Below are 72,089 nucleotides of genomic sequence, written 5' to 3'. Positions count from 1 at the left end.
CATGATTTTTTTTTTGTTTCCAGAGCTTTGTCCACCTATCACCGCAGAGTGTGAAGTAATCTGATGGGAGGAGTTGAAAACTCCACAGGGGAGACCTTGTCATTGGAGGGCCTTTAGTTGTGCTACCATCCAATTGTATTAATTCAGTTTGCTTCAAACTATCACTGACAAAACAGAGATCTTCTGTAGCAACCAATCACAATGCAGCTGCTTTTGTTGCTCCAAGTGTTGCTTAGCTGATGAAATCTGTTTGAAAGCTAAATGCCAATACGCTGGCCTATCCCCTCCCCCTCCCCAGCTTTTTCCTCACCTCGGCAACAAAGCAAAAATCCAGCAAATGAACACAAAGTTTGTTTTTCTTTCATCCACTTTTTAACTATAGGTGATGATTGTTTTTTTTTATGTTTTTATATGTGTGAAAATAGCATCAGATAAGTTGTTTTTGTTCCCTCTATTCTCCAGAAATATTTTTTTAAAATGAAGTTATAAATGTACTTGATGTTTCATTACAGAGCTTTAACTGAATGTAAGTTATCCGAATTTCACAGCCGACCGCTGGTGTAGTTCACTCATTTTTGCACTGTTGGATATTTTTTGCTCTAATCTATCTTTTTGACTTTTGTCTGCAAAAAAAAAACTATTAAAATATTTTGTTTTCTTTTTTGAAGTGTTTGTACTGTCATTTGGGTCTTTGGTGTATCGTCTGCCCACACCTTGGTGACTGCAAATTAGCTGGTTGGTATGAGAGGCCATTTTGGGGGGCTTAACATGAACCCTTGAACAGGCTATGGACAATCAGACAGTTACTTGTTTCTAACAAGCAGTAAAGGAGCCTCAAAACTCCCCCAATGACTGCTGTAACTGCAGGCACTGTGGAGCCTTTCATCCTCAAATTTCACAGTAGTTGTCTAAAGCTCTCTGAGCAGCTGAACTCACCCTGCCTGCTCTTCTCTCCCATGGCACCCTACTGTACTTACCCTCCGGAAGATTTACCCCATTCATGACCAGGCCATTTCTTTGCAATACGGCACTGCTTTATTTTAACTGACAATTGCGCGGTCATGCGACACTGTACCTAAATAAAGAGAGAGCTTTCTGCTATAAAACCTAATAAAAAAAAAAAATTCTAAATATATTTAGGCCGATATGTATTATGCTACATTTTTGGTTAAAAAAAATTCCAATAAGCATATTTTGATTAGTTTGCGCAATAGTGCTTGTAAAAACTGAGATTTTTATTTTTGTACTAGTAATGGTGGTGATCAGAGACTTTTAACAGGACTGCGATATTGCCGCAGACAAACTGGCACTCTTTGGGGACCAGTGACACTAATACAGTGCTTAAAAAAAAATATGCAGTCACTGTATATGACACTGGCTGGGAAAAGGTTAACATCAGGGGCGATCAAAGGGTTAACTGTGTGCCTAGCCAGTGTTTTTCTAAACTGTGGGGAGATGCTTTTATTAGGGGAAGACATGAATCCATGTCCCAGAAGCGAGCGCATCTGCACCCACTACCCAGAAGTGCAGTATTACGTGTGTGTGTGTGTGTGTATATATATATATATATATATATATATATATATATATATATATATATATATATATGATCCTGCGCACAGTTGCTGCCCTGTAGCAGTGAAACATGGGACAGAGATTGTGAAAATAATATCTTACAGGTTATAACCCTCCCTTACTCTATCCAAAAATGAAAAAAAAAAAAGTTTTGCCTACTTTAAGAGCTTCTGAAGTTTGAGGATGCTTTAGTGCTTGCAGCTACAGCGGTCAGTAATGGCTTGTTTTAAAACAAGTTTTTATATTTGTGGCAGGCCTTACTTCTGCCCCTTCATGGATCGCTTTTCAGAGACATTTAATGGGGTGTGGAGATGACCCGCCACCCCCTCAGCGCCTGATTTAGGCTAGATAGAAGGTGAGTGGGGGGTAAAACTAAGAATATGTCCTCCTCATCTGTGAAAACCCTTAAATTGTCTTTAGAAACATGTAAAGAGATACCAATGAAACCCATTTGCATCTAAATTTCTTCTCTGTACCTATCAAAGTGGCTGTAATGTTTTCCATAGAGTGATATTGACAAACCATAGCAAGAGTGTTGGGGAGGATTCCCATTTCCATCATGCTGGTATAGAGGCCTTGGCAGCATTTAACCGCTTGCCGACTGCTCACAGTATATTTACTGCGGCAGTCAGCCCCTCACAGGCAGGGTGATGTAGGTCTACGTCGCTCGCCTGTGAGGCTCTGGGGAGCGAGCGCGCTCCCGCGCGGTCACGGAGCCCCCCCCCCCCCCCCCCCCCGCGCGTGTGACCAGCGGACCCGATGTCTGCCGGTCACTCGGCAATCGGCGGGGGAGAGGGAGAATGTCAGGCAGCTTGTGTAAACAAGCCACCTGTCATTCTCCTCGGTGTAAAGACACTGATCACACGGATCTACTATGTAGATCCGTTGATCAGTGTCCTTACAGCTCAAGCCACAGCCAATCACAGTAGAAAGCACGCCCCTAGGGACACACACAGCCCCTCCCTCCCAAATAAAGTTAACCCCTTCACTACCAGTGTATTTTTACAGTAACAGTGCATATATATATATATATATATATATATATATCACTGATTACTGTAGAAATGTCACTGGTAACCCCAAAAAAGTGTCAAAAATGTCAGTCAAGGGTCCGATCTGTCCGCCCCAATGTCGCAGTACCGCAAAAAAAATCGCAGATCGCCATTACACGTTAAAAAAAAAAAAACAACAAAAATTACAAAAATCTTTCCCTTTGTTAGTAAACGCGATAACTTTTGCGCAAACCAATCAAAATACACTTTTTGCGATTTTTTTTTTTTACCAAACATAGGTAGCATAAAACAAATTGGCTGAAAATTTAAAAAAAAAATTAGATTTTTACATTTTTTTGGGGAATTGCATATAAAAAAAAATGTGAAAAATATTATTTTTGCAAAATGTACGCTCTTTTTTTGTTTATAGCGCAAAAAGTAAAAATCGCACGGGTGATCAAATACCACCAAAAGAAAGCTCTGTTTGTGGGAAAAAAAGGACGTCAAATTTGTTTAGGTACAGCGTCGCACGACTGCGCAATTGTCCATTAACCGGTTGCCGACCGCCGCACGACTATATACTGCGGCGGTCAGCCCCGGCCAGGCAGAGTGACGTATCGGTACGTCACTCGCCTGTCACTGACTTGCGAGCCTATCGCGGGCGGGCGCGCGCCCGCCGCGGCTCGTTCACAGGCAAGTCAGTGCGTGTGACCGGCGGACTCTATGTCCGCCAGTCACACTGCGATCGCTCCTGTGAAGGGAGAAAGACAGAGCAGCTTGTGTAAACAAGCTGCCTGTCAGTTCTCCCTGTGTAAAAGTGAAGATCTGTCCGTTCTACTATGTAGAACGGTTGATCTTTGCTTTTACACCAATAGGAATGTCCCTACACAGTTAGAATCACGCCCCTAGGACACACTTAACCCCTCCCTGTCCAATAAAGTTAACCCCTTCCCTGCCAGTGTCATTTTTGCAGTAACAGTGCATATGTATAGCACTGATTACTGCAGTAATGTCACTGGTAACCCCAAAAATGTCAGTCAAGGGTCCGATCTGTCCGCCGCAATGTCGCAGTACCGAAAAAAAAATCGCAGATCGCCGCCATTACGCGTTAAAAAACACCAAAAATGACAAAAATCTTTCCCTTTGTTAGTAAACGCGATAACTTTTGCGCAAACCAATCAAAATACGCTTTTTGCGATTTTTTTTCTACCAAACATAGGTAGCATAAAACAAATTGGCCGAAAAATGTTAAAAAATTTTGATTTTTACTTTTTTTTTGGGGAATTTCATATAAAAAAATGTGAAAAATATTGTTATTTTTGCAAAATTTACACTCTTTTTTTGTTTATAGCGCGTGATCAAAAAATCGCACAGGTGATCAAATACCACCAAAAGAAAGCTCTGTTTGAGGAAAAAAAAGGACGTCAAATTCGTTTAGGTACAGCGTCGCACGACCGCGCAATTGTCCGTTAAAGTCACGCAGTAAAAAAATCGCAAAAAAACCCCTGGTCCTTTAGCAGCCAAATCCTCCGGGGCTTAAGTGGTTAAAGTCACACAGTGCCGAATCGCAAAATACCCCCTGGTCGTTTAGCAGGAAAATCCTCCGGGGCTTAAGTGGTTAAAAGATGTATCCGCATCGAGTGTTTGTACCCATGTTTTGGGAGAGAGGCTTAGATCCAGCCAGGTACCTGCTGTATCTCTCTCCTAAGTCAAAAATAAGTGAGCTGCTTTATGGTCACCCTGACTTGTGACCAGAAGCTTTCTAATTTCCTACAGGTCCAGGAAATATGGATAATGTTACCCTCAACCTCCTTCCTTCTCCAACAAGTACTCACTGCCTTACAGAAGATTTTCCGAAGGAGTGTAGACACTTTGTACCAACCAATAAGAATCTTGTACCCCAATTCCTGGTGCTTTACTTGCTATGATGAGTAATGGGCAAAGTACAGAACTTGTTTCCCTCTGCTCTGGAGAGAACATGCAACCTAAGTGCCTCAGGAGGCCAGATGAGCAGCTTGTAGGCAGCTGAAACTGTATGAGAGTAGGGGGTTCCAGACAAACTTAAAGGGGGTATTAGAACACCTTGAGATCCTACAGCAGAGCAGAGTGGGAAGATAGTGAGTTGTTAATACTGCCAGGCAGCTAGTGGAGGAGAAAACAGATCACAAGTCAGAGGGCAATTTCAGGCCCGGGCTAGTAACAAAGTCATGAAGATGAAAGGTGCCTTGGGTTACCAATGACTTAAGAAATTTAGCTTTCATAGTAGGTGGTGGAGCACCATAATAGTTGCCCCAATTAGAAGGTGGTTCTTGAGGGAGCTCATGAATTGTGGTTCAATCCATGGCAGGTGTTGCAGGGGATATCAGTGCAAGACTGTTCGAGCGCTATGCACTGCTTATGCCCAAATGTCCCTACAGCAGGCAACTGCCCTGGCAGAATGGACCATCTGAAACCACAAAAAAAAAAAAAAAAAAAAAACTTTACCCAGTAAAAGCCTGCTTCGCATCTATGTGCAAAATGTACAATCCCCAGCTGGCTGCCTTTGCAACTTAAAAGTGGATCTTCTTTCAGACAGTTTGAGGAAGGGAAAGGGAATCACTCCCCGCAAGTTGTTAAAATACATGAACAGCTTCTGCATTTGATTTAATGTGGCTGCTATTCACCAGATAAATGTTCAATCAAAGGATGTCAGGCAGAAGATAGTCAACAGGGCCATACACTGATCAAATATCACCAAGTGATATTTTTTTGGGGTCACCTGAACAAATGGACGATTTCCCCTGCATTCTATTTCCGGTAAGCACTCAAAATTCCAGGCTTTTTCCTGGTCTTGTACACACCATAGTGGGAGGGAAATCTGCGGCAGCGGTATCTATTGGAAGATTTACCCTCTAGCACAGCAATGGTGTCACCCTTCACTCTGATCATTCCGCTATTGGCATGCTCCTTGTGCAAATTCCTCATCTCAGGCTCTAGGCTTGCTGTACAGAGATTTACAACGGTGTACAGTAAAAATATGTATGGTAGGCCTTAATACCCCTCCAATGAACACACAAATATCTAAAGAGATTATAAATACAAATTTTATTTTTAGTAGTAAAACCTGTATAAAATCATATTTCATGTAGCAGTTTGTGTATTAGTATAAACAGTCAATGTCTACTGTCAACATAGGATTGTTCAATCCCTAGGGATAAGGTTGACGCGTTTCACTGTTGGCACCATGGGAATGCTGTGTTTCTTTGACACATCCCACATACTTAATATCATCACCTTGTGTTTAAACATTTTATAAACTATAAGGCAAATCATTGATGCTGATCTCTCTTGTCTTGTGTTCTCTTGTTCAGGAGATAGGTCCTGAGGAAGCATGAACTCCTGCAAAACGTCAACCTTCTCTCTAAAGTTTGATGAACAATTGTATATGTTGACAGTAGAGGCTTACTGTTGGTACTAATACACAAACCACTACATGAAATGTGACTGTATACATTTTTATTATGAAAAATAAAATTTGTATTTTTATAATAGCTGTAGATATTTGGGTGTTTACTGGAGGTGTATTAAAAGTCCTACCATACATTTTTTTTTTTTTTTAATATAAATTCTTTATTTATAGGTATGCCAAAAACAAATACAACAGATGTGATCTAACCTAGAATCAGATCATGCAATATAAAAAGTGCAACGGGGGAGCCCACCTAAAGTGACTAAAGGCACCCCACACGGGTCCAGGTAATGCAATACATATTTTTTTAAATCCATTTAAAAGAAGTTGTAAAGGCAGAAGGTTTTTTTTTTTTTTATCAATGCATTATGATAAAAAGCCTTTACCTGAGCACCATCTGTATCCTGCAATGTCTTGAGTCCCTTTGGGTGTCTGGGACTCTACCTCCTGATTGGCTGAGACATAGTAGTGGGGCCATTGGCTCCCACTGCTGTTAAAGTCAGTTAAGCAAGCAGGACAAAGAGGGGGTGGGGCCGAACTGCAGCTCCATGTCTGAATGGACACACAGAGCTGCAGTTAGACTCTGGTGCCCCCATAGCAAGCTGCTTGCTGTGGGGGCACTCATCAGGAAGGAGGGGCCAGGAGAAGAAAAGAGGGACGCGAGAAGGCAGAGGATCTGGGCCACTCTGTAAAACCAACCGGACAGAGGCGGTAATTATAATTTTTTTTTTTTTTTTTTTTAAATAAAACACGAGACTACAATCCCTTTAATTAAAAGATGATACCACCCCCCACACAAATCTATTTAATTTGTTGTTACAACTGTGTAAAACAAATAATGTAATTTTATTACAGCTTTGAATTAACTTATGCATTTTATATCAGCCTGTAGTGCAATTTTAACCACTTCCCGTCCGCCCTATAACAAAATGACGGCGGGAATGTGGTTGTATTATCCTGACCGGACGTCATATGACGGCGGGAGGATAATACAACTCTGCGCCCCGGGGGCGCGCAGAGCGGCGATGCGAGGTGTCAGCCTGACACCCTGCATCTCCGATCTCGGTAAAGAGACTACTGACGTAGCTCTTTACCATGTGACCAGCCGTGTCCAATCACAGATGGTCACATAGTAAATAAAGAGCCGTTGATCGGCTTTCCTCACGAGTAAAAGAGCGCCGATCAGCGGCTCCCCTGCCGGGGGGGGGGGGGGGGGCTCGGCCCTGGTAATCAGATCATTGATTACCAGTGCAGACCCTCGGGGGGGGGGGGGGATGCCACTAGAACCACCAGGGATGCCCACTATGACCCCAGGGATGGCAATCAGGGCTCAGGGAGCCCCCCATTGCCCTCCCCATCAGTGCTGCCCACCAGTGCCCTCCCTATCAGTGCTGCCCACAAGTGCCCATCATTGCCATCTTTCAGTGTCGCCCACCAGTGCCCATTAGTGCCTCCTCATCAGTGCCTGTCAGTGCAGTCTCATCAGTGCAGGAAAAAAAAAAAAACTTTTACAAAATTGTATAACAAACAAAAAAATTATTTTTTTTCAAACTTCGGTCTTTATTTGTTTAGCAAAAAAGGAAAAAACCCAGGAGGTGATCAAATACCACCAAAAGAAAGTTCTATTTGTGGGGGGGGGGGGGGGGGGGGAATGACATAAATTTGGTGTAGGTACAGTGTTGCATGACCGCGCAATTGTCATTCAAAATGCAACAGCGCTAAAAGGGGAAAATTGGCCTGGGCAGGAAGGGAGGAAAGTGCCCTGTATTAAAAACACATTTGGCTCGAGTTGGTCTTTAATTTTAAAGAACTTAAAAAATAATGTCTGGAGTTGGGCTTTAATCCTAAAAATCCAACAAAGAAAATGTTTGCTTCTTTAGCTGCTTTTAAATGAATCCCATTAACTGCTCCACAAGAAGGCCAAAATCAACACACTTTGAAATATATACATTCTTTATTGTCTAAAATGATTTGTACATAAAATAGATACAAATGGCAGGAATTAATGAACACTGTACAAGAAATAAGGCCTCGTATACTTCCATGATTTTGTTGCCAACAAAATCCTTAAAATTCCACACCAGACCTCACATAGAGACATGTGACAAGCCTGGTAATGGTAAATGCTACTGTGGAACAATGCGTAACAGATGTCCGTGACCTGATTGGACAAAGCCATTCACAGAAGGAACTATGCAGTTTATTTGGCCAAGCAATTACGAGATGTCCATTTCTTGGCTAATTGCTGTAACCACTGGAGAGTCTACTCTTCAAGACCAAATCCATGCCAGCCGAATATGTTGGCTTAGCGTGGTTGGTGGCAAGTTGTGGTTCCACCGAAATGTTGAAACTGTGCCCCCTGCAGAGCTTTAATGATATAGCAGCTGAAACTACAGTTTGCAGGGGGGTACACTTCAGGCGTGCCGAATGCTGAAGATTCTTTGGCTGGTTGAGAAGATGATGCAGCACAATGAATGATTATCTTCTCATTATCTTTGAGCTACTCTACCTTCCCTGAGATCAGTCCGCAGGGAGGATGTTACTCGTCTAGGAGCTGCAGGCAGAAGCTACAGGAAAGGCAATTATATTATTTAACTTAGGCTGCCACCACCCCCCCCATTTTCCCCTCTATTTTTGCACTTTCATGCAGAATTTTTAGGTAAGGGGAAGAAAGTCAACCAAAGTAAACTAACCTGGTCACTGAGGTGCAAGGTCCATTTTAGAGAATATGTCAAGCCATAACCTAAGCTAGCCCAACAGCTTACTTTTTTTTATTTGCACTCCAACAGAAAAATCTACCCAATTCCTCTACTTGCACATTATAGCAAGGGCTCCAGCCACCATGTAATGTTCTGCTTTATGCAGCAATAATCCATCATATAATGTATAATATATATTTTTAGTCTTCAAGAGATGACACTGCAGTGGTTGTAACACTCAACATACAAGCACAGAAAAACAGTCCATTCTTGACCTCGATTACCTTACTGGGGCTGGCTTCTATACTTCTGAATTGAATACCCAGACCAGCACTTGCCACTAAAATAGCCAAAGAATTAATGCAAGAGCCAGGCAACTAACATTTCCAAAATGAACAGTCAGCAATTTCAGGATATAAATCTCTCCTGCAATGTTTACAAAACTTTGACTTCATTAAGGAAAAAAAGCTTTAATAAGCTTAATGGAGAAATTGTTCTATGGTTTTAAACCAAGGCCAATTCATAAACTAGAGGGAGCCATCTAGAAGAATTACACCATGCATGCAGCAGCACCTTCACCATTGGTAATCTGCAGTATGGTGTGTAGAAGCTGCAGTTGGGGGGGGGGGGGGGTAATGTAATAACAACCCTACCAGAACCAAAAGTTCCAGATCTGTTGGATGTTTGGCGTTCTCATTACCATTGGCTCAGAGGGGTAAATACTATACTATGGGGCTGATTACTAAAGGCAAATATTCCTCTGAATTTTCCTTCAGCTTAGTGAATGAGGTGAGGCTCTGCGGACTTCCATCATCCAAACATGTGCAAGCAGGAATACTGTTTTTCTTAATTTTTTATTTTCCTTGTATGCGATTGGGTTTTCTTTCAAAGAAAATTTTCTCCCCATTCACTAAGCCAAGGGAAAATGATCTGCAAATGCACAGCCTATACACCTTTAGTATATCAAGCCCAATAGATTTCATGTCTCCAATAAAAAGTGAAGTAAACACACTGATTTAACTCAGCCCCCTGCCACAGTGCTCAAGCCTGTGCACACCAGCATGGTATTGCAACATCCATGCCCTTAGTGTGCATTGTGCGAGCAGTACATTCACTTTGCAAGTTACTGTAACGCACTGGTGTGAACAGGCGCTTTATAGGGACAGCCCTAATCAGAGTTGCACACCCCCTTTAAAACAAATCCATGCTTCAACGTAAACCTGTAGCTTTGCCTTACATTAGTAAAGTAGGTCTTTCTGCTACTTCTACTTGCGTTTCAGTGACTTACTCCTGGTGGCTGAGCAAAGCAGTGATGGAAAGGAAAACCCATGTAAAGTTTGAGGAGCTGGAGTCGTATCGCTCATAGAGCTATGGACCCCCACCGCCATGTGACAGAACCAATTGCCCAGCCACATCACATGGGAGAGCGTTACATGCTACTCCATACTCAAAATAGCTGGTATGCCCTTCAGCTTCTGGGCCTAAACAAAAAAGTAAATATATGGGATTTGGGTTCAAGGGTATTACAGCAATCAGTTTACCTTGCCCTGAAGGAACAAAGCAGAGGAGCAGCTCCTGCTCATGTCCATGAATGGAGGCCACCACAGGGTAGATAGGAGTTTTTGGTTTGCAGATGCATGGTCCCACGTACTCTGCAATAACCTCCATCACAGAGCTAGACAGGAGTCAGCAGACAGGACCGATGGCTGTCAACTTCAGCAAAAGTAGGTGTGAAGCTGCATGCCCATGTAAAAAACAGTTATGTTATCACCTGTGTCTTCTCCCCTTGTTATAGAAACCAGGGCCAAGAGAATGCAGTGTGGTAGCAATCTCGTAAATAGTTTTGCCTAACCCAGATCTTGCCTGTGTTGCTTGCTTTTTTTTTTAAAAAAAAAAAAAGCTCAAGCAGCCTCTAATCAAAACTGTTGCTGTAGTGTAAACTATAGGATAATTAGAAGAGAACCAGCCCTGTGTATAGAGTTCTAATATATTTCTTCATCTAAGTCAAGGACAAACCCAACATCAACTACAAGACCTGCGTAAAATAAATTAATCATTACATTTTGGTCTTCTATACCAGGGATAGGCAACCATGGCACTCTAGCGGTTTTGGAACTACAAGGCCCACGAGGCATTGCCAGACTAACAGCCATGATTCTCAGAGGCATTTATAGGTTTTCCAGTTTCACCACCACTAGAGTACTGAAATTGTTTACCCCTGTTCTACATCTATGTACTCATCTGTATGTCTCTCTTCAGTTAGGCTACTCTTCTTTTGCTTCTTTGGGACCTTGTATTCTTAAGCCCCGTACACACATACCGATCGTCAGCCGAAAAGCTTCGGCCAACGACCGATCTGCCGATTGTAGGCTTGTTAGTATGATGCCTCCGACAGCGCACATTCGGCCGAAAAGAATCAGTCATGCAAGCATTAAAATTTTTGTATGCCGACACCAGAGCGGCCGATTGTTCGCCAGTCAGTACAGATTTCGGCCGACAGACCGCAGATTTGCAAGACTGGGCATGCTCAGAAAAGGAAAAACACAGGGAAAGTTAACCATTACATGACATCACTTCTGCAGTCAGCGGACAAAATTCTTGTGCAGTCTTTTGCACTTTTCAACAGACACAGACAGCCCTGGACAAAAGACGGCCGATCGTTCGCCGACGATCGGTACGTGTGTACGGGGCTTTAGAGGCAACACACAACCTTTGACTCAATTACTGTTTTTGCTCAACATAGTGCGAGTTGCATATGGGGCCTATAAGCGTCTATACAAATTTGTTGTATTTTTAAGCTGTGCTTTTAAAAATTTAACAAAATTTCATGTAAACCTTTCTACTCATTTATTGCTTGTCCTTTATACCAGTAAAGGACAATTCAATTTTAGGTTTGGCTCCTGCTCTACATCCATCCAGTCAGAATACTTTATTAATCTTAAAAGGGAAATTATTAGTCCAGGATCCCTGCATGTAACTTATTGAAGGGAAAACCCCTGAAACATGTTGGCCTAGCCTCAACTTATATGAAGAAATAAAAATGCTTATAACACTAATTTGGTGTGGTACTCCACTTCTCCCAAATATATTCCATTATTACAGACCCAGCAAGGACAACAGCAAATGGTGCAAGCATTCAACACTCAAACAAGGATCAGGTCCTTCAGTGGTACCCCAAGTTCACTGCTGCATGTTGGCAGACAGCTTTGAGCTTGAACAATTTCTATGTAGTGGGGCCGATTCTTCTACCTCATTGACAAGAGTAATCTCTGTAAATCTATAGCCACACTACACAGATTAAAAGTCTTGTCTATAGCAGCACCCATACATGGTAATTAACCATGCAGCTTCTATAAGCTACTACCTCAAATGCCTTAACGCTGCATCTTCATACCAAACGTTAAAAAAAAACAATTAAAATACTGGTACAACACAAAGCACTGGGACTAGCTGTGTTGTCCTAGGTCACACTGAAATGCTTGATTGGATTTAAAAAAAAAAAAACAACACTTCTTTTACAGCTTTCGGAATTAAATATGTTTGTTCGCTAAAAACAATTCTATCTAAAATATATAAAAAAAGGCATCATTTAAATTGATTTGTGCAAATTAGCAATAGTTTGGCGTGCAAGCGCATGTCCATGATGTGCTTGCCCCGCGTCACTTATGATGAGGTGTGCGCTCACACCGCGCTCTTCCCCTTGTTGTCCAGTTTGCCAATGGGCTCCGACTGTTTGTTCATTTGCTCTTCTGTAAATGTGATGTATGAGTAGACTAAACTGCCAGCAATACTGCAAAAGAAAGGAAAAAAAAAAAAAGTCAGAAATAGATACATAATCTACTTCCTCGTTTATTTCGATCAGTATCACCTTTAACAATTTTAAGGTCTTATGAACACAGGGCATATGATACCGTATGCCTGTGTTTACCCACATGGGGACACACAGGTGTTCCATGCAGCCATGTGTGTTTTATTGGAAGCAGCAGGTGTGTCCCAATAGACATTAATGTGACTGCCTGCATGAAACCCCTGTGCATTCCAATGCTGGTAAGCACAGCCCTATATAGGCATAGAGTATATGTAGTATGCTCCATTAAAAATGAGGAATAAAGCGGACAAAAATTCTAATTTCATTATCGATGGACACAGCTCCTGTTCTTCATAACCATTGGTTAATATGGCCCTCTACAGGGGTAGGACACTAGGCAGAAAAAGAATCTGGCTATACCTATTGGTCAGTCCACTACCCTCTCTATAAAAGTACTGTTTTCTTTTTTTTTTCTTCTGCCTAGTCAGGAGCAAGGACCTAGTTCCCAGGACCTTGGTGTGTGTTTTGGTGTGGGGGGGGGGGGGGGGGTGAAGAGTACCTTTCTTCCACAGGCTGATAAAGAGCAAGGAACCTTGTTGTGGGCCACCCTCCTCAGCTCATAGGAAGGTTTTTTTCATCCCTCAAGGTCAACTGACAAGAGCTTGAAGCTTTTCATGTCCTCCTCTGGGGGGGGGATCTGAACGAACCTGGTCTGCCTGCAGACAAGGCTTCTTCAGCATGAAGGTGCACCCTCACCCGTATCAGGGGTGGGGGGACCTCTTTGCTGGTTTCTGGACCCTGGTACAAGACAAGTGGGTCCACAAAGTTATTCAGTCCAGCTACAAGATCGAGTTTCACTCTTGTCCCCTGGCAAGGTTCTTTCCTTCCAACTTGCACCTGTCCCCCAAACCGCTTATAGGGTCTGTTTGGGGTGGTACAAGGTGTTACTTCAAGGAGTAATTGTCCTGGTTCCCACTTGGAACTTTTCACTCAAACTTGTACAGATCCAAGGAAGGAAGGCAAGGTGCTGAACTGCTTTGTGCGGGTTCAGAATGGAGTCCATTCGCACGGTATTGGCATTCCTACATCAGAGGGATTTTGCCTCTATCGACATCAAGGATACTTACCTTCACATTCCAATATGTGTCGGTCACCAGCGCTTCCTCCGCTTTGCCGTGGGAGAGGAGCATTATCAGTTTTTGGCGTTACCCTTTGGTCTCACCTCACCTCCTCAGGTCTTACAAAAGTTTTAGCCTTGTTACACCAATGGGGGATTGTGGTACTGGGCTACCTCCTTCTGCGAGGGGAGTCTCCTACTGTGCTGATGAAAAACCTGGAGATCACCATACAAACTGCAGGAATTTGGCTGGATTCTGAATTCCCAGAAGTCTGCTCTGGTTCCATCCACAAAGCTGGACTATCTGGGTCTGACTCTGCCTAGAGAAAGAAGCCCTCTGGCTAAGGCCAACTCCAGAAATTGCAGGCTACAATTTCTCTCCTGCTTTCTCCCCTTGTATTGGGCAGTAGTCACCACAGATGCCAGCTAGGGAGGCATATTCAGCAAGCATTCTGCTCAGAAGATCTGGACGCTGGAAGAATCTAGACTCCCACTCAATGTCTTGGAACTCTGAGCGATCAGACTGTCTGGACTATTGGACGGATCATCTTCAGGGATAGCCAGTGCGCATTCCATCGAACAATGCCATGGCCATAGCTTATGTCGGCATAAAAAGGGTCAAGGTAGCCGGGGTTTTAAGGTGGGGAGAACGGTTCCTTCAAGCCCTCTCCGCCATACACATTCCCAGGGTGGAAAACTGGCAGGCAGATTATCTCAGTCTGCAGGTGGTCCCTTCATCCGGCAGTGTTTGATCAGTTGTATCTATGGTGGCACATCCCTGAGGTGGATCTGTTGGCGTCTTGGCTCAACAGAAAGGTGCAGAGGTTTGTGGCTCGGTCACAGGATCCTCTGGCGGACGCCAGACGCACTGGTGGCCCCTTGGGGGATAGTATCCTCCGATTTACGCTTCCCTCTTCTCAAGCTTCTGCCGCGACTCCTACGCAGGATTGAGGCAGAAGACATTCTGATATTAGTGGCTCCGGATTGTCCTTGCCAGGCTTAATATGCCGATGTTCCTTGGAAGCTTCCTCTCAGGGAGAATCTGCTGTCCCCAAGGACCAATCTTCCATCCTGCTTTACAGTTGCTGGCTTTGACGGCTTGGCTGTTGAATACCAAGTGCTGAAGGATAGATGTTTAGCTAGCCGAGTCGGTGCTTCCTACGCTGTTAAAAGCTAGGAAATTTACTTCTAGGAAGATCTACCATCGTACGTGAAAGATGTATATTGCATGGTGTGAGTCTCTTGAGGTTCATCCTGGCTCTCATCTTGGACTTTTGCCTTCAACTGGGGGGGGTGTTGTGAACAGAGATTGGCCATGTGTATCATCAGAGTCCAGGTGTCTACTTTGGCAGTCTTCTTTCAACAACCCTTGGCCACACACTCCCCTGGTGCGCACCTTTCTTATGAGTGTCTGAAGTTTGGTTCCTCCAGTGCGGTCGTCGTTGCTAACTTGGGACCTCAATTTGGTGCTTTCAGCCCCCAGAAGCCTCCCTTTGAGAATCTTCGGGAGATTCCCTTGCTTACACTGTTTTAGAAGGTAGCTTTTTTAAGGCATTTACCTCTGCACGCAGGGTGTCGGAACTGGCGGTGTTATCCTGTCGTTCATCATACCTGGTGATTCACAGAGATAAAGGTGGTTCTTGGCCCCTGTCCATCGTTCCTCCCAAATGTTCTCCGATTTTCATGTGAATGAAGACATTGTGCCTCCTGGGCCTTCCGTCATCAGTGACGCAGGTTTTCAGGGCATCCACCTGGTCAGCGGTGCACACTTTCACAAAGATTTATAGTGGATGTGTTGGCATCTGCGGATGCCTCTTTTGGCAGGCTGCTGTTAGAGGATCAGATCCTCTTCGGGGGTGTATTTTTTTTCCCCAGTTGCCTGGTTAGCTACTGTTTAGCCTTGGGAATTTTTTTGCTATTCCCATCCCTCAGGTTTAACACTGCTTTGGGACATCCCAATGGGTATGAAGAGGAGGAGCTGTGTCAATCATTGAACGGAAGAAAAATGGGTTTTTGACTTACCCTAAAATCCATTTCTCTGGTGGACGAAGCACCCACCCCTCTTTAGTTACAAGCAGTGTCAGAAGATATAAAACCAAACTGAGTACCTATAGCAGGGAGAAGGAGTATACCCCCTGGGACTGCCCAAAAGGTATAGCCAGATTATTTTTCTAGTGTCCTACTCCTGTAAGGGGCAGTATAACCCAATTGTTATGAAGATCAGGAGCTGTGTCCGTTAATGAACATCAACGAATTGTTTTTTAGTCAAAAATCCCATTTTTATTTCCTTGCATCTATGGCAACATAATTTGCAAAGCAAATCTTCTGTTAAGTGGCAGGATATGTTCAGGTCAGGCAGTGCCCTAGACTTGTTCTGTCTCGATGTCCCCCTTGGACAGCCTGTTGCAGCAGCTATGTTTGGGTGCGGGAACCTGGAGCTGCCAACACTGATTAGTTTCTAGGAATCTAGGGGTGGAGTCAGGGATTAGGTCCACAGAAAGTGGTTATTTTCAGAAACTGCACTATTTTTTGTGGTCAGCGTTTATGTATTTATTTATTTTTTTTATAAGACAGGGATTGCCACCCTAGGACAGTGGTTTCCAAACTGTGGCCTTAAGTCATCATTTCTGCCACTAACAATGGGGAATGATTCTTGCTACTAACACCAACTACTTCTCCCTCGAATATTAAAGATTGGGCACCATTTACTACCACTAGCCACAGTACAGCTGGATCAATAAAAAAAAAAAAAAAAAACATGCAGGTTGCATATTCCAGGTGCATTTTGCAATACATTGGGTGTGAACCAGGCCTGGTAGGGAGGTGGTATTCAATATACCAGCATTTCTCACCCTTTTTCAGTCATGACACCCTTTAAAAGTATGCAGAATCTCAAGGCACAGCTGGTGTAAAGTTATATATTTACAGGGTTAGATAGAATAGTCCTAGAATGTGGCACAGTTAAGCTTTGACTGGACTTATCCTTTAAAAAAAAAAAAAACCAAAAGAGAGGGAGGAAGAAGTTCCCTTTTGGGGTTTACTACATTCCTACCTGATATTTAACCCCAGGAAGTTTGTCCATGTGAATATGTAATCTCCTCCAAAGAACATTCCGATGTACGTGATTAGGATATTCTGCAAAGAAAGTAAAAGAATGGGTTAACAAGTCCTACAGGTCTTCAATACATGGCTCTATCCATGATTCTTTAAATGTAAATTCAAGACACATGGTGGCCACAGGTCTTTTATCACAGCAAAATTAAATGTTCCACCCAAGGACATCATGGTTATCTCCATCCCCTTGCTGGGTTTACACACACAGGATGTGGGTTTCCCCACATCCAATTCGCATGACAGGCGATCTGACTGGATCTCAATGGAGCCAGTTCATGCAGCGCCTGGCCGGCTGCAGTCCGCATTTAGACCCGGTTCACACTTCTGCGTGTGCCGGGTTCGCATGTCATGTCGGAGCGCACTGCTCCGACATGACATGCGATCAGCTGTGCGGTGCGAGTTTAGCCATACAGTTTGTATGGCTAAATTCGCACCGCACCAAAGACGCACAGGAGGCATTTTTGCTGCCGCATCAGGATCGGATCGCACAGCGGTTCACACTTGTGCGATCCGATCCTGTGCGAACTGCACGATCGCACTGCGATATGCGATCAAACTGGGGGTGTCGTTAAGATTACATTGGCACCCCCAGCGGATCGCATATGGCAGTGTGAACTGCCGGGGGTGCGTGTGCGATGCGGGAACAGGCTGCGAATTCTCAGCCTTCCCGCATCGCAATAGTGTGAACCGAGCCTTAATAAAAAAAAAAAAGTTCTGTGCGTCTTTGATTCCTATTAAAGGTGCAACTTCCGTCCCGAATCGGGGAACTGTGGCCGCAGCATATGTGAAGCTGACCTTAAAGCCCAATTCCATCTTTCCTTATACTTTAAATAGTTAATTGGAGCTAGAGTTAAGTTGGTCCAAGCAAAATCCATTTCCTTACCAACTGTTACAGTTGCTGTCAGCACTATAAACTGTATGTAGCCTCAGCTACAGCCCTGTGACTGGCTGAAAAATGCTCAGGCGGACTCCATTTTGTTTATATAGTGGTGACATTGGCCACTGCAATTAGTAAAATAAAGTTCGTTTGGGAAAGCTTGGCCCAAACAAACTATTAAAAGTTAAAGTAAAGATGGAGTTAGGCTTTAAAAAAAAATTTTTAAAACAAAAAAAAAAAAAATAAATAATTTTTTTTTCTTTTGTTTTAATATAACATGTTCTACTTTCCTCCTCTGTGGAGTTCGTTTTGCACAGAGCACCCCCCCCTGATCCTCCTTAGGTCCTGCGCTGGCGCTCCCGGCCTCTTCCTTCTGACAAGTGTCCCCACAGCAAGCAGTTTACTATGGGGGCACCCGAGCTGCTACTCTGTGTCCATTCAGACACTGAGCTGTGGCTTGTCCTCACCCCCCCTTTCCTCAATGGTTCACTGACTGACAGCTGCGGTAGCCAATGGTGCCTGCTGCGGTCTCGGCCAATAAGGAGGGAGCTTCCTTGGACAGCTGAGGCTCTCATGCAACATTGCTGGATCGAGCTGGGACTCAGGCATTATTATTGCATCAAGATCAGATAAAAAAAGCCTTCTGACTTTAGAACCACTTTAAAGCTCACTAGAGAAGGCTTGTTTTTGGCCGATTGAATCAGCCACAGAATGTGTCCCCGTCGTACAACCCAACTTGACAAGATTCGGAATCGAAGGAGCCTGGTGGCAAATTGTCATCTGAACAGGGACTACATCCTATTCAATGCAGTCAGTCACTGTTCAGGTATTCAAGCAGCCATGTGCTTCATAAGAAAAAAAACGCGCTCACCCCAGATGATCCAAATAACGTTGAGATTCCTTAAAGCCAAACTTCAAATTGTATTGTAGCAGCTGGAACACAATCAGGGACTGTGCTAAATAATTTTGTTGAAGACCAGGTAAAAGAGCTATTATGTTGACAGTGCTGAATTTTTTTACCCAGCCTTCAATAGTTATTTTGCACAGTCCCTGATCGTATGCTGGCTGATACAATGCCATGCGATTCATGGCTGCTGAATACAATAGCTGGCAGTAGAGATTCCTCTATTCTCACTGCTCAGCATTGAGCAAGAGAAATCTAGGCATAAATGGCTAGCCAAAGGCAAACTCCATGCAGAATTGGTAAGACTGTATTAAGTTAGCAGGCTAGGTCACACATTTACATCTCAAGGGTTAAAAAATAGACATGTGCGGTTCGTTTGTTTCCAAATCGAAATTGGGACAAAATGTTCGTAATCTGGAGAAACTGATATTCCTGAATTTCCAAATTACAAATCGTAACTAATTTAAATGAATCCAAAATAACGAAACCAATTCGAACTTCAGACAAAATTTTAAATTCAGAAATAATAATTTGATGTATAAAAAACATATTACTGACTATTGCAGATTTCCCTAAAAGGCTATGGGGTTGATTTACTAAAATAGCATAGTGAAAAATCTGGTGCAGCTCTGCATTGAAACCAATCAGCTTCCCTTTTTTTGTCAAAGCTTAAAGCAGATTGGCTACCATGCACAGCTGCACCAGATTTTGCACTCTCAATTTTAGTAAATCATCCCCAAAGGGGTATTCTTGTTTAATATAGCAGTCTTACTAAATTAAAGAAAAAGAAAAAGATTCAAATAAAAATAGAAAAAACTGTTTTCCAAAATTTGACTAGAACCAACTATTTACAATGAAATTGGATTGATTTAATATGAGATTCAAATATTTTAAATCCATTGGGAAAATTGAAATCTGGTCCCAAAAAAAAAAATAAAAATAAAAAACAAACAAACTAAGCTAAACTTACAAATGCAACAAAGCTAAACTCTTAAAAATCGATACAATTTTTTTTGTTCTTCACATGTCTAGTTAATTTCCCAGCAGCAGCTTGCACCTCCTGGCACAATGCAATGCAAAAATGAGATTTGGGTGATTTTTTTTATCTATTTAATGGTTTAGCATTTATTCAAAACTTTTATAAAGCAAGCATCCTGCCTAGTTGCAGGTACTACAAGATGCACCTATTACTTTTAGGGATGCACCGAAATGAAATTCTTGGCCGAAGCCGAATAATGAAATGCTTGGCCGAAGGCCGAATGCGGCGTTTCGCATTTTTTCCATTTATTTTGCCAATTTTTTGTCCTCTCTCTTGTCCTCTCGTGTCTCTCTCTCTTGTCCTCTCATGTCTCTCTCTCTTGTCCTCTCATGTCTCTCTCTCTTGTCCTCTCATGTCTCTCTCTCTTGTCCTCTCATGTGTCTCTCTCTCGTCCTCTCATGTCTCTCTCTCGTCCTCTCATGTCTCTCTCTCGTCCTCTCATGTCTCTCTCTCGTCCTCTCATGTCTCTCTCTCGTCCTCTCATGTCTCTCTCTCGTCCTCTCATGTCTCTCTCTCCCTAAATGTTACTGTAGGGAATAAGATTCAGTGCACACTGCAGCCTTGTACCATAGGGTTAATGTTAGTGACACTGTAGGGATTGGGAAGGATGCTGGGAATGGAAATCAGGAAGCATGCAGGCAGCCTTGTAAATTTTAATTGCAGATACAGGGCACTGGGCAGGTCAGGGTTAATATGGTAACATCAATTACTCAGTGACAGTCAGTCAGTGTCAGTGTGGACTCGATCAGATTATACAGTGACAGACAGTCTCTCATAGTGGTGGTAGTAGGAGGCTGGAGGTGGACTAGTAGGAGCCTGGAAAGGAGCACAGCCGCATACATACATTACTCACTCGTGCACTGCAGCCCGCCCCACACATTCAGTGAGTCTTACTCTCCTCCCTAGTTTTTTCAATGGCACATTCAGGAAGCCAATCACGCCGTGAGTAGCGGCACAGCGGAACCAATCAGGTGTGCAGGCACGCGTGATTGGTTCGCTGTGCAGCTAATCATGGCGTGATTGGCTCCCTGAATGTGCCATTGAAAAAACTAGGGAGGAGAGTAAGACTCACTGAATGTGTGGGGCGGGCTGCAGTGCACGAGTGAGTAATGTATGTATGTATGCTCACCGCTGAAGTGTCCCCGGCTTCCCCTGCCTAACACGGAAGTCTGTGAGTCCTCCTCCGAGTCCCTTCCCCCCTGCCTATGTGAATATCGCCTACGGCCACAGAACGATAGTAGATATCATATCGACTATCGTTCAGCCCTATTGTTCGGCACAAAATTATTCGGCCTTTTGACTTATTCGGCCGAGCACCGAAAGTGCTATTTTTTCTATTTTCCGCCGAATAATGTTTGGCCGCCAAACATCCGGTGCATCCCTAATTACTTTTATTAAACAGAAAAGCCCCTTCGTCCCTCTCTAAGTTTCACTTTTAATGCCACGAGGAAGTCTCGGTGGACACTTGAATGGCAGTTCGCAGGGGAAGTCCGGCACCAGTAACAAAGTGAAAGTAAAATCAAACAGGGGGCACAGAAAGTTCTTCTAGGTCAGTGGCTCTCCTGTCTGCTCCAGCACCAGGCCCATACTGGCTCGCTAGAGAGGGCCCTCACCTGCTGTTTTAATGAAAAAAAAAAAAAAAAAGGCACAGGGTAGGACTACAACTTCTTATCATGAAAGTTCCAATGAATCTAAAATCGTTCGGGAACTGCTGCATCTGCAGACAGAAAGACATGGCGGTGGTAGAAGCAGGCAGCGTGCAAAATTGTCAATCTTTATCGGCGGTTGGCACTGGCTTCTGTCAAAGCTAAGTACCACCACCTTTGGCGGACCATTCTCCCCTGAAACCCACCGACACCAAATATTTGAAGGACTATTTTTCCCTGGGGTTCACTATGACAATGACAAAGATTTGGGGAGATTATTCATCCCTAGTGGACTCTACCACCACCAATGATTTTGGGGGTGGGGAGTCAAAATCCCACTAAGGTTAAGAACCTCTGTCTTATGCAAGACATCTTGTGGTGTCTCGGATCATAAGCAATAACATTAGGTTTCAAAATGAAGCACAGGTTTACTTTATTGTGACACACACACACCTTACCTTTATACAGCCTACTATTGTGGTTGTCAGAGCAGAATTATATTGGGTACAAAGTACCGTTGAGTACATCAAAATAAATCTGGAAAAAAAAAAAATAGGAAATGAGCCAAACTTTAGTTAAGAAATGTTACCCCTAAACATTACATTCCTGATATGCTCCTGCTGTACCATGTACTTGTATGAGAAAGTTTCCTGTTCTCTTTGTATTGCTGCCTTAGTGTGAAATCCCTAGTGTTCCTGCCAGTCCCACTGCTTTCTTATTAAAAACTGACCACACTAAGCAGGAGAGCACAGTGTAGACAGTTTTTTTGGCTGTACCTGGAGCTAATCCAATGATCAGGCTTGTGCAGACAACCCACCTTCCCCATTCACTGGGAAGAGCAGTTTGCTACTGTTTCTCTGTCCCAAACTCTCAGGGCTCCTTATGCTGCTGAGAACAGAGAGTAAGTGATCATTTATAAAAATCAACATTCTAAATACCTTTCTTCCTATTTATTTTATGTGTATATACAGAAAGGTTTTGCGTTTCATTTTTACCTAAATGGTTTAACAAGATGAGGGTTCACATACACTAAGGCAGTGATTCTCAACTCCGGTCCTCAGGGCACACTAACAGGCCAGGTTTGCAAGAAAACTGAAATACATCCCAGGTGATACAATTTGTTGCTCAGTGAATGCAGTATTTTAGTCTGCATCTCCAAAGTAATACTTAAAATCTGGCCTGTTCGTGTGCCCAGAGAACCGGAGTTAAACACTGCTTTATGCTCTGTTTCCACTGCCGCGACTTCCTAGTGAAAGTTGCTTGCGGAATTCAGTGCGACTTGTCCCTCATTATAGAGGGAAGTCGCACTGAAGTCGGCTCAAAAGTAGTGCACAAACTACTTTTGAAGTTGCGGCAGTGAAAACGGCCGAATTGAAATCAATGGCTTTTGACTTGCTGTGTGACTTGACATGTGTCAAGTCGCACTAGTGGAAACCGACACTAAAGGGATAGGTCAGCCAGAAATGTAGGTGTAGTACCACTTGCAGCCTGCAGATGGCGATAAAGGATAAAGCAGCCTTCCCATGTATTTGCACAACGCACCAAAGCAGAGCATACATTTGAGTGGTTTTCTAGCAAATTTTAGCCACCTTTCAAACCTCAAAAGAGTTGATCAAACAAGACAACTTACCATTGACTGGTGGGGGAAAAAAAAAAAAAAAAAAACACGGATTAAGGCAAACAAAACCCAACTGTATTTGCTACAATGCTTCAAGGTGAATGGCCAGCGTAGCTTTTCATGCCAACTCAGGGGTTCAGTACACAGCTTTAATGGCCTTTTCACCTCAACAGCTGTGAATGGTCATCGCACCACACAAGTTAACCTTGCCGATAGCACTGCATCACACATCCATTACTGTAAAGTAATAGTGAATACAGACCTCAACATACAGTGCATCAGAACGTATTCACAGCGCTTCACTTTTTCCACATTTTGCTACAGCCTTCTTCCAAAATGGATTTCATAATTTTCCTCAAAAACTCTAGCCCATAATAACGTGAAAATCGTTTGAATTTTTTTTTTGTTTTTTGCAAAACCACCCCATGTACAGTAGTCACAGCCTTTGAAACCATGACACTCAAAATTGAGCTCAGGTGCATCCCGTTTCCACTGATCATCCTTGAGATGTTTCTACAACTTGGGAGTCCACCTGTGGTAAATTCAGTTGATTGGACAGGATTTGGAAAGGCACACCCACCTATCTATATAAGGTCCCACAGTTACCAGTGCATGTCAGAGCACAAACCAAGCCATGAAGTCTAAGGAATTGTCTGTAGACCTCCAAGACAGGATTGTATTGAGGCACAGATCTGGGGAAGGGTACAGAAAAATGTTTGCAGCATTGAAGTTCCCAATGAGCACAGTGGCCTCCCATCATCCGTAAATGGAAGTTTGGAACCACCAGGACTCTTTCTAGAGCAGGCCCCCCGGCCAAACTGAGCAATCGGGGGGAGAAGGGCCTTAGTCAGGGAGGTGACCAAGAACCCGATGGTTACTCTGACAGAGCTCCAGCATTTCTCTGTGGAGAGAGGAGAACCTTCCAGAAGACCAACCATCTCAGCAGCACTCCACCAATCAGGCCTGTATGGTAGAGCGGCTAAACAGAAGTCACTTCTCAGTAAAAGGCACATGACAGCCCACCTGGGGTTTGCCAAAAGGCACCTGAAGGAGTCTCAGAACAAGAGAAACATCTGGTCTGAAGAAACAAAGATTGAACTCTTTGGCCTGAATGGCAAGCGTCATGTGTATCGTCCCTACAGTGAAGCATGGTGGTGGCAGCATTATGCTGTGGAGAGGTTTTTCAGGGGCGGGAACTGGGAGACTAGTCAGGATTGGAGGGAAAGATGAATGCAGCAATGTACAGAGACCTCCTTGATGAAAACCTGCTCCAGACCTCAAACTGGGGTGAAGGTTCTTCTTCCAACAGGAGAACGACCCGAAGCACACAGCCAAAATAACAAAGGAGTGGCTCCGGGACAACTCAGAATTTCCTTGAGTGGTCCAGCCAGAGCCCAGACTTAAACCGATTGAACATCTCTGAGGAGATCTGAAAAGGGCTGTGCACTGACGCTCCCCATCCAATCTGATGGAGCTTGAGAGGTCCTGCAAAGAATGGAAGAAACTTCCCAAAAATAGGTGTGCCAAGCATCATACTCAAAAAAGACTTCAGGCTGTAATTGGGTGCTTCTACAAAGTGTTGAGCAAAGGCTGTGATACTTATGTATATGGGGATTATTTTCGTTTGAAATCCCCAACTTTAATTAAAAAAAATTAAACACACCTTTCTTCACATTGTCATTATGCGGTATGGTTGTAGAATTTTGAGGAAAATCATGAATTTATTCAATTTTGGAATAAGGCTATAAAATAACAAAAATGTGTAAGAAGTGAAGCGCTGAAGACTTTCCAGATGCGCTGTAACAAGTTTAGGAGGGTAAAAGTGGTACTCCACATTCATTTTTGCCTTTTTTGCTGTAGGGGAACTTCTTGGGAAGACTATCTGCTTTGTGAAAGGGGTGTTGGAGAGGCTCATTCCCTTACTGTTGCTTCTCTGTGGGAGGAAGTGAAATCCTCCCCAACAGAGCTCAGAGACAGCCCAATCTATAAACTATTTATGAACATTCTGGGTATGGATACTCCTAAATGTACTTATCAACAGCATCATCCGTGGAGTAGAAGATGAATTCTGGTTGGCTGCTATGGCTTATTGCACTTGATTGGAACTTACAAAAAAAGCCCCCCTATATAGAAGGCTGCGAGATTCAGGGGTGCCTGAAAGTCTGAGAATTGTGAATTACAGGTCGTTCATTATAAAGAACCTACCCCATTACACAGGAAAGTGTAAACTCCGATACGAAGAACATGTTCGTCCAACCTTCAAACTCCAGAGCCTGCCGGAAAAAGAGAATTGCATCATCATGACAAAGAGCACAAAAAATATTTAAATAAATGGATCCATTAACGGTACCAGTTTCTTACATATTGGAAGCAGCCATTAAAAACGTTCCCTAGTAGAATTCAATTAACAAAAACCACAAAAACCACAAACAATGGATAGAGGCACATAAGGGTGGTCATAATATGCATGCCTCACACACCCCACACCGGAGGGGAAAAAAAAAAAAGACCCTTGTGCTTACACAAAAGCAGAAATGTAGGTAGCGCCCGCATATATAAATGCTCTTTGCACCACACATGTAAAAGGTATCACCACAAAACATAAAGAGCAATAATTCTACCGTAAGTACCGTAGTTGGCTCCATTCCACAAGCATGCGCAATTTTAAAGTGTGACAGGTTAGGCATCTACTTACTCAGTGTAACATCTTTTATATTTTATCCCGAAAAATAAATTGGGTTACATAGTGTTTTTTTGCATTTACATTTTTCGTTAAAGGGTTTCTCTCCCCTCCTACCAAAAAAAGTGCGTTTGAAAGAGTGCTGTGCAAATACCTTGTGACAAATTGTAACGACCTCAATTCCATTTTCTAGGGTCTCTGCTAAAAAATGTATATGTATATATATATATATATATATATATATATATATATATATATATATATATATATATATATATATATATATATATATATATATATATATATATATATATATATATATATATATATATATATATATTTGGGGGTTCCGAGTAATTTTTTTTTGGTAGAAAATTGCTCATAACCCTCAAACATTTTATTTAGCAGAGACCCTTTTTTGGGGGGGGGGGGGGGGTTAATACCGATAAACCACAATATACAACCCAATTTTTTGGGGGTAAAATATAAATGGTGTTACGCCGAGTAGGCAGATAACCAATATGTCAAGCTTATGACGCCACGACCGCCATTTCATACTCTAGGGTCTCTGTTTTTTTTTTGGGGGGGGGGGGGGGGTTCTGAGTAATTTTTTTTGCTGAAAGAAAGAAAACACACTTTACTTGGAACCCCTAAAACGTATTCTTTTTTTTAGCAGAGACCCTAGATGAAATGGCGGTCCTTGCAATTTTTAGGTCACAAGGTGTGCATATACAGTAAAGCTGTGCTTTGCATGAAGACTACCATAGGAGAATGTCAGGGGGAGGGGGTCTCAGCTCACAGACTAAAATCATAGTACAGGCAACCACCTGCCTGGCTAAGAAAGACCGACCACCTTTTCAGGAAGTGAACGACAGCTTAGCAAAATTCAGATACAGTGAGATAGCGTTGTCGGTGAACAGGAAGAAGCAGATTGTCTAGTTTACATAAGACTTTCTAAGCTACACAAAACAGCTAGCCAAAAAATGAACAAAAAAAAAAAAAAAAAAGATATTGAACATACTATTAGGAAAAATTTCATTTTGACTGGAGTTTCCCTTGTAGGGGGTAAAGCTTTTGCAGGGCTGAATTAATGACACTTGAAATGGAGGTAATAAACTTAGTCTGCTGAACAGCCACCAGATGAAACTTTGGCTAGTGGCCCACCGAGTTGACGTTAAATAACTTCCCCCCAGCATGGATGTTTGCATACATGAATGTACAGATTGCTGGCAGGAAGGAGTGAAAAGTAAATCCGCACATGGCAGTACTGGAGACTCCATATCTAGTACAAGGCCAGTCTAAATTTCCATCCTGTAGCAGATTTTATATCCTGGACACAGGACAAGCGGAGACTTTGCTATAAGATACAGGCTGAGACAAAAGATTAGAGAAGGCAATGAGGAAACAAGTGAAGGACACAGAGGTTGGGCGGTGCGGACTTCCCACACAGAAGGGCTTTGTGTATCAGATTTGTACTCTAGCTACTAGCAGCGTGCACACTGGTGGTTTACTCTGCCTGCCCTGACCTCTACACAATGGTCCCATTCTACTGCGACATCAGGAAACAAGCCGCTCCAATACTGCACTAGGCTCACCTTCATCAACTTTCCCCACTGGAAAGTGATTTCATAGCTTTATTTAGCAAGGCTGCTGTGTATTCTCATTTTGGGACATTAAAAAGGAAGGCTATAGCTTTTTAAAACCTCTTCCAGAAATTAAGGATTTTATAAAACCAATTAGTACGTGAATTTGTCTTGGTTGTTATGAACCCCTGTACAGCAGAGCTTAGACTAGGAGAACGATGGCAGAGTCTGCAAAGTGAACACAGATCAATAGGAAAGATCATGCTGAGCAGAGATATAAAGTGCTGCTTCTCCCACACTGTCCAATCACAGGCTGTGGGTAAAGAGGCGGCCAAGCTGTATGGAATAGTCTGGTCACCAACACGGCTGTGCCGTCTGACAAAAGGTGTGCAAGTCTCAAGACTGGATGGATATATCCTGACCTGTAAAAACTGCTCTCATATGCATTTCAAAATGGGGCCATTTTTTCTTGGAGTTGCACTTGCCACTTAACCATCTAAAAATGCTAACTGTGTGCATTTAAAAAAAAGTAAACCCTTCACAAAAGCAGACAGTTCTAATAGAGTCCATTATACCCCTCGAAAATTGTTCTCTTCGACCTTCACCCAATTGCCCGCTCCAATATGCATACAGCCACAGTAATTCATATGTTATGCCGCTGTCCTAAAATATATTAGTATTGGAAAGACATATTTCAAATTTTATATCAACTCTGTTCAATTTAATAGACATCTAATCTTAAACATGTCCTGCTGAGTATATTTACGGAGGATTGGCCATTATTCTTTCAGAAAAAATGTATTTACCCGTTTGTTATTTCTTGCCTATCAGTTGATTTCTCAACATTGGCCATCATCTAACCCACCAACTTGCGTTCAGTGGTGAATGGTGGTAAATGCTGTTCTGCATAAAGAGCGAGTGACTCTTTATAAGCATAGGGGTTGTAGCCATACATTTAATAAGATCTGGACTTTTTGGTTAGCCTCCCTATATAATGGTATCCACTAGTGTGGATGAGATCTTTGCTTCTAGGGATAGTATTGCTACACTATGATGGGTCTATGGTATGGAATTTAATTGAATCACTGACTGTTCTGTAACGCTAAACATTTCTAAGCGACGACTGCTATATACAGTAACGAATTATTGTTTAAATTAAATTTAAAAGAAATTTTGTTCAATTTACTATATTACATTTTTTTTGTTTTGGTTTGGCTTGTTGATGGGGGGGGGGGGGGGGTAATCAAGCAATTTTCCTTTCTTGCAACCGGTCTATGGCTATGCAATTCTTTTTATCTCACTTCTTTGGAATGCCAAAGCATATACAGTGCATTGCGAAAGCATTTGCCCCCCTTCAACTTTTCAACCTTTTGCCACATTTCAGGCTTCAAACAAAGATCTAAAACTAATTTTTTTTTGAACAACCAACAAGTGGGACACAACCATGAAGTGGAACGAAATTTATTGGATATTTCAAACTTTAACAAATAAAAAACTGAAAAATTGGGCGTGCAAAATTATTCAGCCCCCTTAATACTTTGTAGCGCCACCTTTTGCTGCGATTACAGCTGTAAGTAGCTTGGGGTATGTCTCTATCAGTTTTGCACATCGAGAGACTGAATTTCTGCCCATTCCTCCTTGCAAAACAGCTTGAGCTCAGGGAGGTTGGATGGAGAGCGTTTGTGAACAGCGGTTTTCAGTTCTTTCCACAGATTCTCGATTGGATTCAGGTCTGGACTTTGACTTGGCCATTCTAACACCTAGATATGTTTATTTGTGAACCATTTCATTGTAGATTTTGCTTTATGTTTTGGATCATTGTCTTGTTGGAAGACAAATCTCCGTCCCAGTCTCAGGACTTTTGCAAACTCCCATCAGGTTTTCTTTCAGAATGGTCCTGTATTTGGCTCCATCTATCTTCCCATCAATTTTAACCATCTTCCCTGTCCCTGCTGAAGACCAGGCCCAAACCATGATGCTGCCACCACGTTTGACAGTGGGGATGGTGTGTTCAGGGTGATGAGCTGTGTTGCTTTTACGCCAAAACATAACATTTTGGATTGTTGCCAAAAAGATTGATTTTGGTTTCATCTGACCAGAGCACCTTCTTCCACGTTTGGCGTGTCACCCAGGTGGCTTGTGGCAAACTTTAAACGACACTTTTTTTGGATATCTTTAAGAAATGGCTTTCTTCTTGCCACTCTTCCATAAAGGCCAGATTTGTGCAGTATACGACTGATTGTTGTCCTATGGACAGAGTCTCCCACCTCAGCTGTAGATCTCTGCAGTTCATCCAGAGTGATCATGGGCCTCTTGGCTGCATCTCTGATCAGTCTTCTCCTTGTATGAGCTGAAAGTTTAGAGGGACGGCCATGGCTTCGTAGATTTGCAGTGATCTGATACTCCTTCCATTTCAATATTATCGCTTGCACAGTGCTCCTTGGGATGTTTAAAGCTTGGGAAATCTCTTTGTATCCAAATCCGGCTTTAAACTTCTCCACAACAGTATCTCGGACCTGCCTGGTGTGTTCCTTGTTCTTCATGATGCTCTCTGCACTTTAAACGGACCTCTGAGACTATCACAGTGCAGGTGCATTTATACGGAGACTTGATTACACACAGGTGGATTCTATTTATCATCATTAGTCATTTAGGTCAACATTGGATCATTCAGAGATCCTCACTGAACTTCTGGAGAGAGTTTGCTGCCCTGAAAGTAAAGGGGCTGAATAATTTTGCACGCCCAATTTCAGTTTATTTGTTAACAAAGTGAAATATCCAATAAATTTCATTCCACTTCATGATTGTTTCCCACTTCTTGTCGATTCTTCACAAAACAATTGTTTTATATCTTTGGGTTTGAAGCCTGAAGTGTGGCAAAAGGTCGAAAAGTTCAAGGGGGCCGAATACTTTCGCAATGCACTGTAAATATGTAGCATAAGCATGACACCCAACAAACTGCCTATAACGCCTCTAGAAACATGATTTCCAGAGACAAGCCAGGCTGCCAGCTCGCACATTTCTATCAGACAGGTTCTCTTTAGTACCCATATGCTGCTGAAGTTTTCTTCCTCTTTAGGAAAACAAATGGGCAAAGAGCAACCAAAAAAAGAGAAGTAATAGATTGTGTGTACATTTCTTCTATGGTGCCAATCCTGGAAATGTCACATCTCTGATAATACAAGAACATATCACTGTACATAGCATTGTAAACCACGGAGGCATTTCCACACCTTGAAATCTGACAACCCAAAGATTTGCATTCCTCTAATGATCTACATTACATAGTATTGTAAGCTATGCTGGCATATCCACACCTGACAAGTTACCATAGAAAAGTGACAGCAGAGAGATTCATGAACAACGGTCTCACCTTCTGGATATCACCGGTCACGTAAGCGATGACCAACGTGGGGACAATCATGAACAATGCATTGTAATACAGCAAGCCATACTTTCCAAGTTCCTGGAAAGAAAAAAAATAAAATAAATACTTTGTAACACTCCCAACTGTACAACCGATTACATTTTTACTTTGTAAATGTAAAGCATAAATATGCAGCCTGAACACCACACTTAGGCTATGTTAAAAACTAGGCGTTGCTATATTTACAGGCATTTATGTGCAGCCGTTTTTTTGGGTTTACAAGTGTCCAATACAGAAAAAAAAAAAGCCTGTGATCTGCCATAAAAACCTCATGTACTTTGACAGGAGATTTGCTCAACCACTTCCTGCCTGCCTGCCAAATTACAGCGGAGCGATGCAGCCATTGTTCTGGGACGCCGTCATATATGACAGGGCACCAGAACAGCCTCTCTTGCGCATCGCAGGGAATCACTGATCATCAATGCCCTGATTGCAGAAAATGTAAATAAAGTGCCAATTACTGCCCACAATCAGTGCCTGCTCATCTAGGCACTGACTGGCAGCACTATGGGCACTGATGGTGCTGCCCATCAGTGCGGAATATATTTGTACCTCCCCATCAGTGCAGCCTATCAGCGCCCATCAGTGAAGGAGAAATATTTTCAAAATTTAAATCACAGAAAATAATTAAAAAAATTTTCTTCAAAATTTTTCTTCTTTTTTTGTAAGAAATAAAAAAGCCAGCAGTGAATAAATACCACCAAAAGAAAGCTCTATTTGTGTAAAAAAAAAAAAAAAATTATAAAAATTTCATATGGGTACAGTGTAGCATGACCGCGCAATTGTCATTCAAAATGTGACAGCGCTGAAAGCTGAAAATTGGCCAGGGCAGGAAGGGGGTGAAAGTGCCGGTATTGAAGTGGTTAAAGCAACAGAATGCTTAGATGTGAAAGGGGGCCATTGAAATTAATGGGATTGGTCTTGTTGGGCGTTTTTAGAGTGGAGGTTTAGAGCAGAAAATCACCCAAAAATGCATACATGTGAACAGAGCCTGAAAGGGGTATTTAACCCAAAAACAAACCTATTGCAGTTGGCAAGTCTTAGATGTGATGGCTGCATTAGTTTTTTTTAGGCTCTCTTCATCTGGTGAGCCAGCAAGTCTGTTAATCAAAGAAACAAGCTCTCTTCCAGATGCATCAGTTTACAGAGATAAGACGAACCATTTACTGCTGACAGAGGTGTTTACTGATATATGTGCCCAGGTCAGATTTCATGAATGGGGTTTACATCCACTTTAAACACTGATCATTGTAGTGTTTACTTATCTCTCTCTCCAAAGCCCTAACTCCTGTGGCATTCTGCTGCTCTGTGAGAACCTCTGACAAGTTCTTACACTGGAGATAAAAGGAAGTGGAAATTTGTGTTGGGGTGGGTGCATAGAGATAGATTAGCATTAGATTGGTTTATTCACAGCACAGCCCTGCCTATGTGGAGGGGGGGGGGGGGGTGTTCCTTTCCTCCAATCAGCTCACACAGTGTATGCCAAGACTCCACACCCAGTGCTGAAACAGGAAGAAAAAAAATTCTAAACATGTAGAAAGCTAAGAAGACAGCAGATACACACTTCAGACCTGCTTAGCTATGGCATTCTGAGAAAATGACCACACCGGAGCAAAAATTTATAGTGATGCACATGGGGTGGGAGGCATGTCACAAAATGAACAGTGGAGAGGAAAAAAAAAAAAAAAAAAAAACCCAAAAAGGGAAAAGAAAAGGGGATGGGAGGGGGGGGGGGGATTAAAGATTTGAGGAGCAGCACAAGGGTAAGTCCCGATTGCGGATTTAGCATCAACTTTCCCCAAGAACAGAGCTCCTGCTCCCATGTGGCAACACCAGAGCTCCTACATGACATTCCCGTGCAGCAGGACAACAAAGCTACCAAAACCATTTCCCATGTGGCAGAACCACAGAGCTAACACTCCCATCTTATTGCCAGGCAGCAGGAACACAGAGATCCCCCATCCCATTCTAAGGACCCCAGACCGCGTCATCCTATTCCCATGTGGCAGGACCACATGGCTACATCCCATATATTACACTACAGGGAACACAATCTCATTATGCTTAGTTTTACAATTTAACGCTCACCTTGGAATCCAACTTCTGCTTTACATAAGCCCCATTGGCCGCTGTCAAGACATCGTTTACCAGGATGAATATGTACCCTTCAAGGTCGAATGCCAGATCAGTACTGAAAAAAAAAAAAAAAAATTATATTATAATTATATATATATATATATATATATATATATATATATATATATATATATATATATATATATATATATATATATATATATATATATATATATATATATATATAAGAAAACAAACACCGGCACAAAGCTGCTCCAACTTCTATTATAGCAGACTCCTTCGTCACACATGACATGAATACAGCACCTCAGCATTCCTCCACTCTGATCAGTTTAAAAGTGATCAGCCATGTTCTAAAAATCTTGCTTCTATTTATGGTTTGTAAAACATATGGGAGACAAAGCAAGCACACAGTTTCACTGCAAGGGCTCTTTGACACGGCCGCTCCGCTTGTCTGCAAATCCTATTTTTCTGCGGATGATTTGCGGACATAATGTAAGTCAATGGCACTGCGGATGTCAGCGGAATACCATCCACTGACATCAGATTTTCTTCCTTTCAGTTCTGTTCTGTTTTTTGGAACGGAACAGAACCCCATTTTTTCATCCGTTCAAAAAACGGAAAGGAAGGAAAAAAAAAAAAATCGGATGTCAGCGGCTGACATCCGCAATGCCATAGACATACATTATGTCCGCATATCATCCGCAAACGGATGGGATGATATGCGGGCACACGGAGCGGATGACAGAAATGTCATCCGCTCCGTGGAAAAAAAAAGTCCCGCAGCGGACCTTTCACACGGAGCGGCCGTGTGAAAGAAGCCCAACTCAACAAAATAAAAAGGTTACATAAATGACACACCCTATGTTAGAATGTCAGGTTTCTGTGATGTTAGAAAAAAAAAAAAAAAAGAATTTCAGATCTCTTTAAAATGTGACCTATAAAGTGTACAACTCAGTTGAACAAGAAAATTACATTTTAGGTGGAGGGAAGCAAAAAATAAAGTTGCATAAGTGTGCACACCCTTAAATACTTTTGTTATAGCACCTTTTGAATTGATTATAGCACTCAAGTCTTGTCGGGTATGAGTCTCAGCATGACACATCTTGACTTGGTAATATTTGCCCGCTCTTGCAAAAACACTGCAAATCTGTCAGATTGGGAGGGCATTTTCTCTGCACAGCCCTCTTCAGATCAACCCACAGATTTTCAATTGGATTCAGGTCTAGGCCATTCCAAAACTTGTTTTTTATGTTTAAAGTACACTTACACCTCTAAGACTGTCAAGAGCACATATAAAGCCCACACAGGAGCATTAAAAAAAAAAAAAAAAAAAAAGAAGAAGAAGAAGAAAATCCAACAGAAGACCAGATCAATTTTGAAGGTCATGAAGCAATGCAACCCAAACGAGTGGACGGACCCGTGTATCAGGCGCTCCAGCCTCGCCTCCTTGAACCAAAAGTATAAATTAGCGTTTGCAATTTTGGGCGAAGCGAATAGGTTTTGTTTGGCAAAAACAACTTAACCGTCCACAGCTGTGGAGAGCTCCGCTAACCATTTGGCCCAAACGCCATCATACTTTTTAGGGCAGCCCCGATGGAAATCTATCTTTGTACAAGGGGTGGAGCGTTAGTCACCAATTTTTTTTAAGTAAGGTAGACAAGAAGGGTTCTGTTTATTTCCAATGAAGCGCGACTGCTTTTCTGGCATAGAACAGCAAGAGACCAATAAGAGTCCAATCCACCACCCTGGGAGCCAAATCTTCCACTAAACTTGGAGGAGGGAGTGATGGAGATATTAGTCACTAGTTGGATCGTTTCTAGAACCTGAAACCAATACACGCTGATCGCAGGGCAGGATCAAAATATATGTATAAAGTCTCCCCGCGGTGGCTGCATCGCCAGTATGCTGGAGAATGGGTGGGCCATTCAAAAACATTAATCTTCTAGTGAAGCCATTCCTTTGTTAATTTGGATGTATGCTTTGGGTCGTTGTCATGCTGAAAGATGAAGTTTCTCTTCATGTTCAGCTTTCTAGCAGAAGCCCAATGGTTTTGGCCAATATTGACTGGTATTTGGAACTCCCTCCATCTTGACTAAGCCCCCTGTTCCAGCTAAAGAGAAATTAGCCCCAAAGCATGATGCTGCCACCACTATGCTTCACAGTGGGTATGGTGTTCTTTTGGTGATGTGCAGTGTTTTCGCACCAAACATATCTTTTGGACTTCTGGCCAAAAAGTTCAACCTTGGTTTCATCAGACCATAACATATTTCCCCACATGCTTTTGGGAGCTTTTGTTTTTGCAAAATTTAGCCGGGCTTGGATGTTTTTCTTCGTAAGAAAAGGCTTCCGTCTTGCCACTCTACCCCATAGCCCAGACATATGAAGAATACGGGGGATCGTTGTCACATGTGCCACACAGCCAGTACTTGCTAGATATTCCTGCAGCTCCAATGTTGCTGTAGCCCTCTTGGCATCCTCCCTGACCAGTTTTTTTTCTCGTCTTTTCCATCAATTTTGCAGGGACGTCCAGTTCTTGGTAATGTCACTGTTGTGCCATATTTTCTCCACTTGATGACTGTCTTCACTGTGTTCCATGGTATATCTAATGCCTTGGAAATTCTTTTGTCCCCCTTCTCCTGACTCCTATCTTTTAACAATGAGATGCCTCTAAAGCTTTGGAAACTCTGCGGACCATGGCTTTTGCTGTAGGATGTGACTAAGAAAATGTCAGGAAAGACCTACTAGAACAGCTGAACTTTATTTGGGGTTAATCAGAGGCACTTTAAAATGATGGCAGGTGTGTACTGACTCCTATTTAACATGAGTGAATGCAATGGCTTAATTATGAACACTGCTACCTCCCTAGTTATAGGAAAGGGTGCACACAACCACCCCCTCAAAAAAAAAAAAAAAAAAAAACACGACTTCAGATTTTTGTTTTTCAACTGAGTGGAGTTGATGGGGTAGCAACAATACTATACAGTATATAATACAATACTGCACTGCTCCTGAATTCATAGCAGAATTGTCACCCTCAAGCTTGAACTACAGTGGGAGGATATGTTGCAGGGATTCTTTAGCTTGCCAATCAACACCTAGCCACACCTAGTCCTGCCCAATTCTTTGTGGATTGACAGCATTGCCTCGGTTGCTGCAACCTTCCCACTTTAATCCCACGTTCACATTGGTCTGATTTGACATGTTTGCATGTTAAATCTGAGCCATTTGCACCACACCGATTCCCAAGTAGTTTCTGTACTAGTTTTAACAATTTTGGGGGGGGGGGGTTCCGTGCATGTTTTCAATAGGCAGGAACCTTCACAGATGTTGAAATTACCCCCGATTTTGGACTGAAATGCCAGCTTGAAATTGTGAGAGTTTAGCTGAACTCGCACAATTTCAAAACAGCCTCCGTGTGAATCTAGGCTAAAGAACCTTGGGGGGGGGGGGGGGGGGTGTCAGGCCAAGGAGGAAAGGATTAGATGATGCTAGATGTCATCCAGCCAGGAAAATGAGATGGCTTCTGACTGTCTGCAGCTTCTAATGCACAGAAATCAGAGTAAGCAAGCTCTGCCCAGGAGAGGAGCCTTTATAACTGTGCAAGACTGAAGGTTCCTTCATCTTAAACAAAGTTTTATTAACTTGCACTCACCTGGCAGCGATAAATGCCCCTAGGATCATAGCGAATACTGTCATCTGAATACTGCGAGAAAACGTCTTCCTGCAAAAAAAAAATAAAAAATACAATAAATGTAGAATATCAGATAAGGAAAGGCTGTGCAGCCAAATGCAGAAAACCTTGAGTGTTCCCACACCTTAAAATGGAACTCCCAGGAATTTTTTTATTCCAAATTCTGTTTACCATCTCCATGCTACAGTGCTGTCCCACCCACCTTGGTCCAGCGACCCTAGTGTCATTCTGCCCAACTCCTGTAAGCCTAGCCTGTCACCCCAGGGGACACCATCCCACGGGTGGGGTGCACAGTATTCCAGGACAGAGCAGTGCTCACCTCATTACACGAGCACTGTGCAGTTCTAAAAAAAAATGCCTGTCCCCCGGTGCAGATAGAAGAGAAAGTGCTGGTGGTGTCAGTGGACTGAAGTTGTGGTCAGGTGTTACTTTGTGCCGGCCCAGGTGCTTTTCCCCTCCCTACATAATGATCTTATGTAGCTGCAGAGGTATGAAGAAGGGAAATCCTATAGTGTCACCTGAGTGTCAGCGATCAGCAGCCGACCCTGACCTCCAAGGAGGCCAGCGCCCAGCAGCCGACCCTGACCTCCAAGGAGGCCAGCGCCCAGCAGCCGACCCTGACCTCCAAGGAGGCCAGCGCCCAGCAGCCGACCCTGACCTCCAAGGAGGCCAGCGCCCAGCAGCCGACCCTGACCTCCAAGGAGGCCAGCGCCCAGCAGCCGACCCTGACCTCCAAGGAGGCCAGCGCCCAGCAGCCGTCTCAGGGCTTGTGGAAGTCTACACTAGAAAGGGAAGCTTTTAAATATAACATAACATGCGTTAAATTCCTTAAATGCATATCCAATCCAATAGGAAGATTGTTAATAAAAATAATGGTCTGACAACAGCGTCTCAGTAAGTAATGGAAACCTTTGAGAGATGAAGCTGTGATTGCTGGTGTTGTGAAAATGCTAGTTGCCTGGCTGTTATATCGACCCTCTGGCTTTAAATTATGCACTGACCTAGAACAAGAATGCCAAATCGGGACACTCAGAGTAAAAGCGGTATTAAACCCAAAAAGGTCACATTAAAGCTTACCAATCATTAGATGTGGTGGCCACATTCATTTTCTCTCTCTCCCCCCCCCCCCCCCATAAACCCCGTTTTTACCTTGAGATCTAACCAGTAAAAACGCCACCTATATTAGAGAGCCTCCACTCTAATACAGGACGATTAAACTATTAGATTTTATTACTTTTACAGTGCCTTGAAAAAGTATTCATACCCCTTGAAATTTCACATTTTGTCATGTTACAACCAAAAACGTAAATGTATTTTATTGGGATTTTATGCGATAGACCGACACAAAGTGGCACATAATTGTGAAGTGTAAGGAAAATGATTTTTAATTTTTTTACAAATAAATATGTGAAAAGTGTGGCGTGCATTTGTTTTCACCCCCCTGAGTCAATACTTTGTAGAACCGCCTTTCCCTGCAATTACAGCTGCAAGCCTTTTTGGGGATGTCTCTACCAGCTTTGCCCATCTAGAGACATTTTTGCCCATTCTTTGCAGAATAGCTCAAGCTCTGTCAGATTGGATGGAGAGCGTCTGTGAACAGCAATTTGCAAGTCTCAATTGGTTGGATTCTCAATTGGATTTAGGTCTGAACTTTGACTGGGCCATTCTAACACAAGAATAAGCTTTGATGTAAACCATTGCATTGTAGCTCTGGCTGTATGTTTCGGGTCGTTCTCCTGCTGGAAGGTGAACCTCCGCCCCAGTCTCAAAATATAAATATATATATATATATATATATATATATATATATATATATATATATATATATATATATATATATATATATATATATATATTTTGTTTGGGGGTCCCAAGTAATTTTCTAGCAAAAAATACTGATGTTATAGGTGAACAAAAAGTGCCAGAAAAGGCCCAGAGTGGAAGTAGTTAATCTGGGGGAGGTAGTGCTCAATGGACTAGCAGATTACACTAACAAATTGAAGCCAACAAATTGAAGCCAACCTCCAGCTCACACAGCAACAGGTTGTTTCTTTTGGAATAAAGGTTTTACATGAATAAAAGCTCATTTTAAGCAGTGGTAAATGGTTTGTCTCATCCCTGTAATGGATACATCTGCAGAAGAGCTTTTTCTGTTCAAAGAGAACAGACTTACTGGCTGGATCACCAAATAAAACAAATGCAGCTATCGGATCTAAGAACTGGTAAGCTGCAACATAAACCCAAAAGCAAACCATTTTTATTAACACTGCTTAAAGTCAGTATCTTAAGTCAGCACTGACGCCATCAAATCAGCTAAGCAACAACTGGCATTTTCAGGTGAGATCAGTAATGACGGCCTCCCTACTACACATCCACCTAATCTGGAAAGCCCCCCCCAAAAAATTGCATTTTTTTTTTTTTACAAACCAAGCAGGAGCCCAGCCAAATGACAAAGGCAGTAAAGCAGCTTTAAAGTGCACCAATAAAAACACTTACTTGAGTAGAAAGCCCTCAGCCATCATTGTAAACAAAATTGAGAAACGGCGGAGAACTGTGAACATGGGGAGGCTGCAAAAGCAAACAGACACAGGGTTATGTTAAGCAAAATTAAATCCTATTACAAGTTTGTCAAAAATATTTTTGCAGTTTTTAAAAGTAGCAAAAAAAAGGTAAAATCCCTGCCAGGTTATTTCTTGCTGCATGTACCATTGTGGAAGTTTCCCCTTTACATCCTGCCTAAAAGACTCAACAGGAAGTTAGAGGAAATTTCCCCAAGTGAGAGGATTTCCCCTCATGTTGTCTCTGGAACAGGTGCCCCCCATTGAAAGACTTTCCTAGGCTTAGAGACAACTCTAAAATTTTGAAGAGCAACCTCACTTTGTGTGTAGGTGACAATGGGCTGAATCTCCCCAATGAGGACAGAGAGACCACATCTAATGAATGTTTAAAGAAATTCACATTCCCTGCTTTATAAATATGTGCCCCTTAGGTCTTCAAATATCATCCATTACATGTATGTTTACAACAAATGCAGTAGTTACACTGGACACTAAACACACACACACACACACACACACACACTATACCATGCCTGGATATTAGGTCCTCACCTTCAATTTATTTTTACATTAAAAACACAAACCAAATTAAATTTATTTTTGGTCACATTAACCACTTCTGGACCGGAAGGATTTGCCCCCTTAATGACAAGGCCATATTTTGTGATTCGGCACTGCGTTACTTTAACGGACAATTGCGTGGGGCGTGCAACGCTGTACCCACGCAATGGGTACACATATATATATATATATATATATATATATATATATATATATATATATATATATATATATAACATACATACACACACACTATAATATATATATATATATATATATATATATATATATATATACATATACACACACACAAACACATTTTTTTTTCCCAGGATGGTCGCTCTTTTTTAAAAAAAAGTGGCAAAGTGTCTGATTTGTTTACTGCTATATCGCAGTCCCGCTAAAAAAAAAAAAAAAAAAAAAAAAATCTGATCTCCGACATTACTATTTATAAATAAAAAAAAAAAAAAAAAACAAACGACAATCCATGAATTTATCCCATAGTTTGTAGATGCTATAACTTTTGCGCAAACAATATACGCCTATTGGGATTTTATTTCAAATAATACGTAGCAGAATACATATTGGCCTAAATTGATGAAGAAATTTGATGTTTTAGAAGCAGAAGTGAAACGTATCTATTTTTTTCCTTCAAAAATTGTCTGTCTTTTTGTTTAAAGCGCAAAAAATAAAACCACAGGAGGTGATCAAATATCCCTAAAAGAAAGCTCTATCTGTGGGGGGTGGGAGTAAAACCTTTACGGGGCTAAAGTTAAGTATGTGCATGAGTCTGGCCACTAGGTGGAGCTATGCCTTGATTTAGGCCTAGTATTCAACCTCTGACTTACAGAAATATAACAGAGGTCAGAGACCATTTATTTTAATAAATGCTCGGAGAAATTTGGAGATTATTTTTTTATTTTTTTTTTTAAATCAGGTAATGCTAAATAATATATTATATGTACCACTTGCAGTCAGTAGGAAATGCTCTCTGAAGGTTTGTTCTGCAGCTGTTATGCTAAAAACTTCACCCTCCAGTCTCCTGAAAGAGGTACCATCCTAATCAGTTATACACAGACTGACAACAAATGTTGCAAGCAGAAATATTTGTAATAAGAAGGAGGAAGTTCTCAGATGCTGGAAGTTAAATAAACCATGAAAACATCTGGAAGTAAAATACGACCTAAGGGGCTCTTAGTAACCGCTGACACAAATCATACATTTTACAAGGGATAAATCACAACAGCATGGCCAACATACAACTTCAGTAAGGCCAGAGTCAAATGTTGCATAAAGTCAGACTATTCATCTAGGATGACCAATGCATGAAAAAGGTGCATGCACGAATTTTGTCAACACATGATAGTCGGTTACCATGCCTTGTGGCGCATTGCAGCCCACGTGCACAGGCAAGGTGTGCAATTAAGTATGAATGCTCCCCCCCCCCCGCATATCAAAGTACATTTATACCCAACAGTGTGAATCCAGCACCAATACTTTGAGAATTATGGCCGCTATTGATTGTCTCCTGAACATACAGGAGGAATTGCAGTGCTAATCCACTGAATTCTATAAGAAATGCATGATCGCTCTTAAAAATCCCCATTTATCTTGTAGTCAGTGACACAAGGACCCCGATAATGGTTAACACAACCTCTGAACACAAGTCCATAGACCACAGTGAAGCCTTGTTTTGCACTGGAACGCTTTAAGAAGAATTACAATTTTTATTTTTATTTTTTTTAAAAACGCACAAACACGCACAAACACGCACACACACTTCTTTATTACACATACTGCAGTATTCTAAGAAAAATGAGAAACAATTGTTTTTGCTTAGCATAAAGATCACGATTCTCAGCATAACATCTTTTTCATTATACAAATGAAGTTGGGCTAACTTCACAGTTCAGTTTTTTTTTTTTTTTTTAATCCATTAAAGTGTATTTTTTCCCCAAAAAACTGCGTTTGTAAGACTTCTGCAGAAATACAGTGTGACAAAAAAAAGATTGAAATGATCACCATTTTATTCTCTAGGGTCTCTGCTAAAATATTATATATATATATATATTTTTTTTTTTTTTTTTATTGGGGGGGGGGGGGGTTAGAGTAATTTTCTAGCAAAAAATACATTTTGACTTGTAAGCAACAAGGCTTAGCCTTTAAAGAGGTTAAACTGCTCTCCTTTAGTGCCAGTTCACTCTATTGCGATCACAGACATGGCATATGATTCGGAGCGCACTGCTACTAAAATCACATGCAATGTCGGTGCGAGTTCAGCCATACAGTTTGTATGGCTGAATTCACACCGCAATCACAGTGAACACGCACAGGACCCTTTTTTTGGTCTGCAGCAGAATTGGATCGCATGAAGATTCACAACAGTGCGAACCGATTCCTGTGCGAACTGTCAGATCCTACTGCGAGCTGATCTGGGGGTGTCGTTAACTTTGAATTGACACCCCCAGTGTATCGCATATGATGGCAGTGTGAACTGCCTGTGCTGCTGATGCGATGCGGGAACACGCAGTATATTCGCAGTGTTACCGCATCGCAATAGTGTGAACGGACACTTGCAGAACGAAGTTCATTCCTTTGGATCTAAAAATGAAATGATACATTGTAGCATGAAGCAGTGTGTTTATAGTTATCTAGCAGCCTTAATGTTGATAAATATTTGCTGGAGGCATTTTTTTTTTTTTTTTGACAGCTGTGTGTGAGCAGTGAACGGCTCTGCAAGAATCAAGGACATGCCATGAATTGAGATCACGATTTTTTTTTTTTTTTTTTACGATTCAGTTTGTGTATATATAATATATACAAACAATTTTTTTAATTGGATTGGGAACACACTTGTTTCGACATTATTCACTATAGGTTATATTATATTCAATACATTTCTGGTGTATTAGGATGGGATTCTGGGACAGTGCTGTGACTAAAGCCACATTACAACCTCTGCAGCATCTCAGGACACAATTACATTTTTGGTTCTTTAACCACTTCAGCTGTAATGGTGAAGTACAGATAACGCTTGTTTGGCTTTACTTCTCCTGTGGATCATCACAGGAGTGTAGTTGGTTCTGCACTCCTGTGACCCATTTTCAGCAGGCTGAAACCCACTGTTGGCTGACATCACAGAGGCGGCTGGGAAACGATCAGGACAATATGGTCGGGATCCACCCAGAACACTGGACCGGCCGCTCCCACTCCCCTCCACAGCCCAGGACTGCAGTGAGCGGTGACTGAAGGCCCGTACACACGTACCGATCGTCGGCATACAAACGTCGGTGGACGAAGGATCTGCCGATTGTACGCGTGTTAGTATGGTGCCTCCGACAGATGTCTGCGCACAATCCGCGGACAAAAGTCTTTCGTGCAAACATGAAAATATTTGTATGCCGACACCAGAACGGACGATTGTTCGCCTGTCAGTACACAATTCGGCCGACAGACCGCAGATTTGCAAGACTGGGCATGCTCAGAAAATAGAAAACACAGGGAAAGTTAACCATTACATGACATCACTTCTGCAGTCGGCGGACAAAATTCTTGTGCTGTCCTTGTGCTGTCTTTGCACTTTTCAGCAGACACCGACATCCCGGGGAGAAAAGAGGAACATTTGTAAGCCGACCATCGGTACGTGTGTACGGGGCTTTAGTCACCAGCTCTGTTAGGGAGCTCTAAAAACTGAGCGATCAGCAGGGTTTGATCGCTCAGTTCAGTGTTCGAGGCGTCAGGGGACAGATGCAGCATCCAACTAGGTATCTCAGCTTATCACAAGGTTAACGGGCGCACTCATTAGGACTGGACAGGTTTAGTATCCATTTATTCGACGCAACCTCATCTTTTACATTTCACCAAAAAATTAGGTATTCTATTGCCAGTGCCACGATTAGAGCCTGACCGGCCAAAACGCATTGCCCTTTTTCTGTTGATTGTACCCGTTTATAATAAAATGATTTTTTAATGTCCTCCTGCAGATTATACTCAAGTGCTGGCTTTCCTCTAAAAAAAGATTGTGTGTTATAGTTTATCGCAAACATGTAGTCTGTAATTGCACCATGTCCTTGAATTTTAGGAGTTTTACCTGGAGTTCGGGTCCTTTCACATAGGAAAGCCTCAGCGGACTCAGTTTTGCTTAGCAGGATCGATCCACCGAACCCGCTGAGCAGGCAGATGACAGCTCCGTCTCCGCTTACTTTGCAGAGACAGATCCCCGCTCTCCTCTATGGGAGATCGGATGATAATGGACCGCCTGCCTCTGTTTTCATCCAATCCGATCCCCAGATAGAAAATAGGGTTTCCATCTGTCTGGATTTCACGGACAGGATCGGATCAGACAGCAGCGGGTGTCAGCAGACATGTCACCTCTTGACATCCGCTGCTCCTTAGGGTTACATGGAGCATCCGATCCGGTCCGCCAGGAAAGCGGACAGGGACCGGATTGGAAAGCTGGTGTGAAAAAGGGCTTTTTATCATCCCTATATCGTGCATGTGTACGTGTGCGCGGGTTACAATTCAATTTCCCTGAAAATATGGTGTTTGATAAACATTTGTGCAAAAAAAAAAATTGCAGACTGCTTTTGTTTTTATTTTTTTGTTGCACAATATTTGCACAGACTGCTTTTTTTTTTTTTTATTATTATTCTGCAAGGACTCTGCTTTCAGACCCGGTTCACACTACTGCGTGTGCCGGGTTCGCATGTCATGTCGGAGCGCACTGCTCCGACATGACATGCGATCAGCTGTGCGGTGCGAGTTTAGCCATACAGTTTGTATGGCTAAATTCGCACCGCACCCGCAGCAAAGACGCACAGGAGGCATTTTTGCTGCCGCATCAGGATCGGATCACACAGCGGTTCACACTTGTGCGATCCGATCCTGTGCGAACTGCACGATCGCACTGCGATATGCGATCAAACTGGGGGTGTCGTTAAGATTACATTGACACCCCCAGCGGATCGCATATGGCAGTGTGAACTGCCGGGGGTGCGTGTGCGATGCGGGAACAGGCTGCGAATTCGCAGCCTTCCCGCATCGCAATAGTGTGAACCGAGCCTTAGAAAACATAAAACATTTAAGTGCTTTGAGAAATTTTATGGCCAAAAAACAGTTTACATGTGTTTAAACTAAGAAAAAAAAAATAGCTTTAGGCCTCTTTCACACGGTCCGCTTCCGTAGGCGGATCCGTGTTGCTCAGCGGGGATCGATCCGCGATCCCCGCTGAGCCGGCGGACGACAGCTACGTCTCCGCTTGCAGTGCGGAAAGGGAGGCGTCACAGCCCCCGCTGCTCTCTATGGGGGGGATCGAATGAGAGCGGACCGCCTGTCCGCTCTCATCCAATCCGATTACTGAATGGATGGAAAAATAGGGTTTCCATCCGTCCAGATTTCACGGACCGGATACGGATGGCAGCGGAGGTGTCTCCGCTGACATCCGCTGCCCCATAAAGCTGCATGGAGGATCCGATCAGATCCGCCTAAAAAACTGACAGGCGGATCGAATCGCCCGTGTGAAAGAGCCCTTAGTCCTCATACACACGGGACGTTTTTACAGCGGCTGATTTTTGTTTCTTCAGACATTTTTTTTTCCTGCAGCCAATAAACTCCCCAGCATGTTATCCCATGTGTCCATGCACACACAGGCTGTTATCAGTTTTAGGCCGGGATGTTTTCTGGCTGAGAAAAAAAAATATAAAAATCCCACACAGAACTAGTGGGTTTGAGAGTTTCAGCTGTAAAAATGAGCCAACTCTGATTAAAAGCTGAAAAATGACGCCACTGGCAAAAAAAAAAAAAAAAAAAAAAAAAAAACACAGAAAAACAAAAGACGCCACTGGCAAAAACAAAGACGCCACTGGCAGAAAAAAATTTACAGTTACAGTCAATGCTACCAGCATGTTATAACATCCAGTGTGCCTGAGGCAGTCGCCAGTCTGGGTTTAGGAAGGAAAAGGTGATCTACTTACTTTAGCTTCTTTGTGCTGAACAATCCTGTGATTTGATTGCCAAAATACAGGAGAGGTAGTGGAAAAGTCTGAAATAAAATACAAATACCATTAACTTGGTTGGAAGGAATGGTTACCCTAAGGACCAGATTATACTCCTATATCTGTATTGTACTCAAACATTTTGCACAAGTTCTTAACCACTTCATATATACTGCTGCAGAGCGGCTCGGCAGTGCAAAATCACATACATGTAGGGGGTGATTGGACACAGCAGGAGCCATCGCGGCCGCCTGGACCCTCCGATCGTTCAGCGGAATGACAGAACGGGGGTCTGCTTATGTAAACCAGGCAGACTGCTGTTCTGTCAGGGAGGAAAAAAAAGATCTGGTGTTTCAGCCAAGCTGAAAAACACAGATCTTCTCCTCTAGTACATCCACTCCTCCCAGTTAGAAATCACTCCCTAGGAGCACAATTGAGCCCTTGATTGCCCCTAGCGTTAACCCCTTCCACTTCCAGTGTCATTTATACAGTAATCTTGCATATTTTTTTTTTTTAGCACTGATCACTGTATTGGTGTCACTGGCCCTCATTGTCACATAAGCCCCGTACACACGTACCAGTTGTCGGCCGCAAATATTCGGCCGCCGAACGATCGGCCGATTGTCGGCTTGTTAGTATGATGCTTCCGACAGCGCATTTTCGGCCGAACAGAATCTGTCCTGCAGGCATTAAAATTTTTGTACGCCGACAACAGAACGGCCGATTGTGCGTTAGTCAGTACAGATTTCGGCCGACAATCAGCAGATTTGCAAGACTGGGCATGCTCAGAGAAGAAAAAAAAAGACACGGAAAGTTAACCATCACATGACATCACTTCTGCAGTCGGCTGTTGGCCGACAAAATTCGTGTGCAGTCTTTTGCACATTTCAGCGGACAGGACAGCCCTGGACAAAAGACGGCCGATGATCGGTACGTGTGTACGAGGCATTAGTGTCAGATTTGTCCACTGCAATGTTGTGCCACTGCCACGCCTCCTGAACGGCCATGAGACGATCAGTGTAAACCCTGAGCTTTATCTTTCCAACAGGCTCACCGGGGAACTCCTGGCCCTGATACCAATCACCCAAATATACAAAGATGCAACTTTAACAGAAAGCTGAAATCAGGCTTGCAGTTTATATGAAGCTTACTATAAAAAAAAAAAAAAGAAGGATTTCTGGTAATGACATTATCTGAACTAAAAACAGGAATTCAATACCTTGGAAGGGACAGAGGTGAGCCAACGCCTGTATAATACAGATCTTATATATACAGATTTTATATATAGACACACGCCTCATAAAATCACTCTTCAGGAATTAGTTTCAATTTCTTTTGATCAATGATGCCAAGAAAGAAAAAAAAAAAAAAATAAAAAACAAAAAAAAAAAAAAAAAAAAACCACACACACACACCACAAAACACCCCACAGAATAAATCCCCCCCACCCACTCCTATGAAAATAGTAAATCAAAATGATATCAAATTAGGTTTAAAAATCATACACAAATATTAAAGATAGTATCAAATAATTTTTTTGCTCTAAAATATTTCGATTTTATGCGAATCTAATTATTGGGAGTATAATAAGAAGGATGATCTTTGAAATAAATCTTCAAATTGAGGATTAATAAAATTAAGACAATTTTAATAATCCCTAATTTGAAAATTTATCATTGCAAAATTAGGTTTGGAGATAATCATACTCCCATTATTAAATTAGATTTTAAACATAATTTAAAAATCAATATTCAAAATTGAGGAATATTTTCTACAATAAAAAAAAAATCAGAGCAAATATTAAAATTACAGGATTATCACTTATTTTATATTATAGAATATTTATTAGATATAATCTTTTATATTGGAGTATGATAATGCTGATCATCATTAAACCCAATTTGAAATAATTCTCAAACTTTAGGAATAATATTTTCTACCAAAGAATACTAATAAATTTAATAGAAATACTACAAGTAGTATTTTCCGCCTTCGGAGTTTGTGTTTTTCTGTGATAGATCATGGAACCACAGTGGATTTAATTGGGTTCTGGACACCCGTTCTAGGCCAGAGAACACACAGAACATTGTTCTTGAATAGCAATGTAATCACCTTGTAACAAGAGTGAATTAGCGTGGAGGAATTTGTGACCCCCGGTGACAGATTTGCACACACACTGCACATTGTATTGTGGGTCAGAAGTTGCCATATTCTCTGGATGGATGGGTTTCAGACTCGTTGATAAATCTGGGTTGTGTGCAGTACAACCCTACCAGAGACAGACCCATACCAGAGACAGACCCATACCAGAGACAGACCCATACCAGAGACAGACCCATACCAGAGACAGACCCATACCAGAGACAGACCCATACCAGAGACAGACCCATACCAGAGACAGACCCATACCAGAGACAGACCCATACCAGAGACAGACCCATACCAGAGACAGACCCATACCAGAGACAGAGTCCCAGCAGCTTCTTTTTCAGATGGCCCCCACCTCACAACCAACATGCAACTCGATCTCCTGTTCTAAATTTACAAGGCTACAAATAAATTCCATCTTCCTTCAGCTTTGTAGGGCCAATCTGTAAATAATCTCATCAGAACAACAAGCCTGGACACAGAGGACAAAATACTACAGACTGCCAGAGTCCCTGCACCTTCCAATCTCTATAGGACAGTCAGGACCTGGAATCCATGACCCATCTCAGCACAGAACCATAATGTAGTACCAAGTGTCAGAATACCGCTACCCTTTAGAAAAATGTTATGAAAATGGCGCCAAAACGATATCGTTAGACTTCACTCAGAGAAGTAGTCTTTCAGAATAATATAAAGGAGAACAAAAAAATAAAAAATGTATAATATATATATATATATGCCATGTTGAACTTCCAGTGACCAGTATAAGTGAGAGCGATAACACCAAATTTAACACACCTGCTCCCCATTCACACCTGAAACCTTGTAACACTAACAAGTCACATGACACCGGGGAGAGAAAATGGCTAATTGGGACATTTTCACTTGAGGGTGTACTCACTTTTGTTGCCAGCGGTTTAGACATTAATGGCTGTGTGTGGAGTTATTTTGAGGGGACAGCAAATTAAGGGCTCCTTCACACGGGCGTTCCGTATATCCGTTTTTCATCCCATCCGTTTGCGGATGAAAAACGGACATAATGTATCTCTATGTAAATACGGATGTCAGCGGATGACCATCAGCTGACATCCGTTTTTCGTCAGTTCAGTTTTTTTGAACGGAACAGAACCCTATTTTTTCTTCCGTTCAAAAAACGGAACGGACGCAAAAACGGATGTCAGTGGTGTCATCCGTATTTACATAGAGATACATTATGTCCGTTTTTCATCCGCAAACGGATGGGATGAAAAACGGACATACGGACCGGATGACACAAGTGTCATCCGTGTCCGTTTAAAAAAAAAAAAAAGGAACTGATCGGGCATAAAAAACTGAAGCCCGTGTGAAAGAGCCCTTACACTGTTATACAAGCTGTACACTCACTACTTTACATTGTAGCAAAGTGTCATTTCCCAGTGAAGTCAAGGAAGCTGCTGAGTTTCGTCAGGCCTGAGGAAGTCCCAGAGATGCAGGCGGCCTTCGAGCCATAAGCTCTGGAAACGCGCACCCGCGAGAAACACATAATGAGCTAGTACGCATCGCATACTAGCTCATTATGAAATACTTACCTGAGAACGAGCCCCCGCCGTGCCGCCCGCTTACCTCTATGACGGGCGACATGTACAGTCGCCCGTCTTCCGGGGTCGCGGCATCCGGCCATCTGATTGGTCGGAGCCGCGGTGACGTCACTCCCGCGCACGGGAGCCGATGGTCACGGCACGGGGCTCTGAAGGAACGGCACCAGCGGCCGTTCCTTCAGAGAGCATGTGCCAGTGACGTCACTGGCTGCATGTAAGGTAAATATCTCCTAAACGGTACATGTTTAGGAAATATTTACAGTACCTATAGGTAAGCCTCATCATAGGCTTACCTATAGGTACAACTTGCAGAGGAGGGTTTACTTCCTCTTTAATACCTGATGGGTTTAACCCTGCTTTACTCCATCCAAAGCTGCAAAAAAAAAAAAAAGTTGTAGCTTCAGATCCACCAAGTCCAATCAGGTGACTGCCATCCCAGGTCAATTGTTCCCTTTAAAATCCTCAATAGCAAGTGACAAAATAAATAAAATAAATCTGCCAATGTCATGGTAATGCAATCACTGCCCAACAACAAGTCAGCCATTGTTGGCCATTTTCAATATGGAGACGGCTCTACAACTTCGTAAAAACAAATGTTTCAATAGTCATCAGATGTGTAAAATAAGGTTTTTGTCTACAGAGCCAGCATTGTGTCATCTGATTAACATGAAAAGGATGGGATGATTAGTAAACATGACAACCCATCGGGTCCCTTGGAGCAGACAATAGGGGTGTATTCACATGTGCAAACACCCCCGCCTCTGATTAGATATGAGAACTCCAGTGGAGGGGGGGGGGTCCTGAGATTAGCTGTGGGAGGCTGCCCCAATGAAAGCAAAGCAAGGCTGCTGGCACCCACAGGATGGAAAAATCCAAAAAGTTTTTTGTTGCAACCAAGATAGGACAGTATACATTCCAAAGTAGTGGGGGATGATCTAGCATTAACCATCTAGAGCAGGGATCCTCAAACTACGGCCCTCCAGCTGTTGCAGAACTACAAGTCCCATGAGGCATTGTAAAACTCTGACATTCACAGACATGACTAGGCATGATGGGAATTGTAGTTCCTGAACAGCTGGAGGGCTGTAGTTTGAAGACCCCTGATCTAGAGAAACATGGGGGGGGGGGGGAGGAGGGGGGATTTCTATAAGGTTCTGGAGACAAGTTACAACTATATGATAAAATCAAATTTTTTATTGTACAAAATATCCAAAAAAAGTTAACATATCTAATTCTATACATAAAACCAAAAGTGGCACATTTAATAAGGTCATCATAAATGAAACAAAAAAAAAAAATTACATAATGGACTCAATTTCATGCATGCTTAAATGAGGAAGTCTGTTTTTTTTTTTTTTTCTGACCTAGAAAATAAATGCATAATGTGCTAGTATGCATCACATACTAGCACATTATGTGACATTTATCTCCAAACTAAGCCCTCGTCATCCCCGCATCCATCTTTGCCCAACATCCTTCCGGGTCCGTGGACTCAGACTGTGCTACTGGCACAGGGAGCCGCCGGTCACAGCACAGGGCTCTGAAGAAACGACACTGTTCAGAGCGCATGCGCCGATGACGTCATTGGCGCAGTATACAGTAAATCTCCTAAACAGTGCGCGTTAATGAGATTTACAGTATCTATAGGTAAGCCTATAATAATAAGGCTTGCCTATAGGTGCAAACATTAGGGAGGGGGCTTTACAAACACTTTATTTGTTATTATTTGATATTAATATAAGATAATACAAAATATTTATTTTTATGTTTTTACTTATATAGCGCTGTCAATTTACACAGCGCTTTACATATACATTGTACAGTCACATCAGTCCCTGCCCTCAAGGAGCTTACAATCTAAGGTCCCCAACTCACATACATAGATAGTAGGGACAATTTTATACAGGATCCAATTTACCTACCAGCATGTCTTTGGAGTGTGGGAGGAAACCGGAGTACCCAGAGGAAACCCACGCAGGCACAGGGAGAACATGCAAACTCCAGGCAGGTAGTGTCGTGGTTGGGATTCTAACCAGCGACCCTCTTGCTGCTAGGTGAAAGTGCCAACCACTACACCACAGTGCCGCCCTTTAATAATCTGTACATGCTTTCTGTATCCAGAAGCCATTACAGACTATTATCCATGAATGAAATTGAGTCAATGTTTCTTTTCTTTCATTTCTAGTGACACTGTACAAGGCTTCATGAGTCTCCTGAAGAAGCCATATTCCTGGTGAAACCATGCAGAGTGGAAACCACTGTACATGTATGACCACCGTATGAAATTGTCACTTTTGGTTTTATATATAGAATTAACTTTTTTAAAATTTGTGCAATAAAAAGGATTTGATTAAATAGTTGCAATTTGTCTTCAGCACCTTAAAAATCTGTATGGCTGAATTGGAAATCGTACGATGTCTGTCATCGCTATAGTTGCAATTTGTCTTCAGCACCTTAAAAATCCCTTTTTTTCCTACCATATGACTGCTTAGTAAGTTCGGGATGTGGTGCCTTCATTCTCGCGCCTCTAGACAACTCTCAAATTCCATCTAGAGAAACCTAATTTCCTGTTGTGTCTCCGGGGACAGGAAGTGAAGAGCAACTCTTACGTGTGACATCTCATACAGATGCTGGGTTCCATAAACACGTCACACATTTCACATAAGGCCCCTGTAAACATTCACCGAACACTTTATTACAAGACGCACCTTTCGAGGTATGTGCCTGTCGAAGTCTGGAAAATTCACCACCCTCAGAGCCTTTCCCACCCAGAGCACAACCACAGTCGCCAGCATCTGCAGAAGAGACAAAGAGGAGTCAGTGTGTTAGAACGTCGTCACCGGGGGCCGCACGTAACCCAGCGATTGCTTTACTGACCTGGCCAAGACCAACACATAGCGAAGAGGGAAACCTGCAAGACAGAACAGAGACTCATTATTCCCCCGTATGAGCAAAGTCATCACTGCCCGGGACACGTCTACTACGAGGGCTCAGGCAACAACCCCACGTGTCAGGACGTTCCCTCACATCTACTTCATTGTAAAAGAACAAAGCTGTGACCATTACTAGGGCTGAAACAGGATGAGTGCATCAGGAATGTGCACAGCGCCTGTAACAGAAGTTATTTGAGGTGAGGGGGGGGGGGGGGAAGGAAAAAGGACCTGAGGGTGAGGTGAGGGGGGGGCAAGGGGGGGGGGGGGAGGAAAAAAAGGACCTGAGGGTGAGGTGAGGGGGGGGCAAGGGGGGGGGGGGGAGGAAAAAAAGGACCTGAGGGTGAGGTGAGGGGGGGGCAAGGGGGGGGGGGGGAGGAAAAAAAGGACCTGAGGGTGAGGTGAGGGGGGGGCAAGGGGGGGGGGGGGGAGGAAAAAAGGACCTGAGGGTGAGGTGAGGGGGGGGGCAAGGGGGGGGGGCGAGGAAAAAAGGACCTGAGGGTGAGGTGAGGGGGGGGGCAAGGGGGGGGGGCGAGGAAAAAAGGACCTGAGGGTGAGGTGAGGGGGGGGGGTGGCAGGAAAAAGGACCTGAGGGTGAGGTGAGGGGGGGGGGGGGGCAAGGAAAAGACCTGAGGGTGAGGTGAGGGGGCAAGGGGGGGTTGGGGAGGAAGAACGAAGGACCTGAGGTGAGGTGAGGGAAGGAAGGAAGGAAGGAAGGAAGGAAGGAAGGAAGGAAGGAAGGAAGGAAGGAAGGAAGGAAGGAAGGAAGGAAGGAAGGAAGGAAGGAAGGAAGGAAGGAAGGAAGGAAGGAAGGAAGGAAGGAAGGAAGGAAGAAGGACCTGAGGTGAGGTGAGGGAAGGAAGGAAGGAAGGAAGGAAGGAAGGAAGGAAGAAGGACCTGAGGTGAGGGAAGGGAAGGAGGTAAGGAAGGAGGTAAGGAAGGAGGTAAGGAAGGAGGTAAGGAAGGAGGTAAGGAAGGAGGGAAGGAGGGAAGGAGGGAAGGAAGGAAGGAGGGAAGGAGGGAAGGAAGGAAGGAAGGAAGGAAGGAAGGAAGGAAGGAAGGAAGAAGGACCTGAGGTGAGGTGAGGGAAGGGAAGGAAGAAGGACCTGAGGTGAGGTGAGGGAAGGGAAGGAAGAAGGACCTGAGGTGAGGTGAGGGAAGGGAAGGAAGAAGGACCTGAGGTGAGGTGAGGGAAGGGAAGGAAGAAGGACCTGAGGTGAGGTGAGGGAAGGGAAGGAAGAAGGACCTGAGGTGAGGTGAGGGAAGGGAAGGAAGAAGGACCTGAGGTGAGGTGAGGGAAGGGAAGGAAGAAGGACCTGAGGTGAGGTGAGGGAAGGGAAGGAAGAAGGACCTGAGGTGAGGTGAGGGAAGGGAAGGAAGAAGGACCTGAGGTGAGGTGAGGGAAGGGAAGGAAGAAGGACCTGAGGTGAGGTGAGGGAAGGGAAGGAAGAAGGACCTGAGGTGAGGTGAGGGAAGGGAAGGAAGAAGGACCTTAGGTGAGGTGAGGGAAGGGAAGGAAGAAGGACCTGAGGTGAGGGAAGGGAAGGAAGAAGGACCTGAGGTGAGGGAAGGAAGAAGGACCTGAGGTGAGGGAAGGAAGAAGGACCTGAGGTGAGGGAAGGAAGAAGGACCTGAGGTGAGGGAAGGAAGAAGGACCTGAGATGAGGTGAGGTGAGGTGAGGGGGGGGGGGGGGGGGGAAGGGGGAAGGAGGGTAGGGAAGAAGGACCTGAGGTGAGGAAGGGCCTGAGGTGAAACTGGGTATCTACACAAACCAAAAAAAAAAAAAAAAAGTTTGGAAACTCAATATTTGAACATCATTCAAAGGTAGGCTTTGTTTGCTTCTTACATTATATTTTGGAATGAAAGGACTATACTGAATTCAAATCTACATACACGGTTATAAATTCATAGATTGAAGAAAAATTCTCATCACTACAGTCAAAAAACCCCACTAATGATTAGTAAAACGAACTATTATTCTTAAACTAAAACGAAAAATGTTGAACAAAAAAAATGCTACTAGTGTATACCAAGGCAAGGAGATTTCTGCTATAGATCATATTTTACAGAGGGCCTTGCCAATCAAAAATGTATTACTACCAAAAAAAGGGAGCAGAAAAAAAGCTACATCAGCAATGTCTGAGGTACTCGCACCTATTCAAGACTACTTAGCATTCAAAATGGCCATCACTAGTATGGGCAAGTCATGGAAGCCTACAGCAACCTTCCAAGTTCATATCCTGGCAGCTAGGATAAAAAATAAAAGTGACCAGACTTTGAAAACAATGGCAGGTAAGTTGATCTATCTGGTCACCAACTAACCATGACTGGAAAAGGTGGGCTGCCCAGTTACCAGAGACACCTTCTCTGCAGGCCAGGTTAATAAAGGCGGCCCTGGTTGCTACAGGCAACACCCAACACTTCTACAAACTATACAAATTGTGACTAGGTAACCAATCTACAAGATGCATTTAATGTGAGGTTACAAGTTCCCAGCAAACCGATTGGTTGAATATTTGGTAAGCAGATGGCTACCTGCACTAGAGATCGACAAAAATAAAAAAAAAAAGGAGATGTCTAGTGTCCTAGATTCTCTCTCTCTCTCTCTCTCTCTCTCTCTCTCGATAGAGAGATTATATATATATTATATATATATATATATAATCTCTCTCTCTATATATATATATATATATATATATATATATATATATAATATATATATAATCTCTATATATATATATATATATATATATATATATATATATATATATATATATATATATATATATATATATATATATATATATATATATATATATATATATATATATATATATATATATATATATATATATATATATATATATATATATATATATATATATATATATATATATATATATATATCCCATAGGCACAGTATCTTCTCAAAGAGTTGGGCCCCTTTCACACATGCTGTCTGTTCATTTTATCAGTTCAGTTACATCAAGATTAAAGCGGAGTTCCGGGCACATTTCATTATTTTTTTCCATCAGCTTATTTTACAGTCACTACAAATGCAAAGACTGATGACAAAAAACTGACCATTTGTCAGTTTACATCTGTTTTTCGTCCAATCTTTTTTTTTTTTTTTTAACTGAAGAAAGATGGAGCTTTGATACATAAAAAAACCCACACAGATGACGGATGTGGATTTAAACTGATGTAAATGGATGATCATAAATTTAGGCTTCATTCACATGTCAGCGTATCGATCACGGGCAGAATCACCGCGATTCTGCCCGCTATCCGGAAATCATTGCAAATCACGGAACGCCTGTGCGTTGCCCATGATTTGCAATAGCACCCCAAACGCTGTGCGATGTTGCCGCAGTTTGCGCCTGCCGAACATCGCGCAAAAAATCACGGGACGCATGACACCCGAAAAAAAAAAAAAAAAGTACAAGAGCTTCTTTGGGGCGTCATGCGTCCCGCGATTTTTTTTGCGCGATGTTACCGCGATTCAGCAGGCGCAAGTCGCAGCAACATCGCACAGCATTTGGGGTGCTATTGCAAATCACGGGCAACGCACAGGCGTCCCGCAATTTGCAATAATTTCAGAATCGCGGTGATTCTGCCCGCGATCGATACGCTGACATGTGAATGAGGCCTTACACCTCATGTTTTTGTAATTATATTATAGCTTTTCATGTGACAACACTGAAGAAATGACACTAATGTAAAGTACTGAGTGTACAGCTTGTATAACAGTGTAAGTTTGCTGTCCCCTCAAAATAACTCAACACACAGCTATTAATGTCTAAACTGCTGCAAACAAAAGTGAGTACACCCCTAAGTGACAATGTCCAAATTGGGCCCAAAGTGTCAATATTTTGTGTGGCCGCCATTATTTTCCAGCACTGCCTTAACCCTCTTAGGCCTGGAGTTCACCAGAGCTTCACAGGTTGCCACTGGAGTCCTCTTCCACTCCTCCATGATGACATCACAAAGCTGGTGGATGTTAGAGACCTTGCGCTCCTCCACCTTCCATTTGAGGATGCCCCACAGATGCTCAATAGGGTTTAGGTCTGGAGACATGATTGGTCAGTCCATTACCTTTACCCTCAGATTCTTTAGCAAGGCAGTGGTCATCTTGGAGGTGTGTTTGGGGTCATTATGTTGGAATACTGTCCTGGCTGTGGCCCAGTCTCTGAAGGGAGGGGATCATGCTCTGCTTCAGTATGTCACAATGCTGGCAGCACTCATACGTCTATTTCCCAAAGACAACCTCTGGATATGACGCTGAGCACGTGCACTCAACTTCTTTGGTCGACCATGGCAAGGCCTGTTCTGAGTGGAACCTGTCCTATTAAACCACTGTATGGTCTTGGCCATCATACTGCAGCTCAGTTTCAGGGTCTTGGTAATCATCTTATAGCCTAGGCCATCTTTATGTAGAGCAAAAATTATTTTTTTTCAGATCCTCAGAGAGTTCTTTGCCATGAGGTGCCATGTTGAACTTCCAGTGACCAGTATGAAAGAGTGAGAGCGATAACACCAAATTTAACACACCTGATCCCCATTCACACCTGAGACCTTGTAACACTAACGAGTCACATGACACCGGGGAGGAAAAACCGCTACTTGGGCCCAAATAGGACTTTGTCACTTAGGGGTGTACTCTTTTTCCAGTGGTTTAGACATTAATGGCTGTGTGTTATTTTGAGGGGACAGCAAATTTACACTGTTATACAAGCTGTACACTCACTACTTTACATTGTAGCAAAGTGTCATTTCTTCAGTGTTGTCACATGAAAAGATAGAATAAAATATTTACAGAAATGTGAGGGGTGTACTTACTTTTGTGAAATACTGTGTATCCATTTTTCCATAGAGATGCACCGATTTCCGTTCTGCATCCATCAATAGATGGATGAAAAATGGACGGCATGTGTGAAAGGGGGCCTTAGGGCCTGGTCATACCAAATTTCTGTAGCAATAGATAAATTGCGCCAGCTCAATGCGGTGCAATCTATTCTGGTGCAGCTTGGAAGACATCTTTGCGGCTTAATGCACAGATGTCTATGCAAGTCTCACATGAAAAATCGCCAAAAGTAGCGCAGGAACTACTTTTTCAAATCAATTCCACACCGCAAAGTCAGCGTAGCACTGATTTAAACATAACGATTGCCGGCAATAGGGTGCGACTTCTAATGCGATTTGACAAAGTCACTCCAATGTAAACAAGGGCTAAAAGGCAATTTTTTTTTTTCGTTCTGGAGAGGGATTAGACCCCCTGTCAGCGTTTATTGCTGTCTGTTCCCCATTAGGGATATTTAACCACTTAAGCCCCGGAAGATTTTACCCCCATTCCGACCAGGGGGTATTTTGCGATTCGGCACTGTGTGACTTTAACGGACAATTGCGCGGTCGTGCGACGCTGTACCTAAACGAATTTGGCGTCCTTTTTTTCCCACAAACAGAGCTTTCTTTTGGTGGTATTTGATCACCTGTGCGATTTTTTGATCACGCGCTATAAACAAAAAAAGAGCGTCAATTTTGCAAAAATAGCAATATTTTTCACATTTTTTTATATGAAATTCCCCAAAAAAAAAATTTAAAAATCAAAATTTTTTTACTTTTTCGGCCAATTTGTTTTATGCTACCTATGTTTGGTAAAAAAAAAAATCGCAAAAAGCGTATTTTGATTGGTTTGCGCAAAAGTTATCGCGTTTACTAACAAAGGGAAAGATTTCTGTCATTTTTGTTGTTTTTTTTTTTAACGTGTAATGGCGGCGATCTGCAATTTTTTTTGCGGTACTGCGACATTGGGGCGGACAGATCGGACCCTTGACTGACATTTTTGACACTTTTGGGGTTACCAGTGACATTTCTACAGTAATCAGTGCTATATATATGCAATGTTACTGTAAAAATACACTGGTAGTGAAGGGGTTAACTTTATTTGGGAGGGAGGGGCTGTGTGTATCCCTAGGGGCGTGCTTTCTACTGTGATTGGCTGGGGCTTGAGCTGTATGGACACTGATCAACGGATCTACATACTAGATCCGAGTGATCAGTATCCTAACAGCAAGGAGAATGACAGGCAGCTTGTTTACACAAGCTGCCTGACATTCTCCCTCTCCCCCGCCGATCGCCGAGTGACCGGCGGACATCGGGTCCGCCGGTCACACGCGCGGGGGGGTCCGTGACCACGCGGGAGCGCGCCTCCGGGGGCGCGCGCTCGCTCCCTAGACCCTCACAAGCTAGTGACGTAGCCCTACGTCACTTTGCCTGTGAGGGGCTGACTGCCGACGTAGATCGGCGTTAGGCAGTCGGCAAGTGGTTAAACTCTCTATTTACCATCATCATTGAAAGTGAAAGAAAATCCCAAATTTTGGGTTGTCCCCAGAACAGTAAAGAGGAAATCTTCCCATAGGGACACTGGTTCTGGTGACCTGGGGATCCTCTTAATTTGGAAGGATTTCTTCTCACTACCCGTTTGGCTATGGGACAGGAAGTGAAGGGAAATCTCCCCAATGGGACACAGTGGAAAAGAAAAAAAAAAAAAAAAACACGACTTCATGCTAAAAAAAACACAAATCCTCGCCTTCCCCCGGCCCTGATTACTAGCAGACATGCCCCAGGCACTATACAAGCAATGGCCAGCTTGTAATAATATTCCCAGGCGGTTTGTAACACATCAGGAGGAGATTAAAACCACGTGGAACCCTGAAATGTGTCCTGATCATTCCTCTACTGGTATCCTCCAATGACTGGGAGAATAAGTCATCAAAATAATTTATCAACTAGTGCTGACACAAGCCATGCTTTACCTGTAGGGACCAGTGCAGGTTACAGAACAAACGTTAAAACCTGATTGGATGTTACAGGCGACGGCCAATCATCCTTTTGCTCATTTCTATATTCTGTGCCAAATGCAAGCCATTAAATGGTTCTTTAAGGACCCAAGCCAAGTACCGCTTGGTACACTATTCAGCTGAGGTCTGCATTACAGCTCTTTCACATAGGCAGCAGCGCCTACTGACCTTTGGAAAGCGATCCACGGTAGATCACTTTTCAGATGGTGGTCTAGCAATAGCTGCCGGGCGTTCAGGAGGCAATCCTGCCACCTCCTGAATGTTTGTTTTTTTTAAAATCCCAATGGAGATTTTATAGTAGAATACTGCACAACAACTACAAGCCAAGCTCTTGGCTTGCAGCTACGCTGCGTTCCCAATTGACCCTTACTGGATGGGTTTGACAAGCGTCACCAAAAAAATAAAAAAATAAAAACTTTGCTAGCGGAGTTAAAACTGCAGCGCCCGTTAAGCAAAGCATTTGAATTTAAAGCGGAGTTCCATCCAAAAGTGGAACTTCCGCTTTAAGGCCTCCTGACCCCCTGACATGCCACATTTGGCATGTCATTTCATTTAAAAAGGAGGGGGGGGGGAGCAGGTACATTTCGATTTGACAGATACCCACTCCCACTTCCGCTCGGGCCACCTAGGTGGCTTGAGCGGAAATTCTTCCCCCCCCCCCTCCCCTCCCCGCAGGTCCCAGAAGATTGCCCGGCCACTCCGGACGTGCAACACGACTCACGCATGCGTGGTGTGCACCCGGCTGTGAAGCCGCAAGCTGGTCATAGGCGGGTGCCCACACTAGTGATGCCGGTGTCGCGGGGGAGGAAGAGAACAGAGGCTCCCACTGGCCACATATCTGGATCCTGAGACAGGCGAGTGTATACACTTTTTGTAGCTGCTGACTTTTAATAAAAACACAAAAAATGGGTAGAACTCCGCTTTACAGTGTTACTAAACCCAGAAGCCTGCAGTCACTATATCTGGTCTCCCACAGTACACGGAAATATACATACATACACACACCTTTTCTCAGCAGTATATAGCAGTCTTGTAACTTCTATCAGTGTTTGGGTAAACCTTGTAGGAGGAGTTTTCATACTCCCTTACCCTCTGTCTGGACAGGGCCAATTGGCCCTGTGATGATCACATGCTCGTCTCAAGAAAAAAAAATAAAAAACCCAAACACCACACAACTTTTTTTTTTAGCAAAACACACCAAAATGAGCATATGTAGCCTGTCCGCACTCTGTATCAGAAAAATATATTGAGGACAGTGGAAGAAAGGGAGGATCTGTGCATACAGGATCAAACAGCCTTTTTACTCAATGCGGAGTAGTAACCCCTTAGGTTCCACAGTGAGTATAACAAGCATGCTTTACTGCATATACAGACTGATTTTACTGTTCTGGGTTAAACAACACCTTAAGTGAGCAATAAAACTGCCACTTACCCAATTGTTTTTACTGACCCCCCCTAACCACCCATAAGAGTGAGCCCTTCGATTTTGACAGGCTGCAAGAAACCAGACTGGAGCACAATAGAAACAGAAGGACTCACAGCGACTAGCGCACCCTAGACTTTTAAAGAGCCAGCTCCCACCAGCTAGAAAGGGTAAGCATTGTACTGTCTGTGCTGCTGATGTAAAGTGCCCCTCACTTCCTGCCTGAACAAAAAACACACAAACACACAAACAAACAACACACAAACAAATTCAACAGGGCAGGAAGTGAGGGGAAATCTCTCCAAAGGAGCCCTTCATAACAGTAAAAGAGAATCAGGGGTTCCAACTAGGGATGCATCGATACCGTTTTTTTTTACCGGTGAGTAGGAGTACCGATACGTGTACTCAAATACTCGCCAATACCAGTAATCGATACCTTTGCAGCGCAATTGGAACACAAGAAACAGGCCGACAACCATTTCTGACTTTCCTGATCTGGGCATTTGATGGAAGTCAGTGACTCAAAGTATTAAAGCCAGTCAGTCAAGTCAGTCTTAGGAGGGTCCATATGATCAGCACAGGGCCAATCAGCACTGTCCAGACCGAGGGTAAGTGGTCCTACAGCCTCATAGGACAGTCAGGGGAGAATGAAAACTCCTCCTACAAGCTTTAACCAGACACTGATAGAAGTCACAAGACTGCTATATACTGCTGATGGGAAAAGGTATTTAGCAGTTTATATTTACTATAACAATTGCATTTCCATGTTCTGTGTACTGTGGGAAACCAGATATAGTTAATGAAGGTTCTGGGTTTAGTAACACTAAGGCAGGGATTCTCAAACTACGGCCCTCCAGCTGTTTTGGAGCTACACATCCCATGAGGCATTGTAAAGCCGACATTCACAGACATGACTAAGCATGATGGGAATTGTAGTTCCTGAACAACTGGAGGGAACATAGTTTGAAGACCCCTGCTATAAGGCCTTACTGACCAGGAAAGCCTCCAGCAACAGTACTGTGATCATCAGAAGACATCTGATAAGGGACAAATAAGTAACAGCCACAACCAAATCACAAACACACAGCTACAGAAACTATCTGAATGTCTCCAGACTTTTATGCAACACTAAAAAGGACAAGAAAACAAAGGAGGAAGGAGCTGCAAAGCCAATACTGACACCAGGAGAAATGCACTTTTAGATGATTTTTTTTTTTTTGCATCGGCGTTCCATGATTTTTTTTTGCATCAGCGTTCGTGCGCATTTAGCTGTGTTCTCCTTCCCAATCCAATTACTACAGCTTACAAATGATTGATGCAGCTTAACGCTGAATACAGCGTTTAGCCACTTCAGGCATTTGTACAGCGGTAACTCTGCTTCTCTGAACACATTGGCTCTGGGTTTCTGTTTTTTTTTTTTTGCAGCTTGAAAACGCATATGCCACTTACAGTTCCTAAAAGCTTATGTGTGCATGGACAAAAAAAAAAAAAAAAAAAAAAAAAAAAAAAAGACGCTCCTAAAAGCAGCAGGAACAACGCCTTGTGTGCATGAGGCCTAAAAAAAGGCCTTGTAAGAATGAGCATTCGCACCGTGGTCATGAAAAATTCCTGTAGTGTGTCTAATGGGTTGATTTCCATAATGCGATACTTTCCTGATTGAGAGGTTTCAGGACAATACTGCATCGTCGCCACTAGATGGAGCTGACAATCATAGTATTTCATTCATACATTTTTTTTCCGTAAAACACTGAATTATTATTGTAACACAGTAACAAAAATGTGCACAAAAAGACAAGGATTCCAAGTTTGAAAACAAATGCAACATTGAAGGTAAAGTCCTGAGCAGGAGGAGACACTCAGCAGGCATCCCATCCCTCTACATCAGAGATCAACTGGTGGCAGATCCAGGAAAGCAATAATAGACTTCACTGCTGAATGCAATCCTAGAGATCACAGGTTCTGCTAAAACACCCATCCAATGTATTCATGTCAGGAGGACCATAGGGGGATGGATTGCAATGCTGGGACTTGTCTTCCCCTAGCAAGACTACACAGACTGCAAAGATGCAGCTTGCATCCTCCTCTGTGTGTCTCCAGAGTACAGAACTCCTACAGAGTGCAAGTCAGGGGATGACCTCCCATAGGTTCCAATGCTGGGAGTCATAGTGTCCTGTAGCATGCATAGTATATGATCTCCCATAGATAGCAATGCTGGGAGTCGTAGCATCCTGTAGCACTCATAGTATATGATCTCCCATAGATAGCAATGCTGGGAGTCATAGTGTCCTGTAGCATGCATAGTATATGATCTCCCATAGATAGCAATGCTGGGAGTCGTAGCATCCTGTAGCACTCATAGTATATGATCTCCCATAGATAGCAATGCTGGGAGTCGTAGTGTCCTGTAGCACTCTTAGTATATGATCTCCCATAGATAGCCATAGGATCTCCCCTATGGAACACAATGCTAGGAGCTGTAATCCTCTGCAGCACTCATATATAATCACCTATAGAATGCCATGCTGTGAGTTGCAGTCCCCTGCAGCACTCATAGTATATGATCCCTCATACAATGCAATACTGGGGGTTGCAGTCCCCAATAGCTCCCTTAGTATATTATCTTCCATCGAGTGCAATACTGGGAGTTAAAGCCCCCCTGGAGCACTCATACTATATATGAGCTCCCCTACAGATAGAAATGCTGGGGGTTGCAGCCACCTGTAGTACTTAGTATAAGATCCCCTCCTGCAATGCTGGGAGTTGCAGTCCCTTACAGCATGTCCAATAAATTATCTCCCATGGATTGCAACAATAGGAGTTGTAGTCCTCTATAGCACACATAGTATAGGATCTCCTTCCATAGATAGCAATGCTGGGAGCTGTAGTTCCCCTACATCACACATGACCTCCGCTCTTAGATTGCATATGCTGGGAGTTCTTGCACTAGTATAATATCTCATAGTATATGCAGGGAGTTGTAGTCCCCTGTAGCACACATAGTACATGATCTCCTCTCATAGATTGCAATGCTGGGAGTTGTAGTCCCCTGTAGCACACATAGTATATGGGCTCCTCTCATAGATTGCAATGCTGGGAGCTGTAGTCCCCTGTAGCACACATTGTATATGGGCGCCTCTCATAGATTGCAATGCTGGGAGTTGTAGTCCCCTGAAGCACACACAGTATATGATCTCCTTTCATAGATAGCAATGCTGGGAGTTGTAGTCCCCTGTAGCACACATAGTATATGGGCTCTGCTCATAGATTGCAATGCTGGGAGTTGTAGTCCCCTGTAGCACACATAGTATATGGGCTCCTCTCATAGATTGCAATGCTGGGAGCTGTAGTCCCCTGTAGCACACATTGTATATGGGCGCCTCTCATAGATTGCAATGCTGGGAGTTGTAGTCCCCTGAAGCACACACAGTATATGATCTCCTCTCATAGATAGCAATGCTGGGAGTTGTAGTCCCCTGTAGCACACATAGTATATGAAGTCCATCCATAGATAGCAATGCTTGGAGTTGTATTTCCCCTCTAGCACACACATAGTATATAACCTCCTCTCAGATTGCAATGCTAGGAGTTGTAGTCCTATAAATGAACTCCCATGGGTTGCAATGCTCGGACTGGCATCCCTCCATCCTGTAGCTGTGAGTGAATGAACTCTCCCCAGTGCTGGCTCCGGTCCCCTCCCCCCTCCCCGGACTCTGCCCCCGCTCCTCCATACCTGTGGTTGCTCAGCACACTCTTGTTCACCACGACGATGAGGAAGGAGCTGAAGCCGTAGAAGGCGGCCGCCAGCAGCTTGATAAAGACGCTCATCGTTTCGGCCTCCATCCGCACAGCCTCATCCCTGTGTGCTGGGGACCCCGGGGGGGCTGCTCCTTTAACCCGAGCATGCTGACGTCTGCTCACTTCCGCCATGGCTCAGTACGGGCTGAGGGGCGGGGAACCAGGAGGAGGCGAACCAATGGCTGAGGAGGAAGTATAAGGCAGAGAGGAGGGCCTGCTAAGTTTAGGGGCGGGGTTATGCCCCGGTGTCAAAAGACGTGGGCGTGACACAGTCAGGGTGGGTGGGGTTTGTGATAAATGGGCGTCTTAGTTGGGGGAAAGCCACGCCCCTCCTGGGCTCACACTCTGCATGGTGGGATTACCTGGCTGTGGGTGGTGTGGGGAGGGGGAGGGGTGCTGATGTAGGACTACAAGTCTCAGCATGTATTCTGCTGGGGAGTTTAATAATATGTATCTGGATGGGTGGAATGTTATTTATAGAAGAATTCTAGGAGTGCCATTCTATACAGTTACATTGGTCCAGCTTGGAATGTAACAATGTAACTCTGTATATTCCATACATGCACAGCTTTCAACTGTCCCGGATTTCCAGGGACTTTCCCTGATTCGGAACAAAGTCCCTCTGTCCCTCCTTCCAGCTCATTTGTCCCTCTTTTTGGTCTGATCTCTATAGTTGTATATACAATGCACCATTTATCCTTCAAAAAGTGTTTCCCAGTGATAAACCTTTTATCCAATTTCTAAATTGCTGCCTTTGTAAATTTCCTAAACCAGTATAAAGGAATAGTGAATAATGGTAAAAAAAAAAATCACTTGTGGGTTTACCTTATTTTTTATTTTTTTTTATAATTCTTTAACCGCTTGCCGGCCTCCGCACGACTATTTACGTCGGCGGTCAGCCCCTCACTACGTCGCTAGCCTGTGAGGCTCTAGGGAGCGAGCGCGCGCCCCCGAAGGCCCGCTTCCGGACCCCCCCCCCCCCGCGTGTGTCCCCGGCGGACCCGATGCCGCCCGCTCCGCCGTCATTTTACTAGGCAGGGAGGCGGTTAAAGTGGTTGTAAAGTCTCAAGGTTTTTTCACCTTAAAGGGATTGTAACGGCAGAAGGTTTTTTTTATCTTAGCCGGTTAAGGACCGCCCGCCGCAGTTATACTGCAGCAGGCAGCCCCTCTTGTGTGAACCGACGTAGGTATACGTCGGTCATGCACCTGCAGCAGGGACTCCGATGCACGGAGCAGGCGGCTCCGATTGCCGCCTGACACCCATGATTGCTCCCCGCTGAAAGAGAAGAACAGTCAGCTGTTGCAAACACAGCCGACCGTTCTTCTCTCTGGAATGATCACAGAGTGCCTGTGATCCTTCTATATAGGATCACAGGTCTCTATGATCATTTCACAAGCCACGCCCCCTTACAGTTAGAATTACTCCACTAGGCTCATATTTAACCCCTTGATCGCCCTGGTGTTAACCCCTTTCTTGCCAGTGTCATTATTACAGTAACAATGCATATTTTTAGCACTGATTACTGTAGTAATGTCACTGGTCCCCCCAAAAGTGTCAAAAATGTCAGGTAGGGGTCCGATCTGTCCGCCGCAATGTTCCAGTCCCACTAGAAATCGCAGATCGCCGCCATTTATAGTAAAAAAAAAACAATAAAAATTACATAAATCTTTCCCATAGTTTGTAGACGCAATAACCAATCAAAATACGCTTATTGCGATTTTTTTTACCAAAAATATGTAGCAGAAAACAAATTGGCCTAAAATGTTAAAAGATTTAGATTTTTAATTTTTTTTTTTTTGGGAATGTTATATAGAGGAAGTAAAAAATATATTTTTTATTTCCAAAATTGTTGCTCTTTTTTTGTTTATAGTGCAAAAAATAAAAACCACACAGGTGATCAAATACCACCAAAAGAAAGTTCTATTTGTGGGGGAAAAAAAAGAACATCAATTTTATTTGGGTACAGCGTCGTACGACTGCGCAATTGTCAGTTAAAGTAACGCAGTGCCAAATCACAAAAAATGGCCTGGTCATTAGGAAAAATCTTCTGGTCCAGAAGTGTATAAAACAAGTAAATATGATATACTTTCCTATCTATTTACTAATGCTGGCAGCATGAGGATTACAAATAATCAATGTTGATTGGAAGAATGAAGTTCCACTTTAAAGCGGAGTTCCGGGCACAAAATCGACCTAATCGATTTTGTGGCCATCCTGCTTCACCTGAAAAGGAATTGGATAGTTAGGATTATTTTTTTTTTTACTTACCTTGTAATTGTAGAAAGAAATACTCACATTTCGTCACTTCCTCCCTCTGTGGCCTCGGCCCGCGCCGTCTCTTCCGGTTTGCAATGATTCCTGGGAGCTGATCGTCATCGCTCCCAGGAATCAATGCGGCGGCACCGGCCCCGCTCGTCACTTCCGGTGCGACACCGCATTCCCTGCTAAACAGCTTCTGGGCATGCCCAGAAGCTGTGTAGGAATGCGGCGCCGCAACGGAAGTGACGAGAGGGGCCGGTGAAGGCGCATTCTGGGAGAAGAAGACGCGGAAGAGGACGCAGAAGAGGATCGCGCTGGCTTCAGCTGCCCACAACAGAGATGGCAACGCTGGAGAAGAAATTTTATAAGTGAGTATTTCTTCTTGCAGGTAAGTGCGAACCGGGACAGATCAGAGGCTAGCCATTGTGGAATGTACTAGCCCTGACTGTCCCGGGGGTATGTTCATTGAAAAACTGTTTTTGTGCCCGGAACTCCGCTTTAAGCATTGATTTATTTATTACAAAGTTCTGAAGCTGTTGGATCAGCATGACAGAGGAGGAGGAGATCGGTATCAGCTCATACTTTCTCAGCACACATTTTTAGCTTGGCTGTAGACATGAGATTTGTATCCTTTGCACACCATTGTTGGAGCTCACACTGTAATAGATAGCCCGGGGCAATGTGTGTCAGACAAATCACCGATAAGATCTGCTGGGAAAACACCATCATTCAAACCTGTACACTGTCCTGTAATCGGATGACAATGAGCAATCTATGCCTGGAAGTTATCTCATTTCTCTTTGATGGTTGGCTGCTCAAGCTGGTGAATTCCGTCTCTAAATTCTTTGGAGAAACTGAAATTTTTTTCACATTTTACAGTCACTGTCCCAGTGTTCTCCTATGTCTACAGCTGCCAGTAAAGTACCCTTGACATTGACCTCACATGTTACAATCTGATAGTACAATCTCCAATAAAAGTAGAACTAAAGGCAAAACTATATTTTCCATCAGTAAGGCAGCCCATACTAGAAGCGTAACTAGAACCTTCAGGGTGCAAGAAACCATGAAGGGCTCCCCGGACCCCTGGCTGGGGCCCTCCCCTTCAAGCCTGGGGCTCTTCCCACTGATCCTGGGGCCCTTTACTCTCGTTGTGGGGGCCCTTTATTATGGTCCCACAACGGGACCCTTTCACAAGTTCTGCAGTGGGCCCCCTTCCTGCCATCTTGGAGCCTCCCCACGGTGGTGGAGTGCCAGGGCCCGGTTGCAAGTGTGACCTTTGCTATACCGGAAGTTCACCCACTGATGTCAGTAGCTTTTATTTTTTGGTATTTTAATTGTATTATTTTTTATCATTTTATTTTATTTTTTTACAATGTCACTGACTATGACTCTGTCCATTCAGAAAAGGAAGGAGCTGGTAAATTACATATTTACCGACCCCTTCCGGGTCCTCTATTGTGACACATCCCCTGCAGCCACCGACAGGAGAGGGGAGGGAGCACAGTGGGGGGGGGGGGGGACCAGGGGAGCACACAGGGGCCCAGAGACAGCAGAACACAAGTGATCTGGGTAGGAGGAGCGGCAAGGGCAGCATACAGAGGAACCAATCTCCTCCATTTTCCTCCTGCAGCTACAGAAGGAAAAAGGAGTACAGTGATTTCAACACATGCTGCCCCTGCCCCCCCTCCTATCCAGGTGTACAGGGGAGCCGCACAGGCCCCCTGGAGCATTGGGCCCAGTTGCAGTTACAACCCCTGTAGTTACGCCCCTGGCCCATACAATAATCTTTTTTTTTTTTTTCCGCGGGGCCTGCGGCGGGGAGCGGGCCCCCGGGGGCCGCGCGGCCCGACGCCTCCCTCTCCCTCGCCGGCCCCGGCGGCATCTTTTTTTTTTTTGTTCAACTAGCAGATTGAATAAAAAAAAAAAAATTCTTGACTCCCCCATCCACACACAGGGCTGCTGGTAAGGCAGCCAGCCCTCCTGTACTTGGCCCAGGCCCCTTCAGTTCAAAAGGGGGGCCCAGGCACCTGTTGAGCAGAAGGTCAAGCTGTACTGTCTTATTGCAAACACCGATCCTCTTCTGCCTCCCCCTGCAGCGCTGCCAGCTTCTCCTGTTCTTTTCCCCTCCGGCTGTACTGCAGAGGGATTGGTTCTAGAACATGTTTCCCTTCCATCTGCTGTCCAGGCCTCCCTGTGTGTCCCTTTCCCTTGCAGGGCTGCCAGCTTCCCTCCTCTCCTCCCCCACCAGCAGCTGCTGCAGGCACACAGGGGAATGTTTAAGATGCAGGGGTTGGTAAATATGTCATTTACTGGCCCCTTCCTTTCCTAAATAAACACAGTGAGCAATCATTACCAACACTCCTGTGTCCATTCATCAGTGAAACATTGTAACCTGTGTTTACTATGCTTCAGTTTGTGAGTGAGCTGAAAGCCTTGAAGCGCTTCCTATTCATTCATCTGTGCAGCTGAGGCTACAGAGAAAGGGACTGAAAAATCTATGTCCTCAGTCACTTTTGGACAGGGGAAGGGGGCCCTGTGATTTCCAACAGCAGCCTTGACCACTGATTTGGAGGGACTTTCCCTGATTTGGAACAAAGTCCCTCTGTCCCTCTTTCCTCCTCATTTGTCCCTCATTTTGGACTGATCTATTTAGTACTAAACCTTTCTTTCAATTTTTGAATTATTGCATTTGTAAATGTCAAAAGCCAATATAAAGGAATAATAGTGTTAAAAAAAAAAGCACTTGTGGGTTTAACTAATCTTTTTTGTTTGTTTAATTCTCCTTTAACCACTTGCCAACCGCCCGCTGCATATTTACTGCGGCAGGCTGACTCCGCTGCACGAAGCGACGTAGCCCTACGTCGGTCGCGCGTGTGGTGCTGGGAGGTGCTCCTCTAGGCAGTGGGGATGCCTATCCATGGGACCGGTGATTGCCACCGGGCACCCGCGATTGCTCCCCGCTGAGTGAGAAGGACAGTCAGCTGTTGTAAACCCAGCCGACCATTCTTCTCTCTGAAATGAATACAGAGCGTCTGTGATCCTTCTATATACAGTAGGATTACAGGTCTCTGTAATCATTTCAAAAGCCCCTCCTTCATACAGTTAGAAAACACCCCCTATGCTCACATTTAACCCTTTGATCACCCCTGGGTTAACCCCTTCCCTGCCAGTTTCATTATTACAGTAACAGTGCATATTTTTAGCACTGATTATTGTAGTAATGTCACTGGTCCCCCCAAAGTGTCAAAAATGTCAGTAATCGGTCCGATTTGTCTGCCACAATGTCGCAGTCCCACTAAAAATTGCTGATTGCCGCTATAACTAGTAAAAAAAAAAATAAATAAATAAAAATGACATAAGCCCCCGTTCACACTGGGGCGACGCTACTTCGCACCGCGACCTCCGAGGTCGCGGTGCGAGCAGCGCGCCGCTACCTCGAGCGGCCGCCACGGACTTCATAACATTGAAGTCTATTGCGGTCGCCTCCTGGTCGCCCCAAAGAAGCTCCGGACCCTTTTTCTGAGTCGGAGCGACTTGTGTCGCTCCTATCAGAACGGGTCCGCAGCTTCCCTATGGGAGGCGACCTGCGGCGACCTGTGAGGCGACCAGGTCGCCTCACAGGTCGCCCCAGTGTGAACGGGGGCTAAATCTTTCCCGTAGTTTGTAGACGCGATAAGTTTTGCGCAAACCAATCAAAATACGCTAATTGGGATTTTTTTTACAAAAATATGTAGCAGAATACAAATTGGCCTAAAATGATGAAAAGATTCGATTTTTTTTTTTTTTTTATTGGCAATGTTATATATCAGAATGTGAAAAATATTGTTTTTTTTTTTTTCAGAATTGTCGCTCTTTTTTTATTTATAGCGCAAAAAAAATAGAAATCGCAGAGGTGATCAAATACCACCAAAAGACAAAAGAAAGCTCTATTTGTGGGAAAAAAAGGACATCACTTTCATTTGGGTACAACGTCGCACGACTGCGCATTTACATAGTTACGTAGTTAGTCAGGTTGAAAAAAGACACAAGTCCATCTGACTCAACCAAAAAAAAACAGAAAAAAAAATTGTTCGTTAAAGTAACGCAGTGCAAAATCGCAAAAAATGGCCTGGTCATTAACCACTTGGCGACCGCCGCAAGACTATTTACTGCGGCAGTAAGCCGCTCCTGGGCAAATCGACCCCTACGTTGCTCGCCCAGGAGCCTGTAGGGGGCGAGCGCGCGCCGCCAGAGGGTCCCGCCCCCGCTCGTTCACGGACATGCCCGCGCGTGTGACCGACGGCTCCGATGTCCGCTGGTCACTCGCGATCTCCCGCAGGAGAGGGAGAAGGACGGACGGCTGATGTACACACAGCCGTCTGTCATTCTTCCTGATGTAAGCACAGAGGCTATGCGATCCTGCTATGTAGGATCATATGTCTCTGTGGTTACATCACAAGCCACGCCCTCCACAGTTATAATCATGCCCCCAGGGATACATTTAACCCACTGATCACCAATAAAGTTAACCCCTTCCCTGCCAGTGTCATTTTTACAGTAACAGTGCATATTTATAGCACTGATTACTGTAGTAATGTCACTGGTAACCCCAAAAGTGTCAAAAATGTCAGTCAGGGGTCCGATCTGTCCGCCGCAATGTCGCAGTCCGGCAAAAAAAAAAATCGCAGATCGCCGCCATTACTAGTTAAAAACAAAAACAATAAAAATGACATAAATCTTTCCCGTAGTTAGTAAACGCAATAACTTTTGCGCAAACCAATCAAAATACGCTTCTTGCGATTTTTTTTTACCAAAAACATGTAGCAGAAAACAAATTGGCCTAAAATGTTAAAAAATTTAAATTTTTACATTTTTTTTTGAGAATTTCATATAAAAAAATGTGAAAAATATTGTTATTTTTTCGAAATTGTCGCTCTTTTTTTGTTTATAGCGCAAAAAATAAAAATCGCACAGGTGATCAAATACCACCAAAAGAAAGCTCTGTTTGTGGGGAAAAAAGGACGTCAATTTAATTTGGGTACAGCGTCGTACGTCCGCGCAATTGTCCGATAAAATCGCGCAGTGCCGAATCGCAAAATAGGGCCTGGTCTTTGAGCAGCCAAATCCTCCGGGGCTTAAGTGGTTAAGGGGGAAAATTGTCCGGTCCAGAACTGGTTAGGAATGTAGACCTGTATAGCAGACCGGCAGAGTGGTATTGGTGAAATGAATACAGATACTGGTAGTTTTATTCATAGTGAATGCAGACTGAGCGGCCCTGGCTGTAATCAGGTGTATTCCACTAATGGAGAATCTGGGTCACTCCACACTGTCCCTCCCTGACACGTCTGATGACCTAATCCTCCCTGACAGCAGATGTCCATGCCGTGTGTGCGCCTGATCACCGCACAGGGGTACAATATTCCTGGATCATGGATCATTCTATTTATCCCGTCCTATTAATACCTGCAGGGTGACAGATACATTGATAAATAATCCGACACGCACTCTTTATTTTCCGTTTTTGGGATGACTCAGATTCAGAATACTTTAATCCTCCCAAAGAGAATTTTTTAAGCTAAAGTTACATTCAACAAAGAGAACACAAAATCACAATAACGAACGGAAACAAGACACAATAACAACAATAAAATTACCAATAACAGCAAATTAACATCAAATAAAACTA

The 72,089-nt window shown here is 43.4% G+C and overlaps 1 protein-coding gene across 1 annotated transcript; it reads right to left on the bottom strand.

The window, feature by feature from the left end:
* Window positions 1-12,198: 12,198 nt before the first annotated feature.
* SLC35D1 (solute carrier family 35 member D1) lies at window positions 12,199-64,313 on the bottom strand. The gene is made up of 12 exons (XM_082266474.1): window positions 64,100-64,313; window positions 52,033-52,066; window positions 51,864-51,950; window positions 45,410-45,477; window positions 38,815-38,886; window positions 36,280-36,348; window positions 32,616-32,718; window positions 30,474-30,566; window positions 25,043-25,110; window positions 21,678-21,756; window positions 16,692-16,774; window positions 12,199-12,504 (listed from the first exon to the last, which is right to left on the bottom strand). The coding sequence occupies exons 1-12, from the start codon at window positions 64,294-64,296 to the stop codon at window positions 12,396-12,398; spliced, it is 1,062 nt and encodes a 353-aa protein (XP_082122600.1). The 5' UTR covers window positions 64,297-64,313; the 3' UTR covers window positions 12,199-12,395.
* Between the last annotated feature and the right edge of the window lie 7,776 nt (window positions 64,314-72,089).

The sequence above is a fragment of the Pelophylax lessonae genome (assembly GCF_965119305.1).
Source record: "Pelophylax lessonae genome assembly, chromosome: 8".
Taxonomy (NCBI): domain Eukaryota; kingdom Metazoa; phylum Chordata; class Amphibia; order Anura; family Ranidae; genus Pelophylax; species Pelophylax lessonae.
This window is presented reverse-complemented; position numbering and strand designations above follow the sequence as displayed.

Bases quoted from the DNA above. Each gene is read 5' to 3' on its own strand.
- SLC35D1 (XM_082266474.1), bottom strand. From the start codon at position 64,296: ATGGCGGAAGTGAGCAGACGTCAGCATGCTCGGGTTAAAGGAGCAGCC. The intron at 38,887-45,409 runs GTAAGTAGATCA...TTGCTTTTGCAG, and splicing joins TTCAGCACAAAGAAGCTAAA to CCTCCCCATGTTCACAGTTC. The intron at 21,757-25,042 runs GTAGGTTCTTTA...TTTTTTTTCCAG, and splicing joins ACACTTTCCTGTGTAATGGG to ATTTATTTTGATGTACTCAA.